General features: G+C 45.3%; 2 protein-coding genes across 5 annotated transcripts in view; one reads left to right on the top strand and one right to left on the bottom strand.

The window, feature by feature from the left end:
* Positions 1-4,963: 4,963 nt before the first annotated feature.
* Positions 4,964-49,814, bottom strand: LOC112853054 (uncharacterized). 4 transcript variants are annotated; one of them, XM_086698997.1, is made up of 4 exons: positions 49,654-49,814; positions 9,475-9,601; positions 9,230-9,290; positions 4,964-8,390 (listed from the first exon to the last, which is right to left on the bottom strand). In XM_086698997.1, the coding sequence occupies exons 1-4, from the start codon at positions 49,654-49,656 to the stop codon at positions 6,737-6,739; spliced, it is 1,845 nt and encodes a 614-aa protein (XP_086555123.1). In that variant the 5' UTR covers positions 49,657-49,814; the 3' UTR covers positions 4,964-6,736. The 4 variants fall into 4 exon arrangements, with proteins under 4 accessions (XP_086555123.1, XP_086555122.1, XP_086555124.1 ...); XM_086698996.1 differs by lacking the exon at positions 49,654-49,814 and adding an exon at positions 29,092-29,231; XM_086698998.1 differs by lacking the exon at positions 49,654-49,814 and adding an exon at positions 29,092-29,231 and having other exon boundaries at positions 9,475-9,654.
* Positions 49,815-59,566: 9,752 nt separating this feature from the next.
* Positions 59,567-71,516, top strand: part of LOC147583764 (uncharacterized) — a 14,124-nt gene continuing 2,174 nt past the window's right edge. The window contains exons 1-3 of the mRNA XM_086698999.1: positions 59,567-59,734; positions 70,782-70,908; positions 71,099-71,171. Of these exons, the coding sequence (XP_086555125.1) occupies positions 59,732-59,734; positions 70,782-70,908; positions 71,099-71,171 (203 nt within the window). The 5' untranslated portion in view covers positions 59,567-59,731. The remainder of the gene's footprint in view (positions 59,735-70,781; positions 70,909-71,098; positions 71,172-71,516) is intronic.

Consider the following 71,516-nt stretch of genomic DNA (forward strand, 5'->3'; position numbering starts at 1 on the left):
AGTTCGAGCCCCGTGTCGGGCTCTGTGCTGTCAGTTCAGAGCCCGGAGCCTGTTTTAGATTCTGCATCTCCCTCTCTCTCTGCCCCTCCCCCACTCACGCTCTATCAAAAAATGAATAAACGTTAAAAAAAATTTAAAGCTATAAAGGAATCATATAAACTTCTTTATGACAACAGATTGGATAATTTATTTGAAATGGACAATTCCTAGCAACATTCACACCTACTAAATCAACTCAAGAAGAAACACTGAAAATCTGAACAGGACTCTATTAAGTTAAGAAGTTCAAGTAGTAGTTAAAACATCTTCACACAAAGAAGAGCTGTGGTCCAGATAGCTTTACAGCTGGAATTCTAACATACTTTTTTTTCTTAATATTTTAAATGTGTATTTATTTTTGAGAGAGAGAGATCACACGCACAAGCGGGGGAGGGGCAGAGAGAGAGGGAGACACAGAAGCGGAAACAGGCTCCAGGCTCTGAGCTGTCAGCACAGAGCCCGATGTGGGGCTCGAACTCACAAACTGTGAGATCACGACCTGAGCCGGGAGGTTTAACCCACTGAGCCACCCAGGCGTCCAATTCTAACATACTTTAAAGAAGAAATAATACCAGTACCAAACTAATGAAACAGGAGGAACTACATTAGAAATAATTTTATCAAATCTAGACAAAGATATCACAAGAAAAAAAAATGGCAGGAACTCTTTCACACTGTATACTTGTGTCAAATCACCATGAATAATTAATTAATTTAGAGAGCGCATGAGCACAAGTCGGGGAGAGGAACAGGCAGAGAGAGAGAGAGAGAGAGGGAGGGAGGGAGGGAGGGAGAGAGAGAAAGATTCTTAAGCCGGCTGCACATTTCAACATGGAGCCCAACACAGGCTCGATTCTATGACCCCTGAGATCATGATCTGAAATCAAGTTGGATGCTCGACTAGCTGAGCCACCCATCACCATGATGTATATTTTAAATATCTTATAATTTTGCCAATTATACCACAATAAAGGCTGGAGGGGGAAAACACTGATACACAAGCAGGTTTGGGTAGACTGAAAAAAAGGGGGGGGAACAATTAGATTAATGACCTTCGCAAACATAAAATCTCTTAACGTACTGAGAAATGAAATATGGCAATACATATAAAGGTTTATACAGTATAGCTAAGTGAAGCTTTTCCAAGAAGGCAAGTGTGGATTTAACATCTGAAAACCAACGTAAGATATTAAAAGACTAAAGAGAAAGTATATAATAATCCCCAGAGGAAAAGAAAATGAGAAAAATCCAACATCCATTCACTCTACAACTTCTCATCAAATGATATCTAGAAGGAAATTTCAGGGGCACCTGGGTGGCTCAGTTGGTTAGGTGTCTGACTTTGGGTCCGGTCAGGATCTCGCGGTTTGTGAGTTCGAGCCCCGTGTGGGGCTCTGTGCTGACAGCTCAGAGCCTGGAGCCTGCTTGGGATTTTGTGTCTCCCTCTCTCTCTGCCCCTCCCCTGCTCGCTCTCTTTCTCTCTCAAAAAACAAAACAAAACAGAACATTAGAAGGAAACATCAATCTGATGAAACATGAAAAACCTACAGGTAGCATCGTACTTAGGGCTGTAAGACTGAATGCATTCCTCCTCCGACTGGAAACAAAACAAATACTCTCTCCCACGACTTCTATTCAAAACTGTCCTGGAACACCAAGCTAATGCAAGGCAAGGGGGGAACTTAAAGGAACAAAGGTTAGAAAGAAGCAAAACTCTTTATATGCGGATGACACAATCTTGTCTGTAAAAATAACCATCGAAACAGGGCACCTGGGTGGCTCAGTGGGTTGGGCGTCTGACTTCGGCTCAGGTCACGATCTTGCAGTCCGTTAATTGGAGCCCCGCATCGGGCTCTGCGCTGACAGCTCAGAGCCTGCTTTGGATTCTGTGTCTCCCTCTTTCTCTCTGCCCCTCCCTTGCTTGTGCTTTCTCTTTCTCTCTCAAAAATAAACATTTTTTTTTAAATGTGTTGCTAACTACTAGTAATGAAAAATCCAGAACTGAAATTAAGAATGTTCCATTCACCACAGCATCCAAAGAAAAAAAATACTATTCTGCAATGACTAGCTCTGTGGGATCCTCTCCCCAGCAAAACAAATATAAATGATGAGCCGCTTTAAAAACCCAATCCTGGGGCGCCTGGGTGGCTCAGTTGGTTGGGCGTCTGACTGTATCTCAGGTCGAATCTCGCGCTCTGTGAGTTCAAGCCCCACGTCAGGCTCCGTACCTGTCACTCGGAGCCTGTTTCGATTCTGTGCCTGCCGTCTGACTCTCTCCCGTCCGTTGCCTGTGCCAAAAAAGTAAATAAAGGCTAAAAAAAAAAAAAAAAAAAAATTTAAAAAAAAAAAACAAAAAAAACCCCAATCCTTTTAAGGCTCTGGGAAAGTGTCATGAGGGTGTGTAACAAAGAAACATTTATTCAATAAAACCTCAGAGTGAGCACGACTTGGCTCCTGGAGCCTGCTTCAGATTCTGTGTCTCCCTCTCCCTCTGCCCTGTCTCTCCCTCCACTCTGTCTCTCTCTCTCTTTCAAAAATAAACATTAGGGGCGTCTTGGTGGCTCAGCTAGTTAAATGTCTGACTTTGGCTCAGGTCACGATCTCACGGTTCGTGAGTTCGAGCCCCGTGTGGGGCTCTGTGCTGACAGCTCAGAGCCTGGAGCCTGCTTCGGATTCTGTGTCTCCCTCTCTCTAAAATAAACATTAAAAAATTTTAAAAAACGTTAAAAATCTATACATATATATGAAACAAGTAGGCCAGCTCGTTTACCAGAGAACCAGGGGAAGAGCGAGATAGGAAAGCCCTCTTAGGATTAGAGCAAACCTCAAACCCTGGCCTCGAAAACTACCTCTACAAGGGGGCAGGAGTGAAATTGGATCAGACTCTGGAGCAATTCATGTCTCAGTGTCAAAAACAACAAAGCAACCGGCCTGCCGTAACGTGTGATCAGGGAAAGACTCAGTGAGATCCCTGCCCAAACCAGCCATCCCATTGTGACTGGAAGCAAGCTCTTGTGACAAGAGGAACGTCAGAGGCTCATATGTGGAAAAAAACCAGATGTCACCAAAATGCCAGCTAATCACTGACCACATAAACAAGCAAACCACAAGCAGCCCCGAAAAGTCTATAATCTAGAATGTCCAATTTTCAACTGAAAACGTAGAATACGTGCAAAAAACCAGAAAGGATGGACTTACAGACAGAAAAAAAGGCAGACAGCAGAAACTGCCTGTGAGAGGGTCTAGACAGATGATATATTTAACAAAGACTTCGGGGCACCCATTATAAATATGCTCAAAGATCTAAGGGAAACCATATTTAAAGGAGTAAGGGAGGGTATGATGATGACATCACATTAAAGAATGTCAACAGTGAGAAGTTACAGATGAATAAAGATTATGCAATCTGAAGAGCAGAGGAGAATGAAGAAAACTGAATAGAGCCGCTGGAAAATGTGGAATACTGAGTGCACAAATATGCATAATGGGACCACCAGACAGAGAAAGGAGGATATTCCACTATTATTGCTGCAAACAAATTCTCTGACCCTTTCTCTTCTTTCACTCTTTTCTGGGACTCCCATATCGTGCATATTGGTTGGTTTAATGGTATCCCTTAAGTTCCTTGGCTTAGTTTAGTTTCCTTTATTCTTTTTTTCTTTGCTCCCCAGACTCAAATTTCAAACGACCTGTTTTCAACTCTGCAGATTGTTTCTGCTGCTTGTTCAAGTTTGCTTTTGACCGCTCTGGTGAATTCTTTCAACTCAGTTCTTGTAGATTTCAGCTCCAGAATTTTATTTTATTTTTTCTTAAAGGTTTATTTATTTTTTAATGTTTACTTTTAAGAGACAGAGTACAAGCAGGGGAGTGGCAGAGGCGGGGGTCGGGGGGGGGGGGGGTCAGAGGATCCGAAGCAGGCTCTGGGAGCTGTGCTGATAGCAGCGAGCCCGAGGTGGGGCTCGAACTCACAAACTGTGAGATCGTGACCTGAGCTGAAGTCGAATGCTTAAATGACTGAGCCACCCAAGCGCCCCAAGGCTTATTTTTGAGAGAGCGTGAGCAGGGGACAAAGAGAGGGGGACAAAGCATCCGAAGCAAGCTGCGTGCTGACAGCAGTGAGCCCGATGCGGGACTCTAACTGAGGTGAAGTTGGATGCTCAACCGACGGAGTCCCCCAGGTGCCCTGGGCTCCAGATTTTTAAAAATGATTTCTCTTTGATATTCTCAATTTCTTCATCCATTGTTCTTTGGACTTTATTTTCCTTCTAAGCTCTTTAGGCGTATTATTTTAAATTCTTTGTCTACTAAAGTCTGAGGCCTGTGTTTTGTTAGGCTTGGTTTCTGGAGATTGAGGGTTTGATTTCAGTGGGCCAGGTTTCCAAGTTTCTTTGTATGCCTCATCATCTTTTGTGGAAACTTGGGCATTTGATAAAACACCCACATCACCTCTGTGCAGACTGGCTCCACGCAAAGAAAAGACTGCCTCTTCAGCCCAGCATGAAGGCCTTTTCTGGGCAAGGGTCTTCCCTCGGTCTGTGGGTGTGCTTTGTTCTCAATTCCCCTGTAAAAATATCTGCTTTTAATTGTATTAATTTCTGTAAGAGTTTCACAAGTCCAAATCCTAGACCATTTGAGCACCTTCGCATTGATTGCCTCCACCATTTTTTTTAGAAGATTTTATTTTTTTTAAAGTAATCTCTATACCTAACGTGAGGCTCGAGCTCACAACCCCGAGACCAAGAGTGGCGCGCTCCGCTGACTGAACCAGCCAGGCGCCCCAACATAATCCCGTTGTTATTTGTGCTTTGTGGTCACCTTTATCACTACAATTCATTCCACCTCTCTCTCTTTGACCACAGATGTCACCTGGCAGTCTTTGGCAAGAAGGCACTGACAAAACCATGATGCAAATTTTTGGAATCAATAACGGAGGACGAGAAATTTAATTACAAAAATTATGACTACAGAATAAAAAACAAAATTGGAGGAAAAAATATCTGAACTCGTCTGCACACAATGACCCTTGGAATGCATAATGCTGACAACATTACAGGTTGACTTGAAAAGCCACAATCGCAATGGGACGTTTTAATATATCCTATCAGGAAATGGAGAAGATAACATTTGTTAATATCCAACAGTTAATAAAAAATTTTAAGGACCATGGACAGAAACAGTGGTTTGAGCTTTAGGAAATGTTTTAAATCACATAAAAACATAATTGAAAATATACCGAAGACTTATGTTCAGATGTGAGTAATCAGAAACACCCACAATCTGCCTGATAAGGAGAAGGTGCTTATTTTCACACGAAAAGGCTTATTTTCACAGAAGTCACTGTACAATGCGGTAGAGGAATAGGTTACCGTGGGGTTCCTCTTGGCTGCATGTTGTAGCTGTACTGGTGAAATCGGGAACACACAGTAATTAGGAGTGTTAACAGAACGAGGGGTTTACTACACAAATTAGACCCTATACAAATACAGTCCAGAGAAGAGGGAAGTCAGCGCTCTAAAGAACATTCTCAACCATGATGGTCTGGTGGACACATGATGGCTTGCGGGAAAATCCAAGCGGCATCAACCTTTGCCAGGTCGTAGACCTCGTGGCGGCGTCTGTGGAAAGCTACAGCTCTGAGAAAATGGAAGTCAAGTAGCTGGCGGTGGTACTGAAGATACTCTTGACGGGCAGGGCAAAGAATCAGCAAAACAGGCTGGAAGGTGTAGGCAAAATTCCTACGGTATCGATCACTGTCTGTACCGTGATTCCAAAAACTAAGGCCTTCTTCCTTTTTTGCCTTCCGACTCTCATGCAAGTGAGGCTACCGGTGAATTCTAACACGAAACTATAAAGAGAGCAGATTCTAGAAAATTAGGTCCCAACATTACCCATGTTGACCTAACGCATTCCAGGAGTGCTATCTCCAATGCTACATTTTTTTTTTTTTTTTTTGGTCTCTTAAAGTATAATCTCCAAATCACAGTCGGAAGAAATGACAGAGTCAAGGGGAAAGATGTAAACAGCAATTCCAATGAGATTATACCCTATGATAAACTCTGCATACTTACAAATTGATGCCTACAATTTATTAACCAGGAAAGAAAAGACTCTTTGGATTAAAAAACAAACAAAACAGAAACCACTTCACATATGAAAGGAGGAATATTTATAATAGACAAGGAATATCCAGTACCTGTGACGGGAGGTCAATAAGAAAATCCCAACAAATACCAAAATATCATTATACCATGGCCCCTTCACGTTCAGAACAGTTAAAAATTATATAAAAATTAATACTTACATATTACAAATACACCGTAACTCACCCATAGATCCAATAGACTTGAAAATGGAAAGACAAAACTTTTACAAACTGATTTAAGGAAAAAGACTACTTACTAAGCTTCCGTACTATTGCTTAAACAATGCTTACAGAATTGTCTCAACTCAACGTTCAGCTGAAAAGCAACAACCAGAAGCTATAGTCCAGAGACTGAGTTTCAGAACAAAATTCATTATCTTCAGCTTCTGAAGCATTTCTTTCATGTTGTGACTTCTCCGGAGTACCGTCTTTGAATGTGCATCAGACTTTCCCATATTTCTTACATTTATGTCATTTTTCTCCAGTGGTGTTTTTACACGACTCTGCGTTTGTTAAGACTGAACGCTCTCCTGTACTTTTCAGTTAACAATTTACCTATCTTGTGTGCATTCTCATCACATGTTTGTGTAAGGATGTGGGCCAATTGAAGGCTTTCCCACAGTGTTTACATTCAAGAAGTTTCTCTCCAGTGTGAATTCTTTCATGGCTTCTAAACGAACTGGGTCGACTGAAGGCTTTCCCACATTCTTTACATTTATAAGGTTTCTCTCCCGTGTGCACTCTCATGTGTCCTCGAAAGGTTGTACGATAAATGAAGGCTTTCCCGCATTCCTTACATTCATAGGGTTTCTCTCCCGTGTGAGTTCTTTCATGTACCTGAACATAACTTGAACAACTGAAGGCTTTACTGCATATTTTACATTCATAGGGTTTCTCTCCCGTGTGAGTTCTTTCGTGTATCCGGAAGGAGCTGGGACAATTGAAGGCTTTCCCACATTCCTTACATTTATAAGGTCCGTCTCCAGTGTGTGTCATCATATGTCTGCGAAAACTGGTGAGGGAGACGAAGGCCTTCCCACATTCCTCACATTTATAGGGTTTCTCGCCAGTGTGAGTTCTCCCGTGTATTTGCAAACCCAGAGGAGAGCTGAAGGTCTTCCCACACTGTTTACATTCATAGGGCTTCTCTGCGGTGTGAGTCCTTTCGTGTCTTCGGAAGGACGTGGGACAACTGAGGGCTTTCCCGCACAGCTTACATATATAGGGCTTCTCTCCAGTGTGAGTTCTCACATGCACTTGAAACGTGGTGAGCCAATGGAAGGCTTTTCCGCATTCTTTACACTGATAGGGTTTCTCGCCAGTGTGAGTTCTTTCGTGTGTTCGGAAGGAACTGGAACAACTAAAGGCTCTACCACACTGCTTACATTCGTAGGGTTTCTCTCCGGTGTGAGATCTTTCATGTATTCGATACGAACTGGGACAGCTGAATGCCTTCCCGCACTCCTTACATTTATAAGGTCCGACTCCAGTGTGTGTGATCATGTGTCTTTGAAAGCTCCCGAGAGAAATGAAGGCTTTCCCGCATTCCTTACAGTCATAGGGTTTCTCTCCGGTGTGAGTTCTCTCATGTTTTCGAAGAGAGCTGGGACAACTGAAGGCTTTACTACACTTTTTACATTCGTAAGGTTTCTCTCCCGTGTGAGTCCTTTCATGACTTCGAAAGGAGCTGGGACAGCTGAGGGCTTTCCCGCACTGCTTGCACTGATAGGGCTGCTCCCCCGTGTGCGTCCTTTCATGTGTCTGAAAGGTCTGATGATATCTAAAGGCCTTTCCACACTGTTTACACTGATAGGGCTTCTCTCCGGTGTGAGTCCTTTCGTGTTTTCGAACGGACTGGCGATATCGAAAGGATTTCCCACATTCCTTGCATTTGTAAGATTTCTCTACGCTGTGGTTTCTTTCATGTTTTTGAAAAGGCTGGAGATAACTGAAAGCTTTTCCACACTCTTTGCATTTATAAGGCTTTTTTCCATACTCCTGATACTGGTATGGCTTTGGCGAAGTGTGAGATCTCTTATGCCTATTAAGGGATGAATGGCGCATAAAGACTTTTCCACACGCGCTGCACTCCCACGGTTTTACCTCGGTAGAAGTCTTCTTGTTCAGATTAAGATGCGGAATAAGGCTGAAGTTTCCTCCACACTGACCACCTTCTTTACTCTGATGGAGCCTCTCTACCATAGGACTCCTGAAAAAAAAAAAAATCCAGAAGTGTATTATTGATTTGTGACTTCCTACCTATTAGTAAATACTAGGATTACTTTGTTACAATTCATAGGAAAAGGGTAGGTTTTTCTGTCTTGTCTGAACTGTTTGAAATATTCTGCTCGACCAAAACTCTTACGTGAAAGTAGTGAGAGTCATATATGGAGTTTCTGAATACTATTTACAAACGAACTCTTTTGCAAACACTGAACAGCTGTCACATTTAAGAAAACATTTCGGTGAAAATTTTCTAGGAAAACCTACATCTGAAGCTGGGCTGTCTTGTGTCTACTTGCTTTTAAGTTTTTTTTTTTTGTTTTTTTTTTATTATTTTTTTTTATTTTTGGGACAGAGAGAGAACATGAACGGGGGAGGGGCAGAGAGAGAGGGAGACACAGAATCGGAAACAGGCTCCAGGCTCTGAGCCATCAGCCCAGAGCCTGACGTGGGGCTCAAATTCATGGACCGCGAGATCGTGACCTGGCTGAAGTCGGACGCTTAACCGACTGCGCCACCCAGGCGCCCCAAGTTTTTTTTTTTTTTTTTAATGTTTATTTTTGAGAGAGACAGAGAGAGAGTGCGAGCAGGGGAGGCACAGAAAGAGAGGCAGACCCAGAATCAAGAGCAGGCTCCAGGCTCCAGGCTAATAGCACAGAGCCTGACGTGGGGCTCAAACCCACGAACCACGAGATCATGACCTGAGCTGAAGTCGGATGCTTAACCAACTGAGCCACCCAGGCGCCCCATGTCTGCTTGCTTTTCAATTCTTGCAACATACAAAGATTCCTTTGGATGCTCCTTTCCACAGTGAGTGCAAGTTACCTTAGATTTCTTCCCTGGTTTTTGTACTGATCATCAATGTTATGGTCTTTCCACTTTTTCCCTACAATGCAAACCCAGAAAAAAAAACAATAAATTATAGAATTATTATTACAAGTCCACGATGAGCTCTGCCCATGCCTGATTTGCCAAAGTACTCCTTTGCCCCGTTCCAAACCAAAGAGCACTGATGGGCAAGGAACACGCGTCCTCTAACTGACGGGGGGAAAGTGAGCTGTCATCCTTACCTACTGAGGCCAGGTTCCTCAAGGTTTCCCGCATCACATCTCTGTAGAGTTTCTTCTGGGAAGGATCCAACAGAGCCCATTCCTCCAGGGTGAAGTTTACAGCCACATCCTCAAAGGCCACTGCGTCCTAAAACATCCCACATACGTGTGGAGGAGGGTGGATGAGACAGCACTAGGAATCTATAGTCAATTCATAAGAAGTTCACATGATTCTGTGATCTCAAAATACTCTATGACTCGGTCATCAGAATTCCCACTCTCTCTACACTATCATCTCCTCAAAAATTTGGTAGTGTCATGAATACATGGAAATTCTCTCTACTTTGGGGGCGCCTGGGTGGCTCAGTCGGTGAAGCGTCGACTCTTGATTTCGGCTCAGGTCAGGATCTCGCGGTTCCTGAGATCGAGCACCGCGTCAGCGCACAGCCTGCTTGCTCCCTTGCTCGTGGGCTCATGCTCCTCTCTCAAAACAAATAGATAAAACTTAAAAAAAAAAAAATTATTCCTACTTTTACTACGTTTACTACGTTCACTTCCAGTCTCATTGCTTTCTAATGGTAGAGTCCCAAGCACGTTGGGAAAGGAAATACTATGCAAATGAAAGAAACATTTCCATTGTAAGGCCACCAATTCCTTGTGAGAAAAAGCTCGCCTCCTTCTTTATTACCCGTCATGTCACACAGCACTCCATGAAGCAGAGGGGCACAGCCACGTCAAGTTTTAATGAATGAAAACACAGTGAAACATTGAGAGCTTTTGCTTCTTCAAAAAAAATTTTTTTTAATGTTTATTTTTGAGAGAGAGAGAGAGAGAGGATGTGCGGGGGAGAGGCAGAGAGACAGAGGGAGACACAGAATCCGAAGCAGGCTCCAGGCTCCAAGCTGTCAGCACAGAGCCCGACGTGGGGCTCGAACCCCCGAACCGTGAGATCATGACCTGAGCCGACATCGGATGCTTAACCGACTGAGCCACTCAGGCGCCCTGAGAGCTTCTGCTTCTATTTCCACTGCCAACCACGAAAGGCCAGAAGGCCTGTGGGAATCCAGTTGGTAACTAGGACCAGCTAGCCATATTGTCCCCAAGTACTCCAGGCCATCAGGAATAGTCTGACGCAGCTGGCTGAATGAAAATATTCTGGCAGAGAAGTGTTCGTTTTCATCTGTCTATAAAAATATCTGTCAGATTCACTCATTCCCTCCTATCCGTCCCATTTCACGGGGCGAGGATGTCATTCAGATATTACAGCTTATGTATGAAAAAGAAGGCATCACAACTCCGAACCCCACAAAACCTCTCTATGCAAGGGCCTCGGAGCCGCTTCTTACCAACTTTTAAGCACGTGTATGCACACACGCTGAGATGACAGGATGCTCGGCAGAACCGTAACAGCGTACCTCAGGCCCTGCTGAGCTTGAGGAACTGGATAAACATTGCAATCTGCAAGAAAGTTCACTTGAAAGCCACAGTGGTTTGACGGTCATTGCACTCATCATTATGAAACACACAAAAGGTTCAGCAGTGTTTGTTTTTTTTTAAATAAATTTATTTTACATTGAGAGAGAGCATGAGCAGGGAAGGGGCAGAGAGAGAGAGGGAGAGACAGAATTTCAAGTAGGCTCCACGCGGTCAGTGCAGAGTCTGACGCGGGGCTCAAACTCACGAACCATGAGATCATGACTTGAGCTGAAACCAAGAGTCAGACGTTTACCCAACTGACCCACCCAGGAGCCCCGTCAGTGTTTTCTCCCAAAAGAACACAGAGGTTCCCTTCTCTGATCTCACGAGGCAGTGATATTCAACCAGTTGCCCTAGAGGCTGCCCTTCCATTTCCTGCACTTCTGACCCCTCGTGTGGGACCCAGGGGCATGCCAGCCTAACCTCTGGGCACAGATATCCCTCAGCTACACAATTCCCCTAAATGCTGGTCTCTGAACAAGATCATTAAGTCACTGAAGTCTACGTGCAGGTGATAGAGAAATGGCTCCCATACAGTAATTTGGATGGTAGATTTCACCCATCTGGTTAAGAAAAGAACAGGAAATCCACACTTCTTGCGAGATCCACGGAGTAAAAGGAACTACTTGGATTGGCTCAATTACTTGGAGTGGCTCCAATTACTCTGCAGCGCTGGCTCATAAAAGTGTCCTAGTACCTCGCATGTGGAAGAGAGTTAACGTTATTAGCAGGTCTGAGACGGCGGATCCTTACAAATGCCTGCTCGCGGTGTCGGTCCTTCCTTCATTGGTATCTGGGACCCAAGATATAGGAGGGACCTCCCCAACCTGATGAGAGTGACTCAGTGTGCCCAAACTGTTTAGGCAAAGATTATGACGTATCCCAAACTCTTGTGTTCGTTCTGAGAGTCCACAAACTTTTGTTATGTGCAGTAGAGGGGGCCTATGTGATCTAGGCACGGAGTCCCGAATGAGCTTCCCTGGAAGACAGTATTTTACATGTGCTGTTACAACTTGTTGCTTGGGGAAGTGAGCCCATCCTATGGATTACAGTAGGAGATAACATCTCCTTGAAGCTTGCATGTGGTTTCCTCCAAAACAAATTTATTTATATTTTTTAAGGGGTGTGGTGTGTGTGTGTGTGTGTGTGTGTGTGTATTTAAGCCATCTCTACACCCAACAGGGGGCTCCAACTCATGACCCAGAGATCAAGAGTCACAGGCACCAGGGGTGCCTGGGTGGCTCAGCCGGTTGGGTGTCCGACTTTGGCTCAGGTCATGATCTCACAGCTTGTGGGTTCGAGCCCTGCATGGGGCTCTGTGCTGACAGCTCAGAGCCTGGAGCCTGCTTTGGATTCTGTGTCTCCCTGTCTATCCCTCCCCTGCTCACTTTCTCGCTCTCTCAAAAATAAATAAACATTAAAAATAAATTTAAAAAAAAAGCATCACAGGCTCTACTGACTGAGCCAGTGGGGCATCCCCCTCCAGGACAAATTTAACTGAACACTAAACAAGACTAATGAATGATATTTAATAATCCTAATGGAAAAAGATTTACATTTTTCTTGAACAAAGAAGAATGAAAAAAAGTGAAAATATGGTACATGTTCTTAGAAATAACTCCACTTCTTAAGATGTTTCCTCTCCCAAAATGTGTCTTTATTAAATTCCAACAATCCCCAAAACAGACTTTTTATTAGACCTCCAAACCTAAAAGGAAAAACAAATGTCCAAAAATGGTCAAGGTCTTCCAAAGAACAAAGTGGCGGCTTGCCGAATATACATCAAAGATTTTCAAATCACAGTATTCCAGACAACATAGCATTAGCAGAGAGAAAAACAGACCGAGGGAAAGGAAAAGTGTCTTCCGTGGACCAGCATTAAATGTCGAAAGCTGGTCAAGGGCGGATCAGGCACTGTGAAGCACTGGCAGACATCTGAAGCCCTTTAATACATGGGGCAAAGACAAACTGTCACCTAACTGGAAAAGCGCATTATATTCCCTCCTATCCCGCGGAAAATAGCCAATTCACTGTAGACTTAAATGTGAAAGATAAAACCAAGGCACTTGTAGAAGCCATAGATAAATACTTTATTGATTGAAAAATAGGGAGAATTTTCTCAGGTAAGGGAAAGAGTAACATCTCAAACGAGACGGGGGCGCCTGGGTGGCTCATTTGGCTAAGTGTCTGACTTCGGTCATGATCTCACGGTCCGTGAGTTCGAGCCCCGCTGACAGCTCGGAGCCTGGAGCCTGCTTCAGATTCTGTGGCTCCCTCTGTCTCTGCCCCTCCCCTGCTTGTCCTCTCTCCCTCTCTCTCAAAAATAAATAAACATTAAGAAAAATTTTTTAAAGGTCTAAACGAGAGACTGAACAACTCATATATAAACTAAGGAAATCAAAAAACACAAGATATAAGAAAATATCTGTAATACATGCAACATTAAAGAGTTTAGTGTGCAGAGTAAGACTCAACATATAGTTTAAAAAATGAGAAAATAATCAAAACATATTTAACAGAAGATGAAAGACCATATGCGAAAAAATGTCTTTCTCAAAAATAAATATTAAAAATATTTTTTAAAGTGAAAACTAAAAGAACACTGTTTAGTGGGGGAGGCGGGGGGGAACAGATGGTAAAGGTTTTGAAGAATAAAGAATCCAGACAGAGGTCACATGTGGTGTTGGATGGAGAGGAGTCAGGTCAGGAACATTGGGAGGCTGACAACTGCTCAATGCCCACTTATAAATCTTAATGATCACAAACATGTTTATACTGTTATTACCACAAAGTCTTCTGATAAGGCATCAGGCACAGTATTTTCTGAATATATTTAATGATAAAAATTTAAAGAATTAAGTTTGGAGAAGTATGTTTTTTCTTTTTTTCCCCTGTAAGGTGGAAATCTGAGTACTAGTTCACAGATTTTTGGCAGCAAAAACTGGTAACAAGGGTCTATTTTGAAAGAATTGGTGGGGCGCCTGGCTCAGTGGGTTAAGCATCCGACATCAGCTCAGGTCGTGATCTCACGGTTCGTGGGTTCGAGCCCCGCGTCGGGCTCTATTGCTGACAGCTTGGAGCCTGCTTCGGATTCTGTGTCTCCTTCTCTGTGCTCCTCCCCAGTGCACGCTCTGTGCCTCTCTCTCAAAAATGAATAAACACTAAAAACAATTTAAAAAAAGAGAAAGAATTGGTTATATACTTACCTTTTACTTATTTTAATATTTATTTTTTGAGAGAGAGACAGAGCATGAGTGGGGCAGGGGCAGAGAGAGGAGGAGACAGAATGTGAAGCAGGTTCTAGGTTCTGAGCTGTCAGCACAGAGCCCCATGTGGGGCTTGAACCCACAAACCGTGAGATCATGACCTGAGCCGAAGTTGGACATTTAACAGACTGAGCCACCCAGATGCCCCACACAGTCACCGTTTAAAACCAAAGGGTGACGTGTCCTGGTATGGAAAGATGTGAAGGATTTATCAATAGAATAATTAAGCAAAATGTATTCCAACAGATACACCAGTGTACCTTTTCTTTTTTTAATTTTTAAATTTTTTAATGTTTATTGAGAGAGAGCATGAGCAAGTGGGAGAGGGGCAGAGAGAGAGAGGGAGACACAGAATCTGAAGCAGGCTCCAGGCTCCAAGCTGTCAGGCCAGAACCCGACATGGGGCTCAAACTCCTGAGCCATGAGATCATGACCTGCGCTAAAGTCGGATGCTTAACCCACTGAGCCACCCAGGGGCATCACCCCCTTTAAGGCTTCTGACAGAAGTTTCATTATGTAGGCACAAGTGATGAACTCAAAGCCTTTGGTGATGAACTCAATCTCCAGCCCCTCTTCCCTCTCCAGAGCTTGGGAACTGGAGCTGAACATTCTAAGCCTCCAATCAAGGCCTCGTGTTTCTGGTGTCCAATCCCCATCCTGAAGCCATCTGAGGCATTTCTGGGCGGGCTCCTAGAACAGAAGACTGCACCATCACCCTTATCACTCAGGAAATTCCAAAGGCTCGGGAGATCTTGGCCAGGAACCACGGACAAAGACCAAATATCTTCCCTGTATCTATGAGGAAGAAGAGGACAGCCCGGGGGGCCCAGGCTCACGAAAGACTGAGACTAAATCCTATGACTGCAGAATGCTTTCCCCTCCGCCCACACTTACCTCGGCAGCAGCTGGGCTCCTGTTTACTAATCTGCGGAAAAGAGCTGCACATTCCAGCCCTTATTTGAGAAGCTTCTGGAGAACCCCACAGATGACAGGGGTGACAAAAGAAAGGACGCCCGAGAAGTTTTAGTTTCTGCCACAGGTACAACAAATCATAATAGAGACTAACCCTGTGAGAAGTAAGGGAGAGGATCCACCTTCAGAAATACCAAAATAAAAGCTGTGCTGTCTAGTTAACATGTTTACAACCTACTGGAAATATATATGACCCCCCCCCCCCCATAATGGAGTCCCGAATCCTTGGACATTTCACTTCCTGGTTTTTCTTCCCCGCTCTATTTTGCAGGCTTATTTTGGTGGGCTCTGAAATGAGCATGAGCCAAAGAACAAAGGGGGGACTGAAAGTCTCCGCATCACCTCAGGAAATGTACATTTGTTCCAATTAGACTACTTTAAAAAATTTTTTTTGTTTTTTAATGTTTATTGATTTTTTTAAAAAATTTTTTTCAACGTTTATTTATTTTTGGGACAGAGACATACAGAGCATGAACGGGGGAGGGGCAGAGAGAGAGGGAGACACAGAATTGGAAACAGGCTCCAGGCTCTGAGCCATCAGCCCAGAGCCCGACGCGGGGCTCGAACTCCCGGACCGCGAGATCGTGACCTGACTGAAGTCGGACGCTTAACCGACTGCGCCACCCAGGCGCCCCAATGTTTACTGATTTTTGAGAGAGAGTGGGGGTAGGGGCAGAGAGAGAGGGAGACACAGGATCTGAAGCAGGCTCCAGGCGGTCAGCATTTAGCCCGACACGGGGCTTGAACCCACAGACCATGAGATCATGACCTGAGCTGGAGTCAGCTGCCCAACTGCCTGAGCCATCCAGGCACCCCAGACTACTTTTTTTTTTTTAATGTTTATTTATTTTGAGAGAGAGAGAGAGAGCGTGCGCGCAAAAGAGAAAGTGGGGGAGGGCCAGAGAGAGAGAGAGAGAGAGAGAGAATCCCCAGCAGGCTCCACGCTGTCAGCGCAGAGCCCGACGTGGGGGCCGATCCCACGAACCAGGAGATCATGACCCGAACTGAAATCAAGAGTCAGACGCTCAACCGACTGAGTCACCCGGCTGTCCCCCAATCAGACTACTTTCTGCCTCACATGGGCACAGGCGACGTCCGGGTAAGGCTCTCGCTTCAGCCAGTGAAGAATCAGGGGAGGGACACGCACCCTGGAGACAAACTGTCTGCTGTAACTGCCCCGAGCATGCCTGTCCATCAAGACACCCGCTCCTGCAAGAAGGTCGAAGAAAACCTCGATCCGCTGTGCTCCGAGTCTCCGCGCCCCTCCTCTGATCGGGTCGGTGGCCTTATTTCTCACAAACCCTTAGCCAGAGAAACTTAAAACATCACACTAAAGGCCTCCTTTTATTTATTTTTTGAAAGGCCTATTTGCCTCAGTTCCTTCTCAGCACATGAGGTCTGCCTTCAAACAAATAAAACAAAAAATCCCATAGCATACGAAGACATTTCATCTTGAAAGAAACCAGAGGGAAAAACACACCTCAGATATAGAGAAACAAAGAATTAATTTATACTCATCCCCCCCCCCAAAAAAAAACCATGCAAGCAAGAAGAGAGTGGAATGAAATATTTTAAAGGGTTGACAGAGAAAAACGATGTGCCCAGAATTCTGTGTCGAACAAAATTATTCTTCAAGGGTGAGGGAGAAATAAAGACTTTCTGAGACAAACAAAAATGGAGGGAATTTTCCACCAGTATACCTGCTTTGCAAAAAAAAAAAAAAAAAAAAAAAATGTGAAAGAAACTTCTTCAAAAAGCAGGAAAATGATGAAGAAAGGGAAGGCATTTCAGAAGGAGTAAATTTTAAAAATTCTTCACCTGAAAAAAAAAAAAAGAACTTCATCTGATAGATAACTATGGTATATATTAATCCAATGATATCAATAGTCACTTTATTTTTTTAAGTGTGTGTGTGTGGGGCAAGTGCGCATGGGGGAGGGACAGAGAGAGAGAGAGCGAGGGAGAAAGAGAGAATCCCGAGCAGGCTCCAAACCATCAGCATGGAGCCCGACGAGGGGCTCAAACTCACAAACCATGAGACCATGAACTGAGCCAAAATGAAGAGTCAGACGCTTAACTGACTGAGGCACCCAGGCACCCCTATCAATAATCACTTTAATTTTTTTTTCTTAAAGAGTTTTTTAATTTTTTTTAATGTTTATTTTTGAGAGAGAGAGAGACACACACTGAGTGCGAGCAGGGGAGGGACCGAGAGAGCGGGAGACACAGAATCTGAAGGAGGCTCCAGGCTGTCAGCATGGAGCCTGAGGCGGGGCTCAAACCCACAAACCGTGAGATCATGACCTGAGCGAAGTTGGACGTTTAGCCAACTGAGCCACCCAGGAGCCCCATAAAACACAGTCTTTTCCACAAAAAGTGCCAGGAAAAGTAGAATCCACGTGAAAAAAATCTAGACACAGAGCTTGCACCTTTCACAAAATTTAACTCAAAATGGATTCATAGATATTATAGAAAACCGAGACTAAAAAATTCCCAGGAGATAGCACAGGAGAAAATTTAGGAGACCTAGGGTTTGGTAATTATTATTTTTAGATCCAACACCAAATCAGGATCCATGAAAGTAAAAGATACTAAGTTTGGCTTTATTAAAATCAAAACCCACTCTGTGAAAGACAGTGAAAGAGATGGAAAACAGAAACCACAGACTGAGAGAAGATCTTTACAAAACACTTCTCTGCTAAAGGGCTGGTATCCGAAATGTCCAAAGAACTCTTAAAAGTCAGTAAGACAAGCAACTCAATTAAAAATGGGCAAAAGATCTGAACACACACCTCACCAAAGAAAATACATAAATGCTAATTAAGTATATAAAAAGATGCTCAACACCATGTCAGAAGAAATTGAGAAGGGGCGCCGGGGGGGGGGGGGGGCTCATTCTGCTGAGTGTCTGACTTCAGGTCGTGATCTCATGGTTTGTGAGTTTGAGCCCTGCATCGGGCTCTGTGCTGACAGTTCAGAGCCTGGAACCTGCTTCAGATTCTGTGTGTCTCTCTCTCTGCCCCTCCCCTGATTGTGGTCTCTCTTTGTCAAAAATAAACAAAAATTAAAAAAAAAAAAAAAAAAAGAAATTGCAAATAGAAGAATGAGATATAGGGGAGCCTTGGTGGCTCAATAGGTTAAGCATTTGATTTCAGCTCAGGTCATGATCTCATGGTTTGTGGGTTCAAGTCCTGCATCAGGCTCTCTGCTGTCAGCACAGAGCCCGCTTCCGACCCTCTGTCCCCCCTGCCCCCGCTCATGCTTCCTCACTCAAAAATAAACAAACATTAGGGGCGCCTGGGTGGCTCAGTCAGTTAAGCATCCAACTTCGGCTCAGGTCATGATCTCGTGGTTCGTGGGTTCAAGCCCTGCATCAGGCTCTGTGCTGACAGCTCAGAGCCTGGAACCTGCTTCAGCTTCTGTGTCTCCCTCTCTCTCTGCCTCTCCCCCACTCGCGTGCTCTCTCTCAAGAATAAGTAAACATTAAAAAAAGAAAAAATAATAAACATCAAAAAAATGAGATACCGCCAGATACTTATTACAATAACTAAAATTTAAGACCTTGAAAAAAAAAAAACAAACAATAGTAAAGATGTGAGAGAAAATCATTCATTCATTCCACCCTCATTCATTGCTGATGGGAGTGGAAAATGTATCCCTATTCTGGAAGACAGGCAGTTTCTTAAAAAATAAACCTTTTTTTTTTTTTTTTTTTACCATACTATCCAGCAATCACCATCCTTCCTATTATGCCAAATGAGTTGAAAACTCATTCATAAAAAAACCTGCACATGAGGGGCGCCTGGGTGGCTCAGTAGGTTAAACATCCAACTCTTGATTTTGGCTCAGGTCACGATCTCACGGTTCATGGGATCGAGTCCTGCACTGGGCTCTGCGCTGATAGGGCAGAGCCTGGTTGGGATTCTCTCCCCCACTCTCTCTGCCCTTCCCCTGCTCTTACATGCCCCCTTTCTCTCTCTCTCTCTCTCAAAAATAAGCAAATATTAAAAAAAAAACTTTAGGGGTGCCTCGGTGGCTCAGTGGGTTGAGCGTCTGACTTCAGCCCAGGTCACGATCCCACGCTTCGTGGGTTCGAGCCCCACATCGGGCTCTGTGCTGACAGGCTCAGAGCCTGGAGCCTGCTTTGGATTCTTTGTCTCCTCCTCTCTCTGCCACTCCCCCACTCTATCTCCCGAAAATAAACACTGAAAAAAAAACTTAAAAAGAAAAACCCAGCACCTGAATATTTGTAAGAGCTTTATTCACAGTTGCCAAGACTTACAGGTAACCAAGATATCCTCCAACAGATGAATGGAAAATCAATCAATGGAACATCCATATGATGAAATATTCAGGGATAACCGGAAATGAGGTATCCAGCCAAAGGACATGGAATAACCTCAAAGTCACATTGCTAGGGGAAAGCAGAGAATACGGTAAGGCTACAGACTGTATGATTCCAAGCACAGTTCTGGACAGCAAAGATCTGGAAGGAACAAAAGCGTGAGGCGGTGAACGAGCTACGGTTGCCAGGGATTTGGGGGGTGGGAAGAAGGAATGAATAAACAGATGGACGACAAAGGACATTTAGGGCACTGAAAATACACTACGTGATACAGAAACGATCAGCACACATCATCGCACGTTGCCAAAGCCCTAAGACTGTGTAACGCAAAGTCTAGTTATTGCAATGTTTATTTATTTTTGAAAGAGAGAGCGCGAGCAGGGGAAGGGCAGAGAGAGGGGGAGACAGAACCCCAAGCAGGCTCCGTGCCGTCAGCACAGAGCCCGATGGGGGGCTTGAACCCACGGACCATGAAATCATGACCTGAGCCGAAACCAAGAGTCGGATGCTTAACCAACTGAGCCACCCAGGCGCCCCAGTGTCCAGCTACTGTAAAGCAAGGACTTCGATACATTAATACTGGCTCATCGAATGTAACAAATGTACCACACTGATGTGAAATATAAAAAAAACAGGGCAAGCTGTATGAAGGCAGGGGGGTTATGTGGGAACTCTGTACATCCTGGTGAAGTTTTCTGTAAACCTAAAATTGCTGTAAAAAAAAAAAAAGTCTATCGGGGGGGGGGAAAAGAGGAAGACAGATGCGCTATTCATCCCCGATGACTGAAAGAAGCCACTGTTCATTCAACTCCTTTGAATTTATTCCAATAACCTACAATAGCACTCTATGAGGCCTAAACCCCGAGACGCGCGCGACCAGAAATTTCCACTCAGTGTCTTCGTGAGAGCTCGCCACTGTATGCTCTGAGCAGTGAAACGAGTGCCTTCGTTACCAGCAGGAGCGTCTGGAACTCTGATGTGGACAAGGAGCCCATGTGGACAGGCGAGGCCCTACACAGACGCCTTAGTAGACGCGGAGACATATTACCTTGACTTATATGTTATGGGTATCTGTGAGGCGAGAGTCCCAGAATTCTTTGACCACAAAGGGGCATCTCTTGGACAATCACCCAAGAGTCTGTAAACACAGGGGGACGCCACTGCTGCTCAGTGCCAAGACTGATGGCATACAGTTTGGGGCCTAGGGCCATCTCGCGCATCAAAAACCTAGGGACAGCTTGAGGCGGTCACAGGGAACTCCAGGAGGCACGAGAGGAAGTCACCGAAGCCTCTGCTGTGAAACCGCTGGAGGGCACTAACAGGTGTGTCTGCTGCACAGCAATTTGACCGGCGTCCAGAATCTTCCTGTTTTGTTGTAAGGGGTGCCTATTCAGGATGGGCCATTTTACAAGTAACAGCAAAAACGGGCTAAGGTAAAATTTTAAACAAGGAATATGTTGCCTCCACAACACCAAAAGAATCTGAACAACAGTAACCTCTTTACCAAGAATTCTTTTTAAGAACTTAGACAAGGTGCGAAAGCCTCACATCGTATATACGGTGATGGCACGTCCCCTTTTCATGAGCTCTTCTTGTCAAAAGTTTTGAAGTCCCAAATGACTTCAGAGGAGGATGTCGTTGGTATTACACTACTTGACGGCCAACTGCACCTGGCAGACTGTTGAAACAGCCCCCGAACAAAACAGACTTGGCCAAACCTGTGACTGCACGACACTGATCTGTCGCTGAAGGGAGTCAGTCATTTCCGTAACGGTGGGGACTGGGAACACAGCCTCGAGTTTGCACTACTTCATTCTGAGGGGGCATTCATTGATTGCAGATTTAAGAATAGGTCAAATAAGGCTGTTAAAAGGAGAACCAGGGGGAATAATTACTTTTTCATTAAATTAAGTGGTTTCTAACCAATGGTTTCCAATCCCTCAAGGCCCTTTTTAGTTTACAGTGGGTCAGATTAAGTAATTTAACGGGGTGGGGAGGGGTGCAGTAAGATCTGTGGGGTCCCATAAGTGCCAAACACAAAATTTAAATTTAATTTAGGAGACACTGGGTTCAGACCTGCTCCGCTCAGCGCAAGATATTTAAGAACAACGGGCGCTAAGACCATGGGAAATCAGGTAAGACCATGGTTCTCATGGTTAAGGGGAGACATGCTTAGCTGTCCTATCATAGTCAGCAACTCCCTTAAGATGATCGGGGGTACCCTGCTTAAGTTTAGTGGGGTCCCCGGGTGTAACTGCAAGGTGAGCCCTAGCACTGATCATGTGCCTGAGGTTCCTAAGTTAGCGCGTTAGGGCAGCTGGCAAGATGCATCCGGAAACTGTGCTGTGGAGGCCGGAAGCAGCAAGGAAGGTACTTTTATCTTTTTTTGTTGTGTAAATTCTTCTCGCAGATGTTGAATTTCCAATTGGTAAAACTGCAGAGCGGGGTTTTGAGACAGGGCAACTGAAGGGACCCCATGGGAAAAAGGCTGTTTTCTTTTTCTTCTCTCTGCTCCGTTTCCTGCTTCTATTCTTGCTAGGGCCTGCATCCCTGCCTTACACGTACCTTAACGTATGCTCTCTTTGTTGTTCTTTTTAATAATTTTTGTAATGTTTACTTATTTGAGAGAGGAAAGCGGGGAGAGAGAGGGAGGGAGGGACAGAAAGAGAGGGGAGACGCAGAATCTGAGGGAGGCTCCAGGCTCTGAGCTGTCAGCACAGAGCCCGACGCGGGGCTCGAACCCATGCACCGCGAGATCATGACCTGAGCCGAAGCTGGACGCCTAACCGATTGAGCCACCCAGGTGCCCAAAACGTGCTCTCTTTGTAAAGGTCAAGGAATTAATGATATCTTTGGCGTTTTCCAGCAAAATACGTAACATCTAAGGAGTCAGCAGGGGGCGTCATCATATACGTTTTCCAGGAACACTGACTCCAGATGATGCTGAGACCCCTGGCTCCAGGGTGTAAGTGACTTACGGAGGACACAGGAGCACTCGCCCTCGTTGGACGAGTTCCCCGACACCCGAGAGGACACGTACACCAGACCACCGTCCTCAACAGAAACCCCAGGCCCTAAACAAAGATGAGACTCCTTCTCCTTCTCCTTTCTGAGTCTCCTAGGTGCTCCATCTGAATCTGCTCTCTCTCTCTCTCTTCAATAAACTCTCTCTCACTTCCTGCTGGCTGGCATTTGATTTCTATCCTGCGCACAGCCAGGGAGCCTCTCGGCTGGTCCAGCGGAAACCCCTCTGGGTTCTCAGTCCCCGGCTGCCTGCATCAGCTTCAACACTTTTTTCTTTTGCTTCCCTCCTGTCTTGTTTTTTCCCATCACTGGCTATACTTCGAGGGAGGGGGCGGTCTCTCTGTCCTGGTACTTACACACCGTTTCCTCCAGAGAGCCTGAGAACAGTGCCATCAGGGTTAGGAGCCTCTCCCGTGACCACTGGCTGCCCTACAGGGTTTAAGGACCCTGGACTTAAATCAAGTGGAACCAATCCCTTTGCTGTGCCACAGGGGCACCTGAGTGTCGTGCCCTCTACCTGGAGGCTCAGGATCTTGGCTGCAGTAGAGGCAGGCGCAGAAGCAGCAGAGGTGCTTAAAGGTCCTGGAGAGTCCTCTGGGGTGAACGAGCATGGACTCAGGCCCCCATCTACTGGCTGCCTTTCACCTTTTCTTCTTTTTCTCTAATTAATTGTTATTTCAGGACTGACCACGCAATGGGCCCTCCTTTTGCACAGGGTATAGTCCCTCTGCCCCCCACCCAGGCATGTGAGGCCAACCCAGCCTCTGTCACAGCTTCCCCCCAACACAGATCCAAACCAGCAAATACGTGGAACAGGACCACTTCAAGGAGGGCCTCAATCCTACACACCTGCTCCCAAACACCTAGGGATCCTGTGAACGGCCACCTCTGGTGGGCTGAACACAGAGCTGAGGCTGGGGAGGGTCACCAACATACCACAGGGCAGCACGGGTCACAGCGCGAGCTCCCCAGCACCCAGCGCCCACAGCACACGCCGCCTTCGGGCAGCAGAGCTGGTGAGCAAGTCAGAGTAAGAGAAGCAGGCCCGCAGCATGGGGGTCACGTCTGGACATGGCTCACGGTGACAAAACTTACGGTCGCCTGCAGAGATGTGGTTCCCGTGTCCACGCATACATGCATCAAGATGGGAGGAAAAGGCTTACAAATCACATAACCAAGGCTCTGGGGACGGCAGGGCTGGCCCCTCAAGCAGCTCTGAAACGGCTTCAGAAACCAATGGAAAGAATCTGGTTTGGTGTTCCCCGGAGCTGGGAGGTGGGGCCGCGGCAAGAATTCTCGCACAGGGGTGGGGGCCTCCGTGATTGGAATCTCTTGCCATCTCTAGAGACACCCCCCAGACTTTCTCATCAGCTTGACCAAGTTGGGGGCATAAGAGAAAGAGGGGAGGAGGAGGCTTAAACCGTGAGCAGCCAAACACCCAAAGATGTGCAATCTTACTGCTCATTACAAGGAGGAAAACGTGGGGAAGAAAAACGTGAATGTGCGAGTGCTTGTTTTCATATAAAGAAACACAGACAGGATGCTCCAGAAATGATCACCGCTTATTTCTGGGGGTGGCTGAAGCCAGAGCTCTGGAGTGGACCAGATTTTTACGAACCCATGCATCCATTAGCTAAAGGTTTTGTTTGTTTTTTTAATGTTTATTTTTGACAGAGAGAGAGAGTGCAGTGAGGGGCAGAGAGAGAGAGAGACAGGGAGACAGAGAATCTGAAGCAGGCTCTACACGGCCAGCAGAGAGCCTGATGTGGGGCTCGAACTCACGAACCGTGAGATCATGACCTGAGCTGAAGTCAGTCACTCAACCAACTGAGCCACCCAGGCACCCCCCATGCACACATTATCTGAAGTAAATAGTCACTGGGACGCCTGGGTGGCTCAGTTGGGTAAGCGTCTGACTCTTGGTTTTGGCTCAGGTTATAATCTCAAGGTTCGTGGGTTCAGGCCCCACTTCGGGCTCTGCACACTGTCAGTGCAGAGCCTGGTTGGGATTTTCTCTCTCTCCCTAGCTCCCCGCCCCTCCCCCACTAATGTAGTCTCTGTCTCTCTCAAAAATGAAAACTAAAAACTAAAATGAAATAAAATAGTCATATATATAAACCACATTTTTTTTCTTTTTTTTTCAACGTTTTATTTGTTTTTGGGACAGAGAGAGACAGAGCATGAACGGGGGAGGGGCAGAGAGAGACGGAGACACAGAATCGGAAACAGGCTCCAGGCTCCGAGCCATCAGCCCAGAGCCCGACGCGGGGCTCGAACTCACGGACCGCGAGATCGTGACCTGGCTGAAGTCGGACGCCCAACCGACTGCGCCACCCAGGCGCCCCTAAACCACATTTTTTTACTGTTATTTTATTTTTATCTTTTAAGATTTTAAGTAATTTCTACACCCAACATGTGGCTCTAACTCATAACCCCGAGATCAAGAATCACGTGATGCATCAACAGAGCCAGTCAGGTGCCCCATATTTTTCTAACAGCCTTTATTTTGAATGAACTTGTTTTGCTCTTTAAAATTAAAAAAAAAAAATTTGGGGGGGTGGGGGGGATGCCTGGGTGGCTCAGTCAGTTAAGTGTCTGACTCTTAAATTCAGCTCAGGTCACGATCTCACGGTTTGTGAGTTCGAGTCCTGAATTGGGCTCAGAGGCTGCTTGCGATTCTCTCTCACTAATTCTCTCTCCCCCCCCCACCCCCGCCCCTCCCGTTTGTGTTTGCTCTCTCAAAATAAATAAACTTAAAAACTATTTTTAAGATTAAGTAGCATATTATAATATACTAGGGATTTAGTCCTCACCCATTAAATGTATTAGGATTATCAAAGATTGATGCAACTTTTGAGTAGTTTTCCTCATATCAATTAAAATAGGAATTCAGGGGCGCCTGGGTGGCGCAGTCGGTTAAGCGTCCGACTTCAGCCAGGTCACGATCTCGCGGTCCGTGAGTTCAAGCCCCGCGTCGGGCTCTGGGCTGATGGCTCAGAGCCTGGAGCCTGTTTCTGATTCTGTGTCTCCCTCTCTCTCTGCCCCTCCCCCGTTCATGCTCTGTCTCTCTCTGTCCCAAAAATAAATAAAAAACGTTGAAAAAAAAAATTAAAAAAAAAAAATAAAATAGGAATTCATTTCCCTTAAACTTTAACAATATTACAGAATTCAAATTTCCAAAGCTCTCTGGGGGCATACAAATAAAAAGCTGACCTAAAACATAAAATCTACCTGAGAACCTCAAATACACCCATCTCACATCTTGAGACTCTTTTGCCTAAAAAGGAACAGATACTCTGTTTGGTTTCATAATTCCTTGCCTTACTCCCATTGTATCTTTATTTATTTATTTTTTAAATGTTTATTTATTTTTTTGAGAGAGACAGTGTGAATGGGGGAGGGGCAGAGAGAGAGAGAGAGAGAGAGAGAGAGAGGGAGACACGGAATCCGAAACAGGCTCCAGGCTCTGAGCTGTCAGCACAGAGCCCAACGTGGGGCTCGAACTCACGAGCTGTGAGATCATGACCTGAGCCGAAGTTGAACGCTCAACCGACTGAGCCACCCAGGCGCCCCCTCCCATTGTATCTTTAAATCAACCTACATTTTCAAAGTCCAAGAACTAAAAATTCATTGCTCTCACAAAGAAAACAGGATCACTAATGGCTAAAGGAAACTACATGGAGTTAGAAGCTGCAATATGCAATATATAAACTTATATGAGAAAAGAAACGCAGGGGCGCCTGGGTGGCTCAGTTGGTTAAGCATCCGACTTCGGCTCAGGTCATGATCTTGCGGTTCGTGAGTTCGAGCCCCGCGTCAGGCTCTATGCTGATGGTGCAGAGCCTGGAACCTGCTTTGGATTCTATGTCTCCCTCTCTCTATGCCCCCACTCCCCTGCTCATGTTCTGTCTCTCTCAAAAATACACATTTAAAAAAAATATCTAAATATATATATATATATATAAAAACTCCATATATTCATATATCTCACGGTTAGTGGGTTCAAGCCCCACGTCAGGCTCTGTGCTGACAGCTCAGAGCCTGGAGCCTGCTTCGGATTCTGTGTCTGTCTCTCTGCCCCTCCCCTGCTCTTGCTCTGTCTCTCTCTCTAAAATAAATAAACGTTAAAAAAATGCAAATATTTGAATCAGGTGAGATAAGCAGCCTGCTTCCCCACGGTTCAGAAGGAAAACTCCCATTCCCAGTCTGTGGTCCAGACCGCACCTGTTGGGATACAGCCCCTGGGCCCAGTTCCTGGTGATGGAGGTGTGGGGGTGGGGGCAACACCTGAGCAGCCACAGGAATGAAGTGACAGGAATGAAGGGTGGGAGCTACACATACACCTCTCTCAGGGCATAATGGAAACATTCGTCTCTCAGGGTTCAATTCTTGCAAGTCAGGAAACCACTGGCCAGATGTGACTTAAGGATCTGACTCAAAAGAACTTCCAAATTCACAAACTCTTTGTCCAGAAGGCAGATCTCCTGACCTTCCCGGACTTTGTCAATGTACACAAATTACTCCGAGTGCGCCTACACTGCAGACGCAAAGCTCAAGCCTGTGTCTAGAAACAGGCCCAAGGAGGGGGGCGCCTGGGTGGCTCAGCAGGTTAAGCGTCCGACTCTTGGTTTTGGCTCACGCCATGATCTCACGGTTCGTGGGTTCGAGCCCTATGTCAGGCTCTGTGCTGACAGTGTGGAGCCTGCTTGGGATTCCTTCTCTCTCCCTCTCTCTGGCCCTCCCCCACTTGCACGGTCTGTGGGAGGGAGGGAAGAAGGAAGGAAGGGAAGTCCAAGGAAACCACGATTACAACCACTGCCCTGTTCCCTAACCCCATCCCCCATGTACACAAGCACCCCCAGCTTTCCTTGGTTCTGCAGATTCTCGCAGCTCCTTCTGGGGTGTCTGAACAGGTAGGGCACCTGCTGGGGGAGGCTCTCCAGGAAGAACCAACTGGGCCTTCAAGTATTTCCCTTTCTAGGCTCAAGGTGGGGGGCCTTGCCATAATTTTTTTTTTAATGTTTATTTTTGAGAGAGACAGACAGACAGGCAGAGTGAGCAGAGAAGGGCAGAGAGAGAGGGAGACACAGAATCCAAAGCAGGCTCCAGGCTCTAAGCTGTCAGCACAGAGCCCGACGCGGGGCTCGAACCCACAAACCGCGAGATCGTGACCTGAGCTGAAGTCGGACGCTTAACCGACTGAGCCACCTAGGTGTCCCAAGGGGGGAGCCTTACCTTAGAAACATTGACCTCAGGCTTCTGCTTCCTACCAACTTGCTCTGAACCACCAGTAACATTTTAAAAGTGATAAGCCTACTGTGAAAAAAAATCGCTCATATCCAGCGTTTATGTATGTGTAAGGGAGGGAAGCAAATTGTAAAGCATTTTTTTAGTTCAACAACACACACACACACACACACACACACACACACAAATATCTACTCCTTTCAAAAACCATAAATATGTCAGTTAATTATTATTTCCATGGCAAGAAACTGTTTGGAAACAATAATTATTGAACACCTTTCGAGGTGGTACAAGTCTAAGTCCTGATATTGCATTTGAAATCACCCAAAAGGACAACTCTCTGAGTGTTACTACACCTGCTCATGGGAAGAAAAAAAGGAAACAAAAATTTTAATAGATGAAACAAGGAAATGTTCCCCCCCCCACCCTGAAATTCACCCCTTTCTTGCCTCTTTGTAGAATTTTATACTTTCAAGATCTATGGATTAAATACATCTTATTAGAAGACGCAGGCTTAAAGAAGTTGAACACAGTCACAAACTCAGGTGAGGCAATCCAGACAGGACACAGCACCCAGGGAAGTTTCCAAAGAGGAACCGCCAACCAAAGGACTTCCCACAGGACGTCTGTGCTCAGGAAAGATACTGGGAGGAGAGGCAAAGGAATTTCATGCTATGTATTCCAGGTGGTTACTCTCGGCTTTCCTCTTACGTAAAATATTCACAGGCAAAAAAAAAAAAAAAAAAAAAAAAAAGTCTTTAAAAAGAGCCATTCGCGGCTCTGTAGATAAACGATAAAATACTGCGTAATTTGAAATGCATCACGGAGAACAAACAGTTAATAATGATGCTGTGAACCGGAGAGGGAAGATGGCGTTTCGGAATGCAGGGAAGGATCTGGAAATTGAGGCATTTATTTCCAGTCTTACGAAGAGCTAGCCTGGGGGCACAGGGTCGTGGCTTTGAGACCCCACTCCCCCGACATCTGGAAAAGTGAGGGGAAAACGGGTGCCCCCCGCTCCCGGGCGAGAGGGACTGGGGACCCCACAGACCACAGCTCCTCCCGCGCACGGACCCCGGAGACCGAGGCGTGACCGTCCCCCGATGACCCTCCGGTGGTCATCGCCCAGTCTATGGGAGGCGCGGCCGCGCACAGCGACGGGACAGGACGCCCGGGTCCCGGCTGCCGCCCGGCCCCGCGCTGCGTGCCGCGCCGGCAGCGGACTCGGGTCCCCACACTCCGGGGGTCACGGCCGCGAGCCCAGGTCCCGCCGCCCCCGGTTCCCGACTCCCGGCCCCGCACACTCACCATCGCTCGGTTTCCGGGGTGCCGGGTCGCCCACCATCCGGCTGCCGCGGCCAGCGCAGGTCGCGGCGACCCAGGACGCGGCGGAACCTCCCGAAGCCCTTAAGGACGGCGCCAGCGGGTGCGAGGCTCGGACGCACAGCAGCCACCGCACACAGCCCTCGCCGTCCACGGCGTCCACGGCGTCCACGGCGCGTCGCCCGCACGTACGGCTCCGGCGGCTCCCCTGATTGGACGGCTCGCACGGCCCCGCCCCCTCCCGCCTGAGCGACAGCGGGCCGGAGGTCACGTCTTTGAGCCGACCTTGCTTGGGCAGGGGGCTGCCGCCTGTTGTCTCCAAGGCCGTCGCTGGGAAGCGCGAGGCCGCCAGGCCACTCACGGAACCGTGACCCTTCCTCACAAGCGCACGCGCAAGTGACCTCACCATTCGTAAGCATGAGTCCGGTTCCATGTTGGTCTTTGATCATTTTCCAGCAGGGAGTCGTCTGCCCACCGCGCCCCCAACCCCCACTCCTTTGGTCTTCAAAGACTCTCGAAGCCTTGGGGCCACTGAGCTTGGTGGGAGGTTTGAGCCCCACAGTCCCAGACCAGGCCCGAAGTCTCAGGTGCTCGCATGTGAGAAAACCTTCCAGTGTAATTCCGTTGATACTTCTCTGTTCAAAGACGGAAGAAGGAAAACCGAAAGAACACTGCTCGATGGCAAAGACTAGACGGTAAAGGTCTAAAGGATGAACAAAGAGTCGGGACGGGGTCACCCAGGGGGCAGGACGGTGGTGAGCCCGGGAGGGAACCAACATGAGACTCTCACTGCGGCCCACAGTTAGGAATCTTCGTGATGCTTCCAGAGATGTGTGTATTACTAGCAAATCCTACCACAGAACATTTTGTACACGCTTTTCTCAGTCTGTTGGATGATCAAAGACTTTAAGAAGTTATTAAGGTCGAAAAAGAACAATTTGTAAGTTTGTTTCTTATGTAATGGGGCAGTGTGAGTTTTCATTCTCAGGTGTGGCAGAAAAAAATTGGTAACAAGCCAACTGTCTATTTAGAAAGAATGAGTCACATAAACTCATCATATGGACTTTAAAAATCAAAGGGGGAGGCACCTGGCTGGCGCCAGGTCTTGATTTGGGCTCAGGTCATGATCTCACCACTTCTGGGTTCGAGCCCCACACTGCCAGTGAGGAGCCTACTTGGGATTCTCTCTCTCTCTCTCTCTCTCTCTCTTGTCCTCCCCTGCTTGCGCACGTGTGAGCTGCTCGCTCACTCTCTCTCATAAATAAGTAGATAAACTTAAAAAAAAAACCTGCTTTGAGGGGCGCCTGGGTGGCTCAGTTGATTGAGCGTCTGACTTCGGCTCAGGTCATGATCTCACCGTTTGTGAGTTCGAGCTCTCTGTCGGGCCCTGTGCTGACAGCTCAGAGCCTGGAGCCTGCTTCCAATTCTGTGACTCCCTCTCTCGATGCCCCTCCCCTGCTCATGCTCTGTCTCTGCCTTTCTCTCAAATAAACATTAAAAATTTTTTTAATAAAAAAAACCTGCTTAAAACAAAGGTATGATATGAAAAGATCAACGAGTATGCATTACTAGAACAAACATACTAACTATATTGTAATATATATATACGTATATATACATATATATGTATATGTATATATATATGCATATATATATGCCAGGTCACCTTTTCTATAACCTGTAGAGACTGGAGGATCCCCACCACCCTCCCATCCCCCTCACCAAGGTTTGGTTGAGTAGCAGAGACTAAAATGCACCTACCAGAAACGTGTGAAAAGGTTTATTAACTTTCATAATGGAAGTTTCCGGGGAGGGCCAGGCAGGCCTTCTCAAGCAGGCGAGAAATGCCTTGAGAAAGCAAGGGAAGGAGACTGGTCTGGGTTTTATTCAGGTTGGTTGGAGGGTGGCTAGGGTGAGAGTTTGTGCTCATGGGCAGGGACTTACGTGATTGACTCTCTTGCCAGGGCCAAAGCTGAGCACCCAGGCTTTCTTATCACCTTATACAGATGTGGAGCCCAAAGGGTAGAGGAAGGGATATAAAATGTTAAGAGTCATCTGTCAGATAATGGGAAATATCTCTGCCCCAGGTGACTGGCACTTGTAAATTCCTAGGATAAGAGCACTAAAAGCCAGTCTTGGCCTAATATGTGGCCTTTAATTCTGTCCCTGACACAGGGCTCTTGAAACTATGTACATTTCTTAAAAAAATTTTAGTTTTGGATGTTTATGTTTTGAGAGAGAGAGAGAGAGAGAGACAGGGTGTGAGTGGGGGAGGGGCAGAGAAGGAGACACAGAATCTGAAGCAGACTCCAGGCTCTGAGCTGTCAGCACAGAGCCTGATGCGGGGCTCGAACTCATGGAACACGAGAGCATGACCTGAGCCGAAGTCGGATGCCCAACTGACTGACACACCCGGGTGCCCCGAAACTATGTAAATTTCTAAGTGATACCAGCACTGGGAGAAACTTTTGTTCCAATGAGGCGACTCTGGGTGGGCTCCTGGGTGGGGGCTGGTCGCCAGGAAGTCCAAGCCATGATTAGGAGCTTGGAATTTTTAGCCCAGCCCCCGTCCCCCAGGGAGGGGGGAGAAGCTGGAAATGGAGTTAATAATTGATCATGCCTACATTAGTAAGCCTCCATAAAATCCCAGTAATATGGGGTTTGGAGACTTTGGGGGTGGGGGACCCAACCATGTACTGGGAGGGTGACATACCCAAACTCTGTAGGGGCCCTCCAAGTACTCTCCCTACCTATCTCTTCACCTGGCCGTTCATTTGCATCTCTTATCATATCCTTTAATAAACTGGTTAAGTGTAAGTAAGTTTTCCCTGACTTCTGGAAGGTGCTCTAACAAATTAATTGAACTCAAGCAGGGGATTGTGAGAACCTCTGATTTGTAGCAGGACAGAAGTTGTGAGTAACCTTGTTGGGACTTGCTTCATGTGACCGGCATCTGAACTGGGATGGGAGAGGTCCTGTGGGACTGAGCACTTAACCTGTGGGATTGACACTACCTACAGGTGGATCGTGTCAAGACTGAGTTAAGTTACAGGACCCCCAGCTGCGTCACACGTTTGGTGACCAGAACTGTTGGAAGTAAAGTGTTCTCAGGAAATATAAAGGAGACACATAGGAGAAAAGAAGTGGGTTTTCTCTACTCCAGAATAATACTGGATTTTCCCAATGTATATCAGCAGTCAAATATTTAAAAGTGGAGTCAGAGACTTCTGGTTTCTTCTCTGGCACGTAAGAAGTTTAGAAGGTGACATTTCTATATTTACCAGGTAAAAGCAAGTAAGCTTAAAAAAAAAAAATCAATGATCAAAGAATTGAGGTCACAGTACAAACTGCCTTCTCCAAAAATAATAGCCATTTTGATACATTCCTACAATGGTCTGTTCTTAATAAGACCTGTCCTCCAGACACTGGTTTTTCAAGAATCACCTGGGGGGGCAGGGAGGGAAATAACTAACTCCAGTTCTCCCCAGCCTTTCTGCCTGACCTAAGGTGAGGGTGTAGGGAACGGAGATAGACTTGCGAGGTTCACAGGTCATTTTTCACCGCTCACAGCCAACGTGTGGTGTGTTTTCCAAAACTATTTCCCCAACTCTCCAACACCAGCTGGGTGGCCTACAGTTCAATGCAGTTCTAACGCTAACCAGAGTTCGTATCAGACTCTACGGTTTAAGGGCACAGCCCACAAAAGGGCCACCGCATCAGCCACCAGCTGCAAAGGGGAGGCCCCAACCCGGGAGGTTCTCTAGGTGCACTCCCATGTTTGTTAATTCAGCAGAAACACTACCGGAACTCACAGAAGCTCTTTATTTTTTATTCCTGATTTATTATAAAAGCTACAAGTCAGGAACAGCCCAATGGAAGGGGTGTGCAGGACGAAGTAGGTGGGGGAAGGTAGGGAACTCCCGTGCCTTCTCCGGATACAGCACCCTCCCAGCACATTGGTGTCTTCACCAGCTTAGCATCTCTCTGAATCCTGAGGTTTAAGGGTTTGGGTGAAGTTTCCGTGCGTAGCTAGGCACGACGGATGAAATCATTGGTGGTTGGTGAATCACTCAAACTGTAGCTCCTCCCCACTCCCTACAGGTTGGGGGCTGGGCTGAACGTTCTAAGATCCGAGCTGAGATCGAGATCTTAACTAACTGAGTCACCCCAGGTGCCCCAGACATTTTTCTTATTATACCAAAGGTCACAGCCCAGAGACATGTGATCATTAAAATAGTGACATCAAAACTATAGAACACTTCTCTCCACCCAAGACATTCCATCAGAAAACTCCCATTTAACAACCGTGGAATAAACAAAGAACTGTACATTTCAGAACTTAAAGAAGTCTCTATAGTACCCCCAAAGATAACATGGGTGACAGAAGGGCACCTGAGAGCATTTTAGCCTTTGGCAGCTACAACAGAGAGTAAACACAACCTAAACCCTACTCAGATAAACACAAACCCTTACACCAAAGGCCTATTTACCTCAGTTCCTTTTTCACAGTACATCGTGCCTGGCATTGAACAACAACAGCAACAACATTATTAAAATACACAGTTTGAAGAGATTATACAAGTAAAAGAACTCGACTCAGATGTAGCAGATATGTTACAATTATTAGACCAGAGACATAAAGCAACCATGATTAATATGCTAAGCACTTTTGGGGTGACTGGGTGGTTCAGTCAGTTAAGTGTCCAATTCTTGGTTTTGGCTCAGGTCATGATTTCATGGTTCGTGAGTTCGAGGCCTGCATCGGGCCCTGTGCTGACAGGGTAGAGCCTACTTGGGATTCTCTCTCTCCCTATCTCTCTCTCTCTGGCCCTCCCCTGCTAGCTCTGTCTCTCAAAAAATAAATTAAGGGGCACCTAGGTGGCTCAGTTGGTTAAGCATCTGACTTTGGCTCGAGTCATGATCTCACAGCTCATGAGTTTGAGCCCTGCGTCAGGTTCTGTGCTGACAGTTCAGAGCCTGGAGCCTGCTTCGGATTTGGGTCTCCCTCTCTCTCTGTCTCTCCCTCACTCATGCTCTGTCTCTCTCTCTCAAAAATAAACATTAAAAATTTAAATTAAAAAATTAATTAATTAAAAAAATCAGGGGTGCCTGGGTGGCTCAGTAGGTTAAGTGTCTGACTTCGGCCCAGATCATGAACTCATGGTTCATGAGTTTGAGCCCTGCATCGGGCTCTGTGCTGACAGCTGAGAGCCTGGAGCCTGCTTCAGATTTTGTGACTCCTTCTCTCCCTGCCTCTCCCCAGCTCACACTCTGTCCCTTAAAAATGAATAAATGTTAGGGGGCGCCTGGGTGGCGCAGTCGGTTAAGCGGCCGACTTCAGCCAGGTCACGATCTCGCGGTCCGGGAGTTCGAGCCCCGCGTCGGGCTCCGGGCTGATGGCTCGGAGCCTGGAGCCTATTTCCGATTCTGTGTCTCCCTCTCTCTCTGCCCCTCCCCCGTTCATGCTCTGTCTCTCTCTGTCCCAAAAATAAACGTTGAAAAAAAAAAAAAAAAAAAGTTTAAAAAAAAAAAATGAATAAATGTTAAAAAATTTTCTAAAAAAAATTAACAAAAAATATGCTAAGTGTTTTAATAAGAAATAGTGGATAACATGCAAGAACAGATAAGTAATCTTTTTTGTTTTTAAACGTTTATTTATTTTTGAGACAGAGCATGAACAGGGGAGGGGCAGAGAGAGAGGGAGACACAGAATCGGAAGCAGGCTCCAGGCTCCGAGCCATCAGCCCAGAGCCCGACGCGGGGCTCGAACTCACGGACCACGAGATCGTGACCTGAGCTGAAGTCGGACACTTAACCGACTGCGCCACCCAGGCGCCCCTTTTGTTTTTATTCTTAAAAAAATTTGTTTTTAAAATTTTTAACGTTTCTTTATTATTGAGAGACAGAGCATGAGCAGGGGAGGGGCAGAGAGAGAGGTAGACACAGAATTCGAAGCAGGCTGCAGGCTCCAAGCTGTCAGCACAGAGCTTGATGGGCGCCTTAACTCACAAACCATGAGATCATGACCTGAGCCAAAGTCGGACACTCAACCAAATGGGTCACCCAGGCGCCCCGTAGATACTCTACTCAGAGATGAAAACTAAGAAAGAACCAAAAGAAATATGCATGAAATGAAAAAAAAACCCAAAACAATAGAAGAAAAATGAAGAATTCCTTTGGGGGCCTTTTGAATACAGTGGAAGTATGTGAGGAAGGATTCAGTGGGCTTGAAGAAATGTCAATAGAATTTCCAAAACTGAAATGCAAAGAGAATAAACGAAAAAGGCAAAACAAATCTAAGAAATTTGGGACAATTATAAAGGTGTAACATAAATATAATTGGAATACATGAAGGAGAAGAAAACCAGAAAGGGACAGGGGCCAGAAGTCAAACAATAGTACCCAAATTAATGTTAGACACCAAACTACAGATCCAGGAAGCCCAGGGATCACCAAAGAGGATAAAAACCTAGAAATGCACACCTAGAAATGTCATATTCAAAGTTGAGGGAAAAAGGCAAAGAGAAAATCTTGAAAGAAACTAGGGGGAGAAAACCTTCATTATATACAAAGAAAGAAAAGAATTAAATCTGACTTCTTTTCAGAAACCATGCAAGTAGGAAAAGAGTTTTGTTAAATAGAAAGCGTTGAAAGAAAATAAAAAACAAAAAAAACACCCAGCTACAATTCTGTGTCAAACAAAATTATCCTTCAAAAGTGAGGGAAAAGGGTGCCTGGGTGGCTCAGTCGGTTCAGCGTCCGACTCTTGGTGTTAGCCCAGGTCATGATCTCGCGATGCGTGGGTTCAAGCCCCACATCAGGCTGTGTACTGACAGCATGGAGCCTGCTTGGGATTCTCTCTCTCCCTCGCTCCCTGCCCCTCCCCAGCTCATGGTGCACACATGCTTTCTCTCTCTCCTTCAAAATAAATAAATAAACTTAAAAAACATGACTGAGAAAAAAAGATTTTCTGAGACAAACGAAACTTGAGGGAGTTTGTCATCAGTAAAACGTGCTTCCCAAGGAATGTTAAAAGAAACTCGTCAGGGGGCACCTGGGTGGCTCAGTCGGTTAAGCGTCCAACTTCAGCTCAGGTCCTGGTCTCACGGTCCGTGGGTTTGAGCCCCCTGTCCAGCTCTGCGCTGACAGCTCAGAGCCTGCAGTCTGCTTTGGATTTTGTGTCTCCCTTTCTCTCTGCCCCTCCCCTGCTTGCACTCTTTCTCAAAAATAAATAAACATTTAAAAAATTAAGAAAAAAGAAACTCATCGGGAAGAAGGTAATAATAAAGAAAGGGAGAATGTTAGAGAAGGAATCAGTGAAGGTAAAATTCAAGGACGTGCTTTTGCTATTTGTATTTAATCTGACAAATAACACTTTGTTCAAAGTCATAATAGCAATATTTTCAGTGCATAGACCTTATAAACAAAAATGAATGACAGCAATGTCACAAGGGACAGGGAGGGAAGAATTGGAAATACTCTGTTATGAGGTACTTCCTCATCCAGAGAGTGGTATAGTGTTGCTTCAGACAGGGCTTGGGTTAGCTGTAAATATATATCAAAACTCGAGCCTAACAACTAAAAAAGGTATAATGATATGCTGGGAGAGCGGAAGAAATGAAATGTGGTAAAATGTTCAATAAAAGGCAGAAAAGGAAGAAGAAAGTAGAAAACAAAGAAAGAACAAAGGCAGCAAATGGGCAACAATAAAATATATAGGTTTTTTTTAATGCTTATTTATTTTTGAGAGACAAAGAGAGCACAGGTGAGGGAGGGGCAGAGACAGAAGGAGACACAGAATCCGAAGCAGGTTCCAGGCTCTGAGCTGTCAGCGCAGAGCCCGACGTGGGGCTTGAGCTCGTGAATCGTGAGATCATAACCTGAGCCAAAGTCGGATGCTCCATCAACTGAGTCATCCCAGTGCCCCTAGATTTTATTCAAACAATCTTTTTTTTTTTTTTAATTTTTTTTTCAACGTTTTATTTATTTTTGGGACAGAGAGAGACAGAGCATGAACGGGGGAGGGGCAGAGAGAGAGGGAGACACAGAATCAGAAACAGGCTCCAGGCTCTGAGCCATCAGCCCAGAGCCCGACGCGGGGCTCGAACTCCCGGACCGCGAGATCGTGACCTGGCTGAAGTCGGACGCCTAACCAACTGCGCCACCCAGGCGCCCCTCAAACAATCTTCTTAAACATTAGTGGTCTAAATACAAGGGAAAGACAAAAACTGTCTCAGTGGATAATAAAATAACAATTACATGTTGTCTACAAGGGTCACACTTTACATACAAAGATTCACGTAGATTAAAAGTAAGAGATGGGAAAAGATATACCATGGCATGCCAACACTGAACACAAGACAGCTGGTATAGATATATTACCTTTGGAGCATTACATAATGATAAAGGGGTCAAGTCTCCAAGAAGACACAGCACTCCTTCAAGGGTATGTGTGTAACAGTGGGGCAAAACACACGAGGCAAAAACTGAAAGAACTCTAAGAAGAAATAATTGAACCTGTCACTACAGAGATTCCAACACCAGCCCCCATCAGTAATTAGCAGGTCCAACAGGCAGAGATAATGAAGGACACTGTTAACACCATCAGGCAAGTGGCTTTCATTGAAACCTATGCAACACCTCATCCAAACATTCTTCTGAGGTTCATGTAGACTGTCCACGAAACCAGACCACATTCTGGGCCATAAAACACACCCTAACAAACTCGGAGAGAAGGAAGGAAGGAAGGAAGGAAGGAAGGAAGGAAGGAAGGAAGGGAGGGAGGGAGGGAGGGAGGGAGGGAGGGAGGGAGGAAAAGAAAAGAAAGAAGGAAAGAAAGGGAAAGAAAGAGAGAGAGAGAGAGAGAGAGAGAAAGAAAGAAAAAGAAAATTATGCTTATAAACCAAAATTATATTAACTTGGAAATCAATAACAGAACAATGGTTGGGAAATCTCCACACACCCAAATATCATATGGGTCAATAAGAGAGGTCAGCAAGTGGTGGAATAGAAGTTTGCTACTGTTATATCCCCACCAGGCACCGATTTTGAAAGCCACCCAATGATGAGAGTACCTCTGTGGAAATTTCCAGTGGTCCAGTTCACACACCCCAAAGGAGCAAAAACTCTGAGAATAGACCCCATGAGGAGGTAAGAAGAGTGGTTTTATTTTACCTGTGTCACCTTCTCCCCAAAGGCAGCACAGCTCCTTCCCAAGAGAGACGGTGTTGGCCCATAATTCCCCCCATGGGGAAAGTGAAACGTTATAAGAGAGCACTTGGATTCCCCCGGTGGTGTGGGATGCTGTTCAGAAGGCTCACCACTTTCCTGTCTCACCGAAAATACTGAGGATATCAACACAGCTGAGTGGCTGGAAGGCTGGGAGCAGGGAAGGACTTGGAAAGACCTAAGGCAACCAGACCTTGGAACTCAACAAATGGCTGCGGATCCTACTAAGTGCTTGCATATTCGATCTGGATGCTTGCATTTCAGCCACTTTGGAGGCAATGCCCGTGGACACTCCCAAATGGCCCATGGGCACGCTCAATACTCCATACATCTCACTCCCACCCATATGATCCGCTCCCTTGTAGCCCAGACAGTGAGTACAAGCCTCTTAATGTCTTGTAAGCACATGCATTCAGAGGGCTCAACTCAGTGGGATTAGAAAAAGGTGCACAGGAGCACCTGGCTGGCTCAGTTGATAGAGCATGCAGTTCTTGATCTCAGGATTGTGAGTTCAAGCCCCACATTGGGTACAGAGATCGTTTAAATTAAAAAAAAAAAAAAACTTTGAAAAAAAGAGAAAAGAATGCACAAACTTGAGCACTTCAGGGTACCACCCTAGGGGAAACAAAAAGGAAGCTCTCAGCACCTGGCCCGGCTTTGAGGGATCAAAAGAAGGTGTATAATCTTCAGAATTACCCCTAATGAGGGGGCTGGAGGTATGAAGCAGGTACATCAGTAGAAAAGATCTGAGAGAGCCTCAGAATCCCTAGCTGGGCTGACTGGTGATGGTGTTTCTCTCCCAAAGTGAGTTAGTAAAGACTGGAGAAAGTGGCTACTTCCTCACATGCAAAGACACCAACGTGAGACTTCAAGGAATTCAAGGAACACACACACACACACACACACACACACACACACACACACACACACAAAGGAAAAATGATGCCAACAAAGGAACACAATTTTCTAGTAACCTATCCAATAGAAATAGAGATCTGCAAGTTGCCTGATATAATTGTTCCAAGAAAGCTCGGAAAGCTTCAAAAGAGCCCAGATAGACAATGTGGTGTCTCTCTCGATCAGATGGGGACCCCCAAGCGTGGGGTGACAATCGGGTGGAAGCCAGTGGTGCGGACAGTTGAAAGGATTCACCCGAGGCAGAATGAAGAAGTTTATCGAATACACTGCAAGGGAGCAGCAGGCAGGACAGCAAAGGAGGCTGTGAACGGGGGCTGTTGTTAGAGAGGGAAGGTAAGGGGGTATAGTGACATATGGAATCTTCCCTTCTTTGGTAACTGTGCCTAGAGCTAAGTAGCCCATTGGTCAGTTAGGGCCTATGGATATTTTGAGACGGGTGGCCTGATGGGCCCGTCTGTATTCAGCCAGGGGGGTTGGGGTCACTTTGGGCTCTTCTGCCTTGATCATGGTTCCATTGCACAAGCTTGTTGTCCAAAAGCGGCCTCTACAGACAACTCCATGAAATCAAGAAAACAATACATGAACAAAGCAAGAAGTATGGCAGAGAGTAGAAATCATAAAGAACCCAAATAGAAATTCCAGCACTGAAGGAAAAGTGAAATGAAAAAAAGAAATGCAAACAGAGAGGCTCAAGAGCTGACTTGATGAATACGATGAAAGAATCTGTGAACTTGAAGACCAGTCATTAGAAATCATACAGATGAAGGAGAAGAAAAGAAAAATGAACAAAAAGGAGTGAAGAAAGGTTATGAGACTTAGGGGACACCCGTAAAATAAACAATACGCACATAATGGAAATTCCAGAAGAAGAGAGAATGGCAGAACGCTTAAAGAAATAATGGCTCGGGGCGCCCAGGGGGCTCGGTCGGTTAAGCGTCCGACTTCGGCTCAGGTCATGATCTCGCAGTTCGTGAGTTCAAGCCCCGTGTCGGGCTCTGTGCTGAGGGCTCAGAGCCTGGAGCCTGTTTCGGATTCTGCGTCTCCCTCTCTCTCTGACCCTCCCCCATTCATGCTCTGTCTCTGTCTCAAAAATAAATAAATGTTAAAAAAAAAATTAAAAAAAAAAAAGAAATAATGGCTGGAGAGGCACCTGGGTGGCTCAGTCAGTTGAGCGTCCGACTTCGGCTCAGGTCATGATCTCACGGTTTGTGATTTCAAGTCTCGCATCGGGCTCGCTGCTGTCAGTGCACAGCCTGCTTCAGATCTTCGGTCCCCCTCTCGCTCTGCCCCTCCCCTGCTCATTCTCTCTCTCTTTCAAAATAAATAAATAAACTTAAAAAAAAATAAAGAAAAAGATAAACCAAGCTGACAAACCTTTAGCTAAATGAAGAAAAGATTAATAAAATCAGAAAGTAAAAAGGATAAATTATAACTGATAGCACTGAAATTCAAAGTATCGTAAGAGACTACTATGAATAAATATATGTTAACAAATTTGATAACCTACAAGTATAAATTCCTTTAAACATACAACTTACTAAGACTGAATCATGAAACAGAAAATCAAAACTCAGTAAGGAGTAAGGAAATCGAATCAGGAATCAAAAAAAAACGCCCAACAAAGAAAAGCCCAGGACCAGATGGCTTCACTGGTGAATTCTACCCAACACTTAAAAAATTCCTGGAGCACCTGGGTGGCTCAGTCGGTTAAGTATCCAACTTTGGCTCAGGTCGTGATCTGGCGGTTGGAGAGTTTGAGCCCCACGTCGGGCTCTGTGTTGACAGCTCAGAGCCTGGAGCCTGCTTCAGATTCTGTCTCCTTCTCTCCCTGTCCCTCCCTTACAAATGCTCTGTCTCTCTCTCCCTCAAAAAAAAACAAGTTAAAAATTCATACTAACTCTTCTCAAACTCTTGCAACAAATTAGAAAGGAGGAAATACTTCCAAAATCATCTTATGAGGCCAGCATTATATTTTTTAAAGTTTTTTTTAAATATATTTTTTAAAATTTATTTTTGACAAAGAGCAAGACAGAGTGTGAGCAGGAGAGGGGCAGAGAGAGAGACAGAAACACAGAATCTGAAGCGGGCTCCAGGCTGTGAGCTGTCAGCACAGAGCCCAATGTGGGGCTCAAACTCGTGAACTGCGAGATCATGACCTGAGCCGAAGTCGGATGCTTAACCGACTGAGCCACCCAGGTGCCCGTTATTAAAGTTTTTAAAACAATTTTTTTAATGTTTATTTATTTTGGAGAGAAAGGGTAGACAGAGCATGAGTGGGAGAGAGGCAGAGAGAGAGGGAGACATAGAATCCTAAGCAGGCTCCAGGCTCCCAGCTATCAGCACAGAGCCTGATGCAGGGCTCGAACTCACAAACTGTGAGATCATAACCTGAGCCTAAGTCGGACACTCAACCGACAGAGCCACCCAGGCTCCCCTATTAAAGTTTTTTAAAGTGTATTTATTTTGAGAAAGACAGCAATAGTGTGAGAGGGGGAGGGGCAGAGACAGAGGGAAAGAGAATCACAAGCAGGCTCTGTACCATCAATGCTTAGCCAACTGAGCCACCCAGGTGTCTGAGGCCAGCATTACATAGATAACAAAGTCAGACGAGGACACTCCAAGGAAAGAAAATTAAGGGGCGCCTGGGTGGCTCAGCTAGTTGGGTGACTGACTTCGGCTCAGGTCATGATCTTGCAGTTTGTGAGTTTGAGCCCCGCGTCAGGCTCTGTGCTGACAGCTCAGAGCCTGGAGCCTGCTTCAGATTCTCTGTCTCCCTCTCTCTCTGCCCCTCCCCTGCTTGTGCTCTGTCTCTCTCTCCCTCTGTCTCTCTCAAAAATAAATAAACATTAAAAAATTTTTAAAAATCCTTTACAAAATACTAGTACATTAAATTCAACAGCACACTAAAAGGCTTATACAACTTGATCAGTGGATTTATCCCTGGTATGCAAGGATGGTTCAACATATGCAAATCAATACATGTGCTATACCCAATTAACAAGATGAAAGATAAAAGTCATATGATCATCTCAGCAGGTGCAGGGGAGGCATGTGACAACATCCAACATCCTTTAATGATGAAATAAAACAAATTAGGTAGAGAAAGAATGTACCTCGGGGCACCTAGGTGGCTCAGTTGGATCTCAGGGTCGTGAGATCAGGTCCTGCATGGGCCTGCTTGGGATTCTCTCTCTCCCTCTCCGTCTCTCTGCCCCTACCCCACTTGCACATGATCTCTATCTCAAAATAAATAAAGAAACTTAAAAAAAAAAAAAGAATGTACCTCAATAGCATAAAAGCCATATATGACAAATGCACAGCTAACATCATACTGAAGATAGAAAAGTCGCCTCTTCCAGAACTATGTGCCTGGCAAGAAACTGAGGAAAGGGTTAAGGTGAGATATATCTATTTGTCCCCTATTTTATACTCAGGAACTCCCCTACATTATCAGGGGTAACTTGCTTAAATTTTCTGGGATAGAATTTGAGCCTTAGTATCATTTGCATGAAGGTTTTGGAATTAATGCATTGAAGCAGTTGGCAAAATTAATTCGGAATCTGTGTTGTAGAGGCCCCCAAACCCTGTGTCTTTTAAAGGGTTTATATAGTGCCCTGCAATCTTTTTTGTTGTGTAAATTCTTCCTTTAGCATATTTTGGATTTCCAATTTGGTAAAATTGTGGACCTTTTAGTATTTTTCTCTTTTGTTCCTTCCCACCTGTCCTTCCTGATTTTGCTTTTTGGGGATTTTTTGGTCACTGGATGAACTTCAGGGAAAGGAGGGTCCTCTCTACCCTGATATTTATTTTTTAATTTTTATTTAATTAAAAAATTTTTAAATGTTTTGTATTTTTGAGTGTGAGTGGGAGAAGGGCAGAGAAAGAGACTACCCTGATGTTTGTATATTTTTTCCTCCAGAGAGCCTCAAATCAGTGCCATCAGGAAACTCCCCTGTGACGACTTGTTGGCGTATAGGTTTTAAAGATCCCAGACCTAAGTCAGTTTCAGCTGATACCTTTGCTGTGCCGCAGTGAGGCCAGGGGTATTGTCCTCTAGAACCTTGTGGGTCACAGTCATTGCTGCAATACAGACAGGGAGGCAGCAGCAGAGGCGTTTAAGATCCTGGTGACTCCTCTGGCGTCAGGACTTACCCCACATTCTAATGACTGCCTTTCTTCTCTCTTCTCTTTTTCTCTTTAAGTTTATTTATTTATTGAGAGAGTGTAAGCACGAACAGAGAGACAGACAGACAGACAGACAGAAAGAGAATCCAAAGCAGGCTCCACATTCAGAGACCGACTCGGGGCTCAACCCCACAACTGTGAAATCATGACCTGAGCTGAAATCAAGAGTCGGACCACTGAACCGACTGAGCCACCCAGGCACCCACCTCTTCCTCTTTTTAAATGGGAGCTGTTTCAGGAGTGACCTCTTGATATGGCCTCCTCTGGCATAGTCCTCTCTCCCACCCCCACCCCCGGGGATATCTCAGGGCCAACTCTGCCTCTATCACAGCTTCCTTCTGACGCACAGATAAATCTCTGCAAACGCATTAACCCAGGACCACTGTAAGAAGGGCCCCAATTTTGCTCTGAAAGGCCTAGGAATCCTAGAACTCTGGTCGGTTGAATCGAGAACTTCGGGTTGGCAGGCTTGCCCCAAGACAGGGCAGCACAGCATATAACATGAGCTCCCCAGGACCTAGCAGCCCACAGGACATGCCACTGTCACGGAGCACAGCAGGTGAGCAAGTCAGAGTAAGAGAACACAGACCCACGGGCAGTGGTTTTGTCTGGACATGCTGCTCATGGCCACCTATTCTGGTCACATGCAGATATGCGGTTCCTGTATTAAGACTGAGGCCCGCCCCCATACACTCTGAGGGTAGGAAAAGGCTTAGGTCTCACATGACTCACATAATTGAGATCGAGGGGAGGGGAGGGCAGGGCAGGGTCAGTCTCTCAAGCAGCTCTGAACTGGCTTCAGAAAGCAAGGAAAGGAGCCTGGAATGGGGTTTCATTGTGGCTGGGGGGTTAGTGAAAAAATATTCAGTGGCACTTGTCAAAGATGGGAGTGCAGATGAGTTTAAGATGGTTTCATTCAGGGGGCGCCTGGGTGGCACAGTCGGTTAGGCGTCCGACTTCAACCAGGTCACGATCTCGCGGTCCGTGAGTTCGAGCCCCGCGTCAGGCTCTGGGCTGATGGCTCGGAGCCTGGAGCCTGCTTCCGATTCTGTGTCTCCCTCTCTCTCTGCCCCTCCCCTGTTCATGCTCTCTCTCTGTCCCAAAAATAAATAAACGTTGAAAAAAAAAATTAAAAAAAAAAAAAAGATGGTTTCATTCAGAACCACCGTGACGGGTATAGAGACACCTGTGATGGGATTTTCACAGGGGATGAGAAACGAGATGGGGTTCAACTCTGGACACAGCATGGGCAGGTGGGAGTTCATGGCCAGAGAACAGGGTGGAGGTCAGTGGACGGAAAAGGACTCAGAGAAAAATCAGGGGTAAGAGGGTTCTGGCTGAAACGACCTAACAGGATTCTTACTGAAGACAGGCCAGGGTGATCACTTTCAACTGGGGGATAAAGGGCGGGGGGGGGGGGGGGGGGAACTTGATCAGCTATCAAGGGTGGTCAGACATGGAGGGGGTGGGGAGGATTCTGGTTCAGCTGACCTAGCAGGGTTCTTGCTAAAACTGAATTTTACAGGGAGCTACCCAGATAGACCTACGAGAAGGTTTAGGAGCCTGACACAAGTTTGGTCAAGCAAAGAATATTTGTCGGGGGTGGGGCCAGGGCAAGAGTTTTGCACACAGGGACTCGGGACTCGTGTGCTCAGAATCTGAGGCCAGTGCCATATAAGGGAGCCTCTGGACTTTTTTTGTATGTGCATTTATTTTTGAGAGTGAGAGAGAGAGAAAGAGAGACAGAGCATGAGCAGGGGAGGGACAGAGACAGAGGGAGACACAGAATCCGAAGCAGGCTCCAGGCTCCGAGCTGTCAGTGCAGAGCCCGACGCGGGGCTCGAACCCACGAGCCGTGAGGTCGTGACCTGAGCTGAAGTCCGACACCCAACTGACCAAGCCACCCAGGCACCCTGAGCCTCTGGACTTTCTTGTCGCTTTGTCCAGGTGGTGGAGATAAGGGAAAGGGAGGGGTTGGTGAGGAGTAAGCAGTCAGCAAACATGAAAAGATGTGGAGTCTGGCTGATTATAAGGACACACATGGGTAAGAAGAATATTTCTACTTATTACTATATAAAAGTGGCTTATTTCTATATAAAAAACTAACACCAACAGGAAGTTCATGAAATGATCGACAGTGTGTATTTGGAGATGGCTGGAGTCACAGCACTGGAGGGGAGCAGGATGTTTGGACAGTGAGTTTTCTTAAGTTAAACTTTCTATCTCACGAATATACTTAAAATAGAAGTTGGTAGACACTGTGTTTTACTAGTTAGCAGTCTTTATTCAATTTTAACTTTGGTACATAGGAAACCATTCTAAGATTTAATTCTCTTCTTTTTTAAAGGTTTTATTTTTAAGTAATCTCTATACCCAACATAGGGCTCGAACCCACAACCTTGAGATCGAGAGTCGCACGCTCCACCAGCTGAGCCAGCCAGGTGCCCCAGATTGAATTCCTTTAAACCCAGTTACAAAAGTGAAACCATAAAAAAATGAATATTTTCAAATCTTTTTCTTTTTAATTCTTTTAAGTGTTTATTTTGAGAGGGAGGGAGGGGGGAGAGAGAGGGAGGGAGAGAGGGAGGGAGGGAGGGGGAGAGAGAGAGAGAGAGAGAGAGAGAGAAAGAAACTCAAGCAGGCTCCTCGCTGTCAGTACAGAGCCTGATTCAGGGCTCAAACTCACGAACCGGAGATCATGACCTGAGCCAAAATCAAGAGTGGGATGCTTAACCATCTGAGCCACCCAGGCACCCCTAAATCTCTAAGTAGAAGGACATGTGGCATCATAGTTTGTCCTTCCCTTAGTTCAACACTGGGGTTATTTCCAGGAATAAGAAGCATATTCTAATGCGATAGGGGTTGGAATTTAGGTCCTTAAATGCATTCGATTTTCAAAGACTTACATAAGCTATAAGTAGCTTTCCTCACATCAATTAAAATAAGAATTCACTTTCTTTACCCTTTTATTTATTTATTTGGAGACCGAGAGGGGGACAGAGACAGACAGCGCATGCAAGCGGGAAGAGGGGCAAAGAGAGAGAGAGAGAGATGATCCCAAGCAGGCTCTGTGCTGTCAGGGCAGAGCCCAATGACCTAGGGCTCGATCCCATGAACTGTGAGATCATGACCTGAGCCGAACAAGAGTCTGAGCCACCCAGGCATCCCCTTTACCCTTTTAAATGCCACTATCCCCTAAGGACATGCGTAAACACTGATGTAAAAATGAAAAATTGTACCGGGAAGCTCAAGCACATTCATCTCAAACCTTTGCCTAAAAGGAACAAAAAGTTCTATTTAGTTCTGCAGTTTTCCTGTCTTACTGCCATCATTTCTCTCAATGAACTTACATTTTCAAGCCCAAGAAACAAACAAAAAAATGTTATTTCTCCCACAGGCAGCAGAATTAAAGTGCTAAGGGAGACCAGAAGCAAAGGACTGCAATACTCAATCCATTAACGGAATCCGGAGAAAAGAAACATAAATATTGAGCTCAGCACAGACGAGCAGCCAGCTCCTCACAGGACAGAAGGAAAGTCACAGTCAGAGAGTTTTAAACACACTCCAGACACTTCCAGTGGAGACAGAATCCCCGGAGTTGGAAGATCCCTGCTAAGGTAGGGAGTGGGGCGGGGGGAGGAAGGATACCTCAGCAGCCACAGGAATGAACCCTGGGACCCCTGAACTCCCTCCCTCCCCCGGGGCCTAGTGGAACCCCTCTCTCCCTAAGGCTGCTGTTCTCCAAGTGAGGAAACTCTCAGCAGGATTCACTTGTAGGTTGTTACCCAAATGAACTCCCAAATTCACGAGCCCTAGCCCGGACACAGACCTCCTGACTTTCACAGGCTTTCTCAATACAAACAAATGACACTCCGTGCACTTACATGTGGATGCAAAACTCCAACCTGGGTCTAGACACAGGACTAAGGGATCCACACTTACCTAGAAAGGGCATCTCCTCCCCACCCCTTTGTGCACAAGCATCCCCAGCTTTCCAGGCTCTGTAGCTTCTCTCCATATAAAGGCTCCTTCTGGGGGCACCTGGGTGGCTCAGTACGTTGAGCGTCCGACTTTAGCTCAGGTCACGATCTCACAGTTCATGGGTTTGAGCCCCGCATCGTGCTCTGTGCTGACAGCTCAGAGCCTAGAGCCTGGAGCCTGCTTCGGATTCTGTGTCTCTCTCTCTCTCTCTCTCTCTCTCTCTCTCTCTCTCTCAAAAATAAATAAACATTTAAAAAAGAAAGACAAGCCTCCTTTTGAGGTGGGTGTGAGCAGGTAAAAACACCTGCAGAAGCTCCTCAGGAAGAACCAGCTGGGCCTTGAAGGTATTTCCCTTTGCAGACTCTGTGAGGAAGGGGGCGGGGAGCCTAGCTTAGGTCGCCAGCCATAGGCTTCTGTCACATTGCTTTGGACTATAGTAGTATTTAAAAAAAATTTTTTTTTAATGTTTATTTTGGGGACAGAGAGAGACAGAGCATGAATGGCGGAGGGGCAGAGAGAGAGGGAGACACAGAATCGGAAGCAGGCTCCAGTCTCTGAGCCGTCAGCCCAGAGCCTGACGCGGGGCTCGAGCTCACGGACCGCGAGATCGTGACCCGGCTGAAGTGGGACGCTCAACCGACTGAGCCACCCAGGCGCCCCTATAGTAGTATTTTTAATGACACAAACCCAGTATATGAAGAACCTAGGAAGATCACACAAACCCAATTTTATGTAGAAAAGATGGAGAAACTTGTAAGGCATTTTTCTAGTTCAACAAGAAAATCCATAAGTATTTATTACTTTCATAAAATAAGGATAGTAAACATTACTTCCATGGCAAGAAATTGTCCTATAAACAATTAATCGGACTTGAATGCTCAAAGTGCTGGAATTATAGTTGAAATTGCTCTCCTTCCCCCTCACCAAAAAACAAAACAACAACAAAAAACAGCAGTGGGGCACCTGGGTGGCTCAGCCGGTTGAGCGACCCCGACTTCGGCTCCGGCCATGATCTCACGGTTTGTGAGTTCGAGCCCCGCGTCGGGCTCTGTGCTGACAGCTCAGAGCCTGGAGCCTGCTTGGGATTCTGTGTCTCCCTCTCTCTGTGCCCCTCCCCCACTCATGCTCTGTCTCAGAAATAAACATTTAAAAAAATTTTTAAAAACGGCAAGAAAACAGTCCTCAGAATATTACTGCAACGTCTCGGGAAGAAAAACGAGAAACAAGAAATGTCAACACATGCGATGTGATACTAAAATTGTATACATACATATATATATATATATATATATATATATATATATATATACATACATACATATACGTATATATATATGTATATACGTATGTATATACAGCTGAAATTCACCTTTGTCTTCCCTCTTTGGAAATATTTAATATGGTCTTTCTCAATCTATCACTTAAATACATTTTACATTTAATTGAAAACTGGACACCAAAAAAAAGTGACTGAGTGTTATCAAGGTGACAAACCTAGGGATGGGCAGTGCTCACAGGGCAGATCACCCAGGAAAGTCTCAGAGAGGAACGCCCACCCAAAGGAGTTCTCGCAACATGCCTGTGCCCAGGAAAGGTCCTGGGGGGAGGGGCACAGGAGTTCCTAAAACGTAGCTCCAGGTGCTTACTGTCTGCTTCCCTCTCGTGTAAAAACATCCAGAGAAAAATCACAAGCGTTTCAAATGGCCCATCCATATAATGTGTACGCTGCGTCAGTTTGAAATGCACCCCGGAGGACACATAGTTGATACTGATGCTGTGAACTGGAGAGGGGAAGTTGGCGTCTGGGGAGGCGGGGTAGGATCTGGAAAGTCAGGGATTTATTGCTGGCCTTAGAAAGAGCTAGGCTGGGGAAAGGGTCGTGGATTTGAGACTCTGTTTCCCCAACATCTGGAACACTCCGGAGAAAACGGGTGCCCCTGGGGAGACAGGAAGGGCTGGGGACCCCACAGACCACAGCACCTCCCGCGTACGAATCCCGGAGACGGAGTCACGACTGTCCCCTGACGACTCCCCCCCCTCCCCCCGTGGTCACCGCACGGATCGGGAGAGACGCGGCCGCGCGCAGTGACGGGACAGGACGCCGCGGGGTCCCGGCTGCCCGCACAGCCCGCAGGCCGCGCGCGGAGGGGGACTGAGGTCGGAGCGGCGCCACCGGGGGCTCGGGGGACTCGGGGACTCCGCCCCGTCCTGGCACACCCGGCCCCGCACACTCACCATCTCCCGGCTTCTCGGGTCGCCCGGCGTCGTGCCCGCTGCTCCCGCGGCAGGTGCAGGTCACTGCGCGATTCACGCTGCGGCAGAGCCACCTGGGACCTTTTAAGCGCAGGTGAGAAGCGAACCGGGGCCAGGCCTCGAGCTTCCAGGGGGCTGCGGGGCGTCGCCACACCCACCTGCCCCTGCCGCGGCCCTCATTGGACCGCTCGCAAGGACCCGCCCCTCCGCTCCTGAGTGACAACAGGGCAGAAGGTCCGCTTGCTTGCGAAATCCAGTCTTTTAGGTGGTCGGGAACCTGTCCCCTCCTGGGACGTTTGCTTTTAAACAAAACTTGGTCCTGGCCCTAGGGGGACCGTGGCGTCTTCCTGCAGCTCCTTGTAAACGTGGGGACACAGGCGTCCAGAGTCCGTTCCGGTGGAGCGACTCCCTTGTTCAGAGGAAGAGGGGCCAGGCCAGGCGGGGTTTACACACAGGGTCTGAGGTCCTCCCTGGGTGGGGGATTGGCATGAGGCCGCGAAACCACTCATAGACCTGTGACCCTTGTTTACAAAAACACTTTAAAAATGACCTCACGGGGGAAAAAAATCAAATCAAATTAAATAATAAAAATGACCTCACGGGGCGCCTTACTGGCTCAGTCGGTTAAGCATCAGACTCTTGATCTCGGCTCAGGTCATGATCTCGAGGTTCCTGAGTTTGAGATCGGTGTCAGCTCTGTGGCACCGCACTGACAGTGTGGATTTGGGGATTTTCTTTTTCTCCCTCTCTCTCCTCCCCCTAGCTCTCTCCCAAAATAAATAAATAAATTTTTTAAAAAATGACCTCACCATATGCAATAAAGACTGGTTCCGTGATCTTTAACCGTTGACAACATTGAGGCTTCTACCCATCCCTTCTCCACCTGCGTGTATGTGGTACTTCAGCTAGAGAACTCCATGCCTTCTCAAGCGTTTGAGTTTTTTTGCTTTAAAATTTATACTTTTAGGGGTGCCTGGGTGGCTCAGTCGGTTAAGCGACCAACTTCGGCTCAGGTCACGATCTCACCGCTCATGAGGTCAAGACCCACGTCAGGCTCTGTGCTGACGAGCCTGCTTCGGATTCTGTGTCTCCCTCGCTCTCTGCTCCTCCCCCGCTCTTGCTCTCTCTCTCTCTCTCAAAAATAAACATTAAAAAAATATTTTTTACTTTATACTTTTAATTGTGGTACCATACACATTCTATAAAATTTCTATTTTAGGTATATAGCTCAGTAGTGAGAATTACCGTGACATTGGGAAGTCCATCTCAGAACTGGAATAAATGCCTAAATTTTGAGATCACTCCTGCGTTACCAAATGCCATCTTCCTCTCTCCGATTCACATTATTTCAAACTATTTGTCCTCCACGGTGTATTTCAAACAGACTCAAAGTTTTAATTGCACAGAAAAACAACCTGGAATATCCTGTATAAAACCCACGTGCCTCTCCGCCAAGTATATTTCCTGGGCACAAACGTCCTATGTGAAGGCTTTTAGTAGAGTTTCCCCTTTGAAAATTTCTGGGTGATCTGTCCTGTTGGCACTGACCCGTGGTGGGTTTGGGCACCTTAAAATGATGTACTCGTTTATTTCTCTTTTTCCAATAGGGTAAAATTTATTTAATTAGTAGAGCTTGAAAGAAAGTACCAAATATTTCCAAGGAGGTAAGAAAGTGGTAAGTTTCAGGAAAAAATCAGATATTCCAGTATTATATCCCATTTGTTAATAATTTTGATTTCAGTTTTTCTTCCCCTGGGAATGTGTTGTAAGTTTCTGAGGCCTGCTCTTTAATTTTGGGTGATTTCAAATCTGCTTAGACTGGCAGAGAGGAAGTATCCAAGCAGGACTGATTATTTGCAAAACAATGTCTTGCCATGAAAACAATAATTAGTTGACATCTTTCTTTCCCCCCAAAGGAATAGATATTTGGGATTTTCTGCTTCAACTAGTAAATACGCATTACAGTTTCTTCCCTCCTTACCACATAAACACGGAGTTTGAGTGATTTTGTGCAAACACTGAGTTTGAGTGATGTTGGTTTGTGTCGTATAGCATATAATGGTGGTCCTGGGATGCCTGGGTGGCTCAGTCGTTAAGCGTCTGACTTCAGCTAGGTCATGATCTCACAGTCCATGGGTTTGAGCCCCATGTCAGGCTCTGTGCTGACAGCTCAGAGCCTGGAGCCTGCACTGGATTCTGTGTCTCCCTCTCTCTCTCTCTCCCCCTCCCCCACTCATGCTCTGTCTCACTCTCAAAAATAAATAAACATTAAAAAAAATTCAACAACAACAACAACATATAATGGTGGTCTCAAGCAACTCCAGGGGGCATAGAGGCATGTGACTCAGGTCAATGACCTGAGTAAGACTGTTGGAATCGCTGCTTTGAATTCTCCTTCAATTCCCAAAATAGAATTGGTAGATCAGAGGATAATTCAGTTTGTAGTTTTTTGAGGAATTGTCATGTTGTTTTATATACCATCAACACGATTTTATATTCTCAGCAATAGTACAACAAGGGTTTCAAAGAGTATTTTCGTTTTCCTGATAGTGTCATTTAAGGACAAAAGTCACTAATTTGATGAAGTCCAAATTTGATGAAGTCTATTGTTTTTTTCCATTCTTGCCCTCGGTGTCTTATCTACGAATTCTTTGCCAAATACAAGTCTAGAATGGTTTCCTATGTTTATGTAAGTGTGTTATCGTTTTCATTTAGGTCTTTATCCTTTCTGGTAAAGTATTGTATGTGACATCCTGTAAGAATAAAACCTCTTTCTTTTGCTTATGGCTATCCAGTTGGCTTAGCACAAATTTATGAGAAGACTATTCTTGCCCTATTCTTGGCTTCCACCCCCCCCCCACAAGAAATCAGGTGACTATAGATGTATAGGTTTATTTTTCAAATCTAAATCTATTCCACAGATCTATAGGTCTACCCTTATGTCAGTATCACACTCTCTTGATTACTACTGCATATCTCAAAGTTGTGACCTTAAGAAATGTTAGCCCTACCATTTTGCTTTTCTTTTTCGAGACTGCTTTGGTTATTCTGGTTCCCTTGCAACTCCATATAATTTTAAAAACCAGGTTGCCAATTTATATAAAGGAATGAAGTGGGATCATGACAGGTATGGTGTTGAGTCTCTAGACCATTTTGGGGGCGAGTGCCATTTCAAAATGTTAAGTATTCTGATCCACTTTCCCATTTATTTACACATTTATTAATGTCTTTCCCCCACGTTTTATAGCTTTTTGAGTATTCACTGTGTACTTCTTTTGCTAAATTATCCCTAAATATTTTATTCCTTTTGATTTCATTGTAAATGCATTTCTTAATTTCATTATCAGATTGTTCCTTACAAGTGTATAACACTACAATTGATTTTTACATATTGATCTTGTATCCAAGCAATTTGCTGAACTCAGTGATCAGTTTTAAGAGGTTTTTTTTTAATGTTTTTTTTAAATTTTTTATTTTTACAGTTTTCTAAAGATAAGGTATCTCAGTGGGAGGTAGAGATGCCATTACATCTTCCTAACCAATCTTAATGCGTTTTGTCTTTTTATGGATAACAGCTTTGGCTAATATGGCCAGTACACCCCCAAATATAAGTGGCAAGAACAGATATCCTTGTTTTGTTCCTTACTTCAGGGGAAAGCATCCAGTCTTTCACCACTAAAAATAATTTTAGTTTGGGGTTTTCACAGATGTTCATAACGAGGCTAATTTCCTTCTATTCCTGGTATGCTGAGTGCTTTAATCATAAAAGCATATTGCATTTTGCCACTTATTTTCTCTGAGGCTAATGAGATCTTGCCATTTTGCATTTTACTCTATTGATATCATTATTACACTAATGAATTTTGAGATATTAACCCAAGCTTTCATCCCTGGAATATATCCTACTTGGTCATGGTACAAAATTTTACATATTGCTGGATCAGGTTTGTGGGTTCACAAAATGAGTGTGAAGTGTTCTCCTCATTTTCTTTTTTTTTTTAATGTTTAGTTTTGAGAGAGAGAGAGGGAGAGAGAGAGAAAAAAAAAAACAAGAAAGTGAGGGAGGGGCAGAGAGTTAGGGAGACACAGAAACTGAAGCAGACTCTAGGCTCCGCGCCTTCAGCAAAGAGCCCTATGTGGGGCTCAAACTTGTGACCCAGGAGATCACAACCTGAGCTGAAGTCCAACGCTTAACCAACTGAACCACCCATGCACCCCGTCTACTTATGCACTTCTGGTAGGAATATAAATGCATGCCGCCATTGTGGAAAACAGTATGGTAGTTTTTAAAAAATTACAGAGTGTTATTGTATGATCCAACAATTCCACTTTGAGTGGATAACCAAAAGAATTCAAAATATGGACTCAAACAGATATTTGTTCATCTGTGTTCACAGGAGCATGATTTACAGTGGCCTTAAGGTGGAAGAAACCCAAGCGTCCATCAACAGACGAATGGATCAACAAAATTTGGTATACACATACAAGCAGAATATTATTCAGCTTTAAAAAGAAATGGGGGCGCCTGGGTGGCTCGGTCGGTTAAGCATCCGACTTTGGCTCAGGTCACGATCTTGCAGTCTGTGAGTTCAAGCCCTGTGACGATGGATGCTCAGAGCTGTGCTGACAGCTCAGAGCCTGGAAGCTGCTTCGGGTTCCGTGTCTCTTCTTTCTCTGCCCCTCCCCCACGCCTGCTCTGTCTCTCAAAAATGAATAAATGTTAAAAAAATTTTTTTTTAAAGAAATGAAATTCTGACACATGCTACAGCATGGGTGAACCTTGAGGACATTAAGCTAGGCGAAACATGCCAGTCAAAAAAAAAAGACAGAAAAACTGTATTATTCCACTTAGAATCCACAGGAAGAAATTTTTGCAAATAATGTAACTGAAAAGTGCTCGTATTAAGAATATATAGGGGTGCCTTGGTGGCTCAGTCGGTTAAGCGTCCAACTGTTGTTGGTTTTGGCTCAGATCATGATCTTGAGGTTCATGGGATCTAGCCCTGAGTAGGGTTCTATGCTGATGGCACAAAGCTTGCTTGGGATTCTCTCTCTCTCCTCTCTCTCTGCCTCTTCCCCCTACTCACGCACGCTCTCTCTCTCTCAAAATAAAAAATAAACATTAAAAAATAAAATTGCAGTAAAATCTACATTAAAAATATTTGAGAGAGAACACAAGCAGAAGAGGGGTGGAGGGAGAGAATCTGAAGCAGGCTTCAACCCAGTGCAGGACCCGAGATGGGGCTTCATCTCATGACTGTAAGGTTATGACCTGAGCTGAAATCAAGAGTTGCACGCTTAATTGACTGAGCCACCCGGGCGCCCCCATAAATAAAATGTTGAAAGTAAAAAAGAATACATAGGGGCGCCTTGGTGGCGCAGTCGGTTAAGCGTCCGACTTCAGCCAGGTCACGATCTCGCGGTCCACGAGTTCGAGCCCCGCGTCGGGCTCTGGGCTGATGGCTCAGAGCCTGGAGCCTGTTTCCGATTGTGTCTCCCTCTCTCTCTGCCCCTCCCCCGTTCATGCTCTGTCTCTCTCTGTCCCAAAAATAAATAAACGTTGAAAAAAAAATTTAAAAAAAAAAAGAATACATAAAGCAATCCTACAATTCAAATAATCTACATTTAAAAAGTCAAGGGATGTAGGAACACCTGGCTGGCTCAATCGGTACAGCATGCAACTCTTGATCTCAGGGTCATGAATTTGAGCCCCATGTTGGGTGTAGAGATTACATAGAAATAAACTCTGGGGAGCCTGGGTGGCTCAGTCTTGATCTCATGATTTCTTGGGCTTGAGCCCTGCATCAGGCTCTGTGCTGACCATGGGGAGCCTGCTTGGGATTCTCTCTCTCTCCCTCTCTCTTTGTCCCTCCCCCACTTAAGCGGTCTCTGTCTCTCTCAAAATAAATAAATAAACGTAAACACATTTAAAAAAAAAAAAGAATGAAAATCTCTAAAAAATTTTAAAAATGAAAAGTCAAGGGAAGTGCATAGATATTTTCCAAGAAAGATTTACAAATGGCCAAGAGCACACAGAATGGGGGAAGGTGGTCAAAAGGTACAAACTTCCTGTTATAAAATAAATAAGTCATGGGGATGTAATGTACAGCATGGTGACTATAATATAGTTCATAGTACTGTATTATATATTTAAAATTTGGTGAGAGAGTAGATCTTAAATGTTCTCATTGCAGGAAAATAATTGTAACTACACACGTGATGATGAATGTTAACTATACTTTTTGGTAGTGGTCACTTCTCAATATATACAAATATTAAATCACTGTGTTGTATGCCTGGCACTAATATAATAAGTCAATTGTATCTCAATTAAAAAAATTTTTTTTGATGTTTATTTATGAGAGAGAGAGAGAGAGAGAGAGAGAGGGACAGAGTGTGAGCGGGGAGGGGCAGAGGGAGAAGGAGACACAGAATCTGAAGCAGGCTTCAGCTTCTGAGCTGTCAGCACAAAGCCCAATGTGGGGCTCAAACTCATGGACCGCGAGATCATGACCTGAGCTGAAGTTGGACGCTTAACTGACTGAGCCACCCAGGCGCCCCAATTGTATCTCAACTTTTATTTATTTATTTATTTATTTTAAATTTTTTTTTTCAACGTTTATTTATTTTTGGGACAGAGAGAGACAGAGCATGAATGGGGGAGGGGCAGAGAGAGAGGGAGACACAGAATTGGAAACAGCCTCCAGGCTCTGAGCCATCAGCCCAGAGCCCGACGAGGGGCTCGAACTCCCGGACCGCGAGATCGTGACCTGGCCGAAGTCGGACGCTCAACCGACTGCGCCACCCAGGCGCCCCTGTATCTCAACTTTTAAAAAGAATGAAGTATTGACACATTCTGCAACATGGCATTCCCTGAGAAAATTATATCAAGTGATTGAAGTCAAACACAATGACGATATATTATATAATCCCATTCCTATGAAAGTCAACAAATATGGAATTTTACATAGACAGGAAATAAGTTAATGGTTGTCTAGGGCTGGCACTTGAAGGAGCTGAGTAGGAAGATAGGACAGTGATAAGTAAAGGGTATAGAGTTTTCTTTTTAAGAGATAAATATGTCCTGAAATGAACTGTGGTGATGATTGCATGCATCTATGTAGGTACTGGAAACTGGTGAGATGTAAAAATTAAAGGGGTCTATGGTTATAGTATGTGAATTGGATCTAAATAAAGTTGTTCAACTCTTCAACAAATGTTGGGAAAGTGTTGGGAAAACTGGACAGCCACATGCAAAAGAATGAAACTGGACCACTTCCTTTCACCATACACAAAAACAAGCTCAAAATGTATTAAAGACCTAAATGTGAGACCTGAAACCAAAAACATCCTTAAAGAGAGCATAAGCAGTAATCTCTGACATCAGCCATAGCAACATATTTCTAGTTTTGTCTCCTGAGGCAAGGGAAATAAAAGCAAAAATAAAAGCAAAAAAATGGGACTACAACAAAATAAAATTTCTGCACAGAAAAAGAAACAACAGAATTAATAGGCAGCCTACTGAGTAGAAGGTATTTGTAGACGACATATCTGGTAAAGTTTTAGTATGCAAAATACATAAAGAACTGACACAGCTCAATACCCCCAAAATAATGCAATTAAAAATGAGCAAAAGACATGAACAGGCATTTCTCCTAAGAAGACATTCAGGTGGCCAACAGACACATGAAAAGATGCTCAACATCATTCATCATCAGGGAAATGCAAATCAAAACTACAATGAGATATCACCTCACACCTGTCAGAATGGCTAAAATCAGGGGCGCCTGGGTGGCTCAGTCGGTTGAGCCTCCGACTTCAGCTCAGGTCACGATCTCGTGGTCCGTGAGTTCGAGCCCCGCGTCAGGCTCTGGGCTGATGGCTCGGAGCCTGGAGCCTGCTTCCGATTCTGTGTCTCCCTCTCTCTCTGCCCCTCCCCCGTTCATGCCCTGTCTCTCTCTGTCTCAAAAATAAATAAATGTTAAAAAAAAAAAAAGAATGGCTAAAATCAAAAACACAAGAAACAGCAAGTGTTGGGAAGAATTTGGAGAAAAAGGAACCCTCTTGAGCGGTTGGTAGGAATGCAAACTGGTGCAGCGACTGGGGAAAACAGTATGGAGGTTCCTCAAAAAATTAAAAATAGAACTACCCTATGACCCAGGAATCACACTATTGGGTATTCACCCCCCCCAAAATACAAAAACACTAATTCAAATGAGTAAAAGCACCCCTATCTTTATGCAGCATTATTCAAATAGCAAAACTATGGAACTAGCCCAAGCAGCCATTGATAGATGAATGGGTAAACAAAAAGTGATATCTATCTATATCTATAATGGAGTATTATTCAGCCATTAAAAAAGAATGAAACATTGCCACTTGCAACAACATGGGTGGAGCTCGAGAGTATAATGCTAAGTGAAATAAGTCAGAGAAAGACGACTACCATATGATTTCATTCATATGTGGAATTTAACAGACAAAACAAGCAGAGGGGAAAGAGAGAGAGAGAGAGAGAGAGAGAGAGAGAGAGAGAGAGAGAGAAGCAAACCAAGAAACAGACTCTTAAGTATAAAGAATTAACTGATAATTATCAGAGGTGAGATGGGTGGAGGAATGGGGTAAATAAGGGATAGGGATAAAAGAGTACATTTATCATGACAAAAAAAATAACATAAAATGATTTTTTTTTTTCATTCTCACATCCAATTTTTTGTCTGGACAATGACAAACATGCACATTTTTTTTTTCAACGTTTATTTATTTTTGGGACAGAGAGAGACAGAGCATGAACGGGGGAGGGGCAGAGAGAGAGGGAGACACAGAATCGGAAACAGGCTCCAGGCTCCGAGCCATCAGCCCAGAGCCCGACGCGGGGCTCGAACTCACGGACCGCGAGATCGTGACCTGGCTGAAGTCGGACGCTTAACCGACTGCGCCACCCAGGCGCCCCAAACATGCACATTTTAAATATTCGGTGTATGTAAAAATAAAATGATTTTTAAAAAAAGAAATGCCCACCCTAAGGTTGTTCAAATAGTGGATATATGCATCAAGAGTTTTGCTTTCTAGGGGCGCCTGGGTGGCTCAGTCGGTTAAGCTTCCCACTTCAGCTCAGGTCATGGTCTGGCGGTTAGTGAGTACGAGCCCCACGTCTGGCTCTGTGCTGACAGCTCAGAGCCTGAAGCCTGCTTCCGATTCTGTGTCTCCTTCTCTCTCCGCCCCTCCCTGCTCACACTCTGTCTCTCTCTCTCAAAAATAAATAAACATTAAAAAAATTAAAATAAGCACTTTTTAAATTAAAAAAAGAGTTTTGCAATCCAGTCTCTTCAGCATATTAATACTTTCCAAGAACGTCCCATGTTTACATAACTTTTTCTTGTTTCTTGTTATATCAGTTAAAACAGTAACCGAATTACCTTATGGGGTATTCTAGCCTTTTATATATCAAAGTTCTCTAAGTATACATTCAAACAATGACCTAAGAATAAATGTTCTTTCAGTGTAAAACGTACACCTGAGAATTTAGTCAATGCCTCTTACAACTGTGGCTGGTCTTTCAAAGAGTCCCTGCCCCCAGCTGAGACTGGGGCTCCAATTTTCCATCCCAGCCAATAGGCTTGGAAGGCAATAGGCTTTTTAAACTATGAAATAAGGATGGGGAAGCATCGGGTGGAAGCCCCAACGCTGTCAATAGGCAACGATCAAAATGGAGCCAGGTGACTTTTAAGGGTCTGTACTTGCAAAGAAGGGTCACAGTTCCAGGAGCGGCTCCCAGCAGCTGGCGTTCCACGGACCCCTTACCTCTGGCCTGGTGTCACTCCGGAGGGAGTGGGTGGGCCTTGCAACCTGTCCAATCAGGGGAGACGTCAGGGCAAGGGGGTGGGGCGACGCTCCGCAGGCGCGCCGCGGGAGGCTTCTGGCTCCCGCCATTGTTTGGATCGCGGGTAACCTGCGCTGCAGTCCTCCTCGTCGCTGTGCCTCGGGTTCTGTCTTGCTGAGCCCTGGACCTTCCTCGGAAATCGTAGGTAGGACGCCGGGAGACACAGGAAAGCTAGAAATGGTGAGTGGGCAGGCCCGGGCTTCCGGAGAGGGGAGCGGAGTGCTGGGTGGAACCGGCCGGAGCTGGCCGTGGCGTGAACTGGCCTCCTCGCGGACGACTCTGAACCGTGCGCACCCGTTGGTGGCGCCGCTCGGACCTCAGTCCCGTCCGCGCGTGGCCAGGGGGCTGGGCTGGCCGCCGGGACCCCGACGACCTGTGCGGTCCCTGTGCGCGGCAGCTTCGGCCTGCGAGCCTCCGGACAGCTCCGCGTCCGCAGCTCCGCGTCTCTCCAGATGGTGCGGTGACCGTGGTGACAGGGGGCAATCGTGACCGGCTCTCTGGTGTCCGTGCGCGGGAGATGCTAAGTATGGCCTTTGGGGTCTCCAATCCCTCCTTTCTCTTCAGAGGGGACCGGCTTTCTCCTGAGTTTTCCAAAATTTGGGGAAACCGTGAAATCCCGAGCCTGTCGCGGCCCCGTCGCCCCACCCCCACCCGCCGCGCCCAGCCCTCCCTAGGGTTGGCATTCGTTGCCTAAATTAACTTCCAAATCCCTCCTGGCCCGCATCCCTCCTCCAGTTCACAGCGTCATTATGAACTATTCGTTCTCTATGGTGCCTTTTAAACAGACCCGAGGGGCGCCTGGGTGGCTCAGTCGGTTGAGCGTCCGACTTCGGCTCAGGTCATGATCTCGCGGTCCGTGGGTTCGAGCCCCGCGTCGGGCTCTGTGCTGACAGCTCAGAACTTGGAGCCTGTTTCGGGTTCTCTGTCTCCCTCTTTCTCTGACCCTCCCCTGTTCATGCTCTCTCTCTCTCTCTCTCTCTCTGTCTCAAAAATAAATAAAATGTTTAAAAAAAAAAGTTTTAAACAGACCCGATACTTCATTTGTTGATCATTTTCCCGCTGTCAGTGGATGGCTCTTTTAAAAGGGTGTAGTTTTTTGTTCCTGGATATTTTACGGAATAGAAAAGTAGCGAAAAACTGCCCGGTACAACATGGTATGAAATCCTTGTGCCTCTCCCCCCAGGATCTTTCCTGGGCACAGACATCCTATGGGAAGTCCTTTGGGTGGCGGTTCCTCTTTGAAACTTTACTGGGTGATGTGCCGACAGCACAGCCCCTCCCTCCCTTGGTTTGTCACATTTGAAACATTTCTTCAATTAATTTTAGTCTTGGGGCGCCTGGGTGGCTCAGTCGGTTAAGTGTCCGACTTTGGCTCAGGCCATGATCTCGCGGTCCGTGAGTTCGAGCCCCGCGTCGGGCTCTGTGCTGACCGCTCAGAGCCTGGAGCCTGCTGAGGATTCTGGGTCTCCCTCTCTCTCTGCCCCTCCCCCATTCATGCTCTGTCTCTCTCTGTCTCAAAAATAAATAAACATTAAAAAAAATTAATTTTAGTCTCAAGTTTTTCAGTGAATAAAAACGTATTTAATCCATACAACGCGAAAAGCAGTTGTGAAGTATTTCCAAAGAGTCAAGAAAGGAGTGAATTTCAGAAAACAAAACAAAACATTTCTGGGATTACACCTCAGGTATTATTATTATTATTATTATTATTATTATTATTATTTTTTACTTTTTCCGTCCCTTGAGTGTGCTACTAATATTCTGAGGTCTGTTCTTTGATTTGGACGAGTTGGGATGAATTTCCAAGGCTTAGACTTGCAGACCTGTGGTGTTCAACTATGATTCATAGCTTGTAAAACAGTTTGTTCTCATGGAAATAATTAACATCTTATTATTTTTTTAGTTTTTGTGAATGCGGTTCATACTTGGGAGGTTTCTTGTTGAGCCAGTTTATTAAGGGCCTTACAGTTTTTTTTTTTTTTTCCCCTCTCCTTTCCACATAAACACTGGGTTTGAGTGATTTGCTGGATTGTTCCAACACTGGGTTGATGTCATTTAAAATATCTCTGGTGGTGCGAATAAATAAAAAATAAAATAAAATAATAAAATATTTCTGATCTCTGGTGGTGCAAAGCAATGCCAGTGGCAGGCAGAGGCTTCAGGATGGTCTGCCTAAGCGTTGGCCCCCCCTTGAGGCTGCAAAAGGAAGTTCATGGTGCCCAGTTTTTCCTCCTGGAGCAGTACCTCCCCTGCGAGTGTGTGGGGCTTCCGGAGTTCATTCCCGTGGCTGCTCAGGTGTCCTTTCCACAGACTGACCCACCTCAGGACTTCTGTCTCCACCAGGAGAGTCTAGAATGGAAACTTTTTTTTTTTTTTTTTTAAAGTAAGTGGGGCTTGAACTCATGAGCCCAAGCTCAAGAGACACCTGCTGTACCCACTGAGCCAAACAGGGGCCCCTAGAATGTGAAACCTCCCGAATGTGGCTTTCCTTCTATCCTATGGGAAGCAGGCTGCTCATAAGAGCTGATTCTGATCTTTCTTTCCTTTGGGTTCCTTTGCTGCTTGAACAGTACAGCCCTTTGGCTCTGGTTTCCTTTGGCACTTGGGCTCAGAAACTCTTAAGTTGATTGAGAGGTAACATGTGAGGAAAGCAAGAAAATTGTGGAACTAAGTAGAATCTGCTCTGTTTAGGCAAGAGAACCTCAACATGTGAGAGGCATTCAGTTAAGTTTTCTTAAGGTCATTTAAACATTTTTTTAATGGGGGCGCCTGGGTGGCGTAGTCGGTTAAGCGTCCGACTTCAGCCAGGTCACGATCTCGCGGTCCGTGAGTTCGAGCCCCGCGTCGGGCTCTGGGCTGATGGCTCAGAGCCTGGAGCCTGTTTCCGATTCTGTGTCTCCCTCTCTCTCTGCCCCTCCCCCGTTCATGCTCTGTCTCTCTCTGTCCCAAAAATAAATAAACGTTCAAACATTTTTTTAATGTTATTTTTGAGGGATAGAAAAAGCACGCACAGGAGGGGCAGAGGATCTGAAGCGGGCTCTGCACTGACAGCAAAGAGCCTGATGCGGGGCTGGAACTCACGAACCGTGAGATCATGACCTGAGCTAAAGTTGGACACTTCACTGACTGAGCCACCCAGATGCTCCTGAAGGTCATCTTTCATTTTTGGATCAGTTAGTGAATGCACTTTTCCCGAAAGAACATTGACATTTAACAGGCTAAAGCAAATGAATTTCTATTTCAATTGATGTGAGGAAAACTACCCAAAGTTTATGTAAATATTTGAAAATCCAGTGCATTGAAGGAGCTAAGCTCAAATTCCTAAAATATTGTAATATGCTACTTACTCCTGGAAAATACCCGGAGTGTGATACAGGGGGGAAGGACAGACTGATATTCTGTGTCCTTCCAGTTAGGCATTTGAAAGTTTTCATTTTGTATGGTTTACACTTTTGTAAACTTTAGTGTTTAGTTATATTGTCAAATGGTTTCCTGTGTATAAAAGTTAAAATGAGGGGCGCCTGGGTGGCGCAGTCGGTTAAGCGTCCGACTTCAACCAGGTCACGTTCTCGCGGTCCGTGAGTTCGAGCCCCGCGTCAGGCTCTGGGCTGATGGCTCAGAGCCTGGAGCCTGTTTCCGATTCTGTGTCTCCCTCTCTCTCTGCCCCTCCCCCGTTCATGCTCTGTCTCTCTCTGTACCAAAAATAAATAAACGTTGAAAAAAAAAAATTTTTTTTAAAAAAAGTTAAAATGAAATCAAGACTGTGAGTGTAATATACGTAAATTTCTCTATGTTTTTTAAGTAAATTTGTAAGATAGGGAAGTGTGACTTAAGAAAATCACTGTGAACAAATCCTAGTTCCTCCCAACACTGTGAAGCCCAGCCACCCCCAAATACACAGTTTTAATCATTTCTTGAGCCTCGTGTTGGGGTTTCTTTATACTCAACAAGCAATTGCAAATGCATATTTTTCTTAACCTATGTTTGTCCTTGTAATGAGCAGTCAGGCCTTGCATTTTTGGATATTTTAGTGCTGACAGCTTAAGCCTCTCCCTGCCCTCTCCACTCCCACCTCCCTTGTTCCTTGTGCTCCCCGCTGGCTGAGCTGATGAGAAAGCCTGGGTGGTCTCTCCTCTAGAACAGGTAGGAGATTCCAACCAGAAAAGCCCCCGCCTGGGTGCAGAACTCTTGCCCCCGCCCGCTCCCCAACCCCAATGGACTCCTTACCCGGCCAGGCTCATTTCTGTTCTCCTGAAGCCATTTCAGAGCTGCCTTAACAGGCAGCCTTGCCCCGAGACCTCTGTTATGTGAGTCCTAAGCCTTTTCCGACTGTCTGGGTGTCTGTGTACAGTGTTGTTGGGGCTGCATCGCCATTCGCCTCAATTTCTGAACCGCTTCTCGGCAGGTACCATAACAGTTGGCACCGTGAGCAGCGTGTCCACATGTGACCACCATTCCATGGGTCTGTCTTCTCTTGCTGTAAGTTGCTCCCTGATGGTAGCATGTACTGCCGGGGGCTGGTGAGCTCGTGCTGTGACCTGTGCTGTCCTGTGCTGCGTCGGTGACCCAGCAAGCCTCAGTTCTAGACTGAGCCAACCAGAGTTGGCAGTTGTGAGAATTTCTAGGCTTTTGGGAGCAGGACTGTCGGATTGGGGCCCTCCTTAAAGTGGTCCTGGGTCAATGTCTTTGCTGGTTTCTCTCCCTGTGTTAGAGTGAAGCTGTGACAGAGGCTGGGTTGGCCCCTGTATACCCTGTGGAAAGAGGTGGCCTCATTCAGCGTTTACTCCTGGGAGAGCAGACATTTGGAAAGAGAAAGAAGAAAGGGTGAAAGGCAGCCAGTAAGTGGTGGGCTGAGTCCACACTCCGAATACCAGATGGTTGAATGGGACCTTTGAGTACCTCTGCTGCTCCTGCCCCTGCCTCTTCTGCAAGAAATATCCTGACTCTGCGGATTTGAGAGGACAGCATCCATGGCACCCTTTGACACAGCAATGGAATTGGTTCAAAGCTGACTTAAGCTCCTTGTCCTTAAACCCATGAAAGCAACCAGTTATCATGGGGAAGGCTCCTAACCCTGATGGCACTGATTTGAGACTCTCAGGAGGAAACCGTTTATAAACACCAGGGTAGAAAGGCACCCCCTCTGCCAGAGTATATCCAGGGACAAAGAAAACAAAAGAGGGATGCTCGAGGAAGGGACTAATAGATAAAGTACTGAAACAAAGGACCACATTTTGACTGAATTGGAAATCCAAAATGTACAAAAAGCATTTATACAACAGAACAGGTAAGAATTCACTGCTTGGCTTTTCAGCCTCTATAACATAAGTTCTGGATCAATTTTGCTATCTAATGTAATGCACTAACTCAAGAACCTTTAAGCAGTCAGTCCATACTAGGTCTCAAATTATAGCTATACCTGGGATCCCACTCCCGTTTAAGCAGGGTACCCCTGATGGTCTCATGGCAGTCACTGAATAGGATATAGGGGAAAAACAGCACAGCTTTTTCTTCTTGACCGTCAGAACTATGGTCTTGTCGAAATCCTCCATGGAGATAGCCCTGGTTGTTCTAAAAGAACCCAGAGTGATCTAGGAAGCTCCGAACCAATGATTCATAAATTAAAATTAAATAAAGCCATTGGCACTTATAAATTATCTTGACAAAATGGGACCTCACGGACTGTGCCCTCTAAATTGAGTAGTTAATATGGCTCAACATAAATTGCTCAGGCCCTTGAAGGAATGAAACCACATATAAAACCTGTTTAGCGAGGGGCTGATTATTTCCAGTGCTTCTCCTTTGAACAGCTGAATTTGACCTATTCTTATCTGGAATGAATGAATGACACCTCACAGTGGATTACTGTAACCTTGTAAATGTGGTCATGCCCAACAGAGGTCTATATCCAGTCTCCAACTTTATGGAAATTACTGACTCAGCCAATCAACAACTGGGTAAACTTGCTGTCACAGATTTGGCTGGGTCTGTTCTGTTCAGTGTTTATCTCAAGAGCAGTTGCCTTCACTTTGAAGGGACATCATATACCTTTACTGGGTTATCCTCATGGATCTTCAACAGCTTTGCCTTCCCACACAATTGTAGGCAAGATCTGAACTGCATCCTTGTTTCTACAAGAACACAGGTGTCACGTTATATTAATGAACTCCTCCTCCTCCTCTGAGAACATACTAGACAGACAAATATTGAGAAAAGGAGCTAGCAAACTTTGGATGGGACATTGTCATGCATAAAATGTGAGGCCTGGTCAACCATGTTATTGTACCAGAAATTATTTGATCATCTGACACCTGCTCCTTCTCTAACATCATGAGGAAATAGCTGTTCTCCCTAGCAATACCCCCAACCTCAACGATGTTCTTTTGTTGTTCCGGAAGTAACATATTCCTTGTTTACAAATTTTACTTGAACCCATTTATGCTGTTATTTACAAATGGGCACCTGTACCTCAAAAGGCTGGAGGTTTTCAAATTGCCGTTGAACTGGCACTCCTGGTCGTGCCCACAGAGACTTCTTCACTGTAGATGATTCATTGGCCTCCTCTCACGCCTCCTGGAATTACCCATGATGGCCTTGGAAAAGGCCTGCTCTGTTACCAGCTTGAGACATTATGGGGCAAACCTTGGACCTATGAGATAGCCGCCTGCGGGAGGGGGTGACCTATTCTCTGCTCCATCTCTTGCAAGATGTCCTAGTACTGAAATAAGGCCCCTGGCCCCTGGCCTCCCCGAGGAGCTCCATAGGAGTACCTGAGTGAAAAGCAATGGTAGTCCGTAGACTTCAGGTATGACATCACCACATTTGTACATGGTGGAGCATAGGCAGAATTGCTCCTTTTTTTTTTTTTAATTAATTAATTAATTTAGAGAGAGCGAGAGAGAGAGAATCCCAAGTAGGCTCCGCACTGTCAGCACAGAGTCCAACATGGGGCTTGAACTCAGGAACCGTGAGATCATGACCAGGGCCGAAGCTGGACACTCAACCAACTGAGCCACCCAGGCGCCCCAGAGTTGTTGCTTTTTATGTCTTAATTGGGATGTCTCACTAATAACTGGACCCAGTGGTCATTACTACTGACCACACATCCAGTAGTCATTTTAGCACCAGGCAACAAGACATTATCTTCATCTGTTGACTAGTCTTGAGTGATTCTCTGAGTTGCCCCTTTGAGGTGAAAAGATTCTAGGAATCTAATGCCTCCCCCATCCCCAGTGTAAATCAAAGTAACACTTGTCCCTACATATACTAAGGCCAGAATACAAGACCTTGCCAGGACACTTATCTAGGTCTGAGTCAAGATGCTACTGACAGTAACAAAGACAGACATTTCATTTCTCAAAGTATACTGTGCTGGGTGCTCTAACAAGGCATTCAGTGGAAGTTGTTTCTCCTCCCTTCCAAGTCTCGGTGCAGGCTTCATAGAGCACCGTAATGGCTTACTGAAATAAGTTGAAATTCATTCAATGAAAGATGGTCTATGCTTCTCATGGATCACTTATCAGGTGTGAATATTAATGTGTCTGTCTTTTTCTTTTCCTAGTAGACTTTTTTAACTTTAAGAGAATTTTAAGAGAAAATTTAATCAGAAAATACAGAGGCTTCCCACATAATCCCTCTGCCTTGACAAGGTTTTTCCTATATTTTATATCTTGTATTGTTGTAATACCCTTGTTCCATTTGTTGAACCAACTTTGATGCATGAAAGTCCTTATTTTACAATTAAGGTTGACGCTGTGTCATATAGTCTCAGGTCTTTAGCTAATGTGAAATAATGATGTGTCTCCATCATTTCTGTATCATATAGAATACTTTCACTCTTCTGAAAATTTCCTATTCCCTACCTCATCATTCCTCCCTCCCTCCCTCCCACCCCATATCCTGGTAACCAGAGATCTTTTAATGACTTTTAATTTTCTCTTTTCTGAAATGTCATTCCCTTGGAATCATTCAGTGTGTAGCCTTGTCATATGGTTTTCCTGCACTTAGAAATATGACTTAAGGGGCGTCTGGGTGGCTCAGTCGGTTAAGCGTCCAGCTTCAGCCCAGGTCATGATCTCACAGTTCGTGGGTTTGAGCCTCACATCGGGCTCTGTGCTAACAGAACAGAGCCTGGAGCCTGCTTCAGAGTCTGTGTCTCCCTCTCTGCCCCTCCCCTGCTCACGCTCTGTCTCTGTCTCTGTCTCTGTCTCTCTCTCAAAACTGAATAAACTTAAAAAAAAAAAAAAGAAATATGATTTAAAATTTTCCTCATGTCTTTTGGCTTGATGAGCTCATTTCTTTCATCACTGAAGAAGATTTCATCCTGTGCATGCACCAGTGATATTTTCTATCAGTTCACCTATTGAAATTATCTTGGTTCCATGTAAGTCATGACAAGTATGCATAAAGCTCCTATAAACATTTACATGTAGGGTTTTTATGAACCTAAGTTTTCAGCTCCTTTATGTATATTTGAAATGTATAATTGCTACATAGTCTGGTAAATGTGGCCTTAGTGTTAAGAAATTGCCTTTCTTCCAAAGTAGGTATATCATTTTCTGTTTCCACCAGCAATGAATGAGGTCACCTGTTGCTTTCCATTTTTCCAATTGTTTGGTGTTCTAAGTGTTTTGTTTTTTTTTAATGTTTATTTATTTTTGAGACAGAGAGAGACAGAGCATGAACTGGGGAGGGTCAGAGAGAGAGGGAGACAGAATCCGAAGCAGGCTCCAGGCTCTGAGCCGTCAGCACAGAGCCCGATGCGGGGTTCAACTCACGGAACGTGAGATCATGACCTGAGCCGAAGTTGGATGCTCAACCGACTGAGCCACCCAGGGGCCCCAGCTCTAAGTGTTTTTAATGTTAGTGTTTGATGCCAGTCCCTTATCAGATAAGTGACTTCCAAAGATTTTCTGCCAGATTATTGCTTGTGTTTTCATTCTGTTAACTTGTTTCACTAAGTAGCTTTTCATTGTAATGAAGTCCAAGGTATTTTCTTCTTTCTTAAATCTTGCTTTTTTTTTCTTTTTTAAATAATCTCTACACCCAACACGAGGCTCAAACTCACTACCCTGAGATCAAGAGTTGCATACTCCACCGACTAAGCCAGCCAGGTGCCCCTGCTCTTGTTTTCTTAAAAATTAATCACCAAATACTACATCACCAGGATTTTCTATCTTAATCTTTTAGGAGTGTTAAAATTCTACAATATACCCTAAAATCTGTGATCAAATTTGAGTTAATTTTTGTGAAAGGTGTACAGTTTGTAGATTTGTTTTTTTGTATGCACATGTCCAGTTTTTTTTGACATTATTTGTTGAAAAGACTGTTTCCCATGGAGTTAACTTTGGTTCTTTGTCAAAGATGTGTTCACTGTATTTGTGTAGATCTACAGAAAAGCAGTTGCCTTTTCTATACTAACTTTTTATCTTTTAGTTTTTCTCTTCTCAGTTCATGGGGTTTTCTTTGTTATTTGGAATTTTTTGACATTTTCTCAATTGACAATCTTGTCATATGACACAAAGACAGTTTTATTTCTTGCTTCTCCAAACGTATGCCTATTATTTTTTGTTATTTACCTTTTATTCCCCTTGTCTGAATGCATTAGCTAAGAATTCCAGTACAAGATTGTCTAAGTGTAGTGAGAGAGGACATTCTTGCCTTTGTTCTGGGTTACCGGAAAGCATGTAGTTCTTTTAAGGTGGTACACTTATATATATATTTTTTTAATTTTTTTTAATGTTTATTTATTTTTGAGACAGAGACAGAGCATGAATGGGGGAGGGTCAGAGAGAGAGACACAGAATCCGAAACAGGCTCCAGGCTCTGAGCTGTCAGCACAGAGCCCGATGCGGGGCTCGAACTCACGGACTGCGAGATCATGACCTGAGCCAAAGTCGGACGCTCAACCGACTGAGCCACCCAGGCGCCCCGGTGGTACACTTATATTAAACAAGATCCCAGTTGATGTAGAGGCACATGGGGTCAGTGGGGAAACATTCTCTTACCTCAGGGATTTGCTCTCAGTCTTTCAGTGAGCCTTTGTCCCTGGGCTTGACTTACTGTGATACAATGAAAAAGATGTGTGGTAAGTGTCCTCGGTTCCTAGCAAAAGCTCTTGAAGCCCTTGAGATTACTTGAGTGTTAATGGTGAAAGAATGTGTGTGTTTTTACATTTTTTTCTAATGTTTATTTTTGAGAGAGAGATAGACAGTGTGTGAGCCACGAAGGGGCACAGAGAGAGAGAAACACAGAGTCCAACTCAGGCTCCAGGCTCTGAGCTGTCAGCACAGAGCCCGACACAGGGCTCGAACCCACAAACTGTGAGGTCATGACCTGAGCCGAAGTCTGGCGCTCAACTGACTGAGCCACCCAGGCGCCCCAGAATGTGTTTCGTTTAGTGAGGTTTTATGGTGGGGTTTTGGACACCTGAAATAGCCAACTTTGATTAAAACTTTAGAAAGTTGGGCTGCGGGTCCCAGCTTCTGGGTATAAGATAGGGGCTAGAGGCTGAGTTAATTACCAGTGTCCAGTGATTTAATAAATTGAATCCATGTAATGAAACCTCCATCAAAATTCTTAAAGACAGGATTCTGACGGTTTCTGTGTTGGTGAATCAATCCAGGTGCTGGAAGGTTGGCATGTCCATAGTGGGGGTGGGTGCTTTGGATGCCCCACCCCCCATCTCCGTTCCCCTTACCATTGCCTTAACTTGTCCTATGTATTGCACCTTTTGCCTGTTCCTTATTTGTATGATTTATAGTAAGCTGGTAATGGTAAATAAAGCATTTTGCTAAGCTCCTCAAAATCATTTCAGTAAATTACCAAACAGGGCAGAGTGTGGAGGGAATCTGTGAATTTGTAGTTTCCTGTAGAAATAGTAAACTGGGCTCCTCATTTATAGCTTGTATCTCAAATAGGGGCAGTGTGTGGGACTGCTTTTTAAACGATGAGTCTGACTTAAACTCTGGGTAGTTTGTGTTAGAATTGGACACCTTTTTAGTGACATAGAATTGGAGAAGTGGCTTTGGAACAGGTACCACATATTTGGTATCAGGAGTGAGAGAACCCTATCATCTGCCCCACCTTTGGAGCAGAAAGGAAAGAAATACCTTTGTCCCCCCCGGTCACTTAGGCTCTGGGAGTCATATGGAACTTCTTATAAATTGAGTATAGGTCTTCAGGGGTCTGTCTCATCCATCCTATGTACATATATGGGATTATTTAGGACTCGGTGGCCTTTGAGGATGTGACTGTGAAGTTCACCATGGAGGAGTGGGCCCTCCTGGATCCATCCCAGAAGAAACTCTACAGAGATGTGATGCAGGAAACCTTCAGGAACCTGGCCTCAATAGGTAGGGACGACGACATTTCTTGCTTACTAAGTCAATTAGAGATCCAGTGTAACTTGCTCCTCAGTGCTATTTTAAGGGAAAAAATGGAAAGGGAATGTTTTGTTAATAAACCTGCCATGATCATAACTTATCATGGACCTAGAATCTAGCAATTCTATAAATTTTTATAATTTATAATGCTTTTTCCTAGTATGTATTTCAGAAGAAAAATGGGAAGTCTGTGACAGAGAAGATCAGGATGAGAATCATGGGACACATCTAATGTGAGTAGCATTCACATGGGAAAACAAGAGAATCTAGAGATGTGATGAAATTTTATTTTTAAGTTTTATTTATTTACATGATTGCTACACCCAGTGTGGGGCTCGAACTCGTGACCCCAAGATCAGGAGTCAGATGCTCTACCAACTAAGCCAGCCAGGTGCCCCCGTAAAATTTTAAAACCAAACAAATAAATTAGCCTGGATTTATTTAAATCCATTGATCCATAGGCTATTTTCATCAGTAGTTTTTTCCCACATGTGGCCGAGATGTACAGGTTTCGAAAGATGGTACACCTGGAAACAGCGTATAGAAATACCATTTATGAGTATTACTGTTTTGATAAC

This window comes from Puma concolor, chromosome A2, assembly GCF_028749965.1.
Source record: "Puma concolor isolate L17-30 chromosome A2, mPumCon1.1.hap2, whole genome shotgun sequence".
Lineage (NCBI taxonomy): Eukaryota > Metazoa > Chordata > Mammalia > Carnivora > Felidae > Puma > Puma concolor.

Bases quoted from the DNA above. Each gene is read 5' to 3' on its own strand.
- LOC112853054 (XM_086698995.1), bottom strand. From the start codon at position 29,525: ATGCTTACGAATGGTGAGGTCACTTGCGCGTGCGCTTGTGAGGAAGGG. The intron at 8,391-29,091 runs GTGAGTGTGCGG...TTTTTTTTTCAG, and splicing joins ACCCCGGAAACCGAGCGATG to GAGTCCTATGGTAGAGAGGC.